This window comes from Mercenaria mercenaria, chromosome 9 (genome assembly GCF_021730395.1).
Source record: "Mercenaria mercenaria strain notata chromosome 9, MADL_Memer_1, whole genome shotgun sequence".
In the NCBI taxonomy this organism is placed as follows: domain Eukaryota; kingdom Metazoa; phylum Mollusca; class Bivalvia; order Venerida; family Veneridae; genus Mercenaria; species Mercenaria mercenaria.
Window position 1 is genome coordinate 2,046,527 of NC_069369.1, and position 72,089 is coordinate 2,118,615.

At 34.9% G+C, this 72,089-nt stretch overlaps 2 protein-coding genes and 1 long non-coding RNA gene across 5 annotated transcripts in view; 2 read left to right on the plus strand and 1 right to left on the minus strand.

Moving 5' to 3' along the window:
- Positions 1–9,145, plus strand: part of LOC128546227 (uncharacterized) — a 21,720-nt gene extending 12,575 nt beyond the window's left edge. For both annotated transcript variants that reach the window (XM_053550703.1, XM_053550702.1), the window contains exons 2-4: positions 823–1,007; positions 7,748–7,968; positions 8,992–9,145. In XM_053550703.1, coding sequence (XP_053406678.1) covers positions 876–1,007; positions 7,748–7,968; positions 8,992–9,085 — 447 coding nt within the window. In that variant the 5' untranslated portion in view covers positions 823–875 and the 3' untranslated portion in view covers positions 9,086–9,145. The remainder of the gene's footprint in view (positions 1–822; positions 1,008–7,747; positions 7,969–8,991) is intronic.
- A 23,248-nt stretch (positions 9,146–32,393) lies between these two features.
- Positions 32,394–43,912, plus strand: LOC128559367 (uncharacterized). Its single transcript, XR_008372286.1, has 2 exons — positions 32,394–34,578; positions 36,391–43,912. It is a non-coding gene; the product is annotated as an uncharacterized LOC128559367 (long non-coding RNA).
- Positions 43,913–49,467: 5,555 nt separating this feature from the next.
- Positions 49,468–58,951, minus strand: LOC123547699 (uncharacterized). Of its 2 annotated transcripts, none has more exons than XM_045334963.2 (9): positions 58,743–58,951; positions 56,113–56,143; positions 55,754–55,783; positions 54,993–55,127; positions 53,830–54,420; positions 52,545–52,598; positions 51,619–51,648; positions 51,063–51,095; positions 49,468–50,843 (listed from the first exon to the last, which is right to left on the minus strand). In XM_045334963.2, the coding sequence occupies exons 1-9, from the start codon at positions 58,809–58,811 to the stop codon at positions 50,785–50,787; spliced, it is 1,032 nt and encodes a 343-aa protein (XP_045190898.2). In that variant the 5' UTR covers positions 58,812–58,951; the 3' UTR covers positions 49,468–50,784. The 2 variants fall into 2 exon arrangements, with proteins under 2 accessions (XP_045190898.2, XP_045190897.2); XM_045334962.2 differs by having other exon boundaries at positions 49,469–50,843; positions 56,113–56,146; positions 58,743–58,948.
- Positions 58,952–72,089: the final 13,138 nt, after the last annotated feature.

Consider the following 72,089-nt stretch of genomic DNA (forward strand, 5'->3'; position numbering starts at 1 on the left):
ATGATCTGCACTGTATGCTACTAAGTCAGTATCTTTTTGGTATGTACCCCTTTTAACAGTTAATGGTACTGTCCAAATTCAAAGATGGACAAGTTCATTATAGAAATTTAGCAGGGTAAAGGGTTGATCTTGTAATGAGAGTAATTGTATTTAGATATGTTACATACAGTTAACTTATCAAATCATAACTTTCACATAATCAGAAGTGCAACATAATGAATACTTAAGTTATATGCATTTGTGAAGGAAATTGAGATAAGATTTTATGTAAATACTTCCTGTTTTATCAGATAAATTTTACAGTAAGGACCATACTTCAAATATGAAAATATTTATCAAGTGTTTAACTCTGATATCTCAGAATTTTTCTAAGTCTTGCTCACTTCTTTTTAAGTGTTTTTTTTTTTTTTAACAGAATAGATTCTCCCACATGCTTTAAACTCCCATGTTTTCTTTTAAATAAAGTTTAATTATTTTGTTTTCTGAGTCATTTTTGAATTTTAATACTACCTATATTTAGCTTGCTGGTGGCAAGTGATTTTGCCATTGCAATCAGTTTAGACCAAGATCAGCCTGCATATCCATTGTGCAGGCTGATCATGGTCTGTACTGTAGGCTATTTTCAGTGAACCCCCTTCTAAGAAGGAATGGTATTGCCTAAATTGAATGGTGGACCAGTCCATTTTAACAATTTAGCAGGCTAGAGGTTAAAGGAAATAATGTTATGCAGGTATCTGGTAATGTTAGTGTTTTGATCAAATTTCCCTTAATTGTTTTTTTAATTGATGATTGTAGTTATCATAGTGTTCATTTATTTTTCAGTAAAACGCAAAATATGAAGGAGATATAACTTTAGACAGAGGAATGTTGTAACCATGGCAACAGGACACGGCCATCCTGGATCATCATCTGAAAACATTCTAAAGCAAGGTTATCTGAAGAAAAGTGTACAAACATCGGATCCCATACCATCAGCTTCAAAACAAATTGCAAAAAATATCAAACAGGTAAAAGAAATATCTCTGTACTAGAAGTGTTTGTGGAGTGAATTTCACAGGTACCATAGCATGACCTAGACACCCACTCCCCCTTTTTCAAAAATAGAAAAGAAAAAAAAAAGCGTTAAAATCCTTTGAGTCACTATCCAGTATGCCTATCACATATGCTAAAGGGGATTGAGTTCTGTCACTCTAGAGGACACATCAATAATTTTGGGCTTACAGTATGTCCACCATCTTAAGTAGAAATATTATCAGGCAGACTTGCATATGTTTTTATTTGTGAGGTATTTAACTTGATTTCAAGAAAAACACCAGATTAAGATCTGTTGTTTTGCACACAGCTTTTGTGTATTGTGTTTTATTCATGTGAGTCCAATAGGTCCTAAGATGTAATTAAGAACCACTTGAGATGACATTGACTCTTCAGTTTTCACATTTCAGTTTTCCCTGAAAGGCTACATGTACCGGTATATACTGTAATATATGGTGATAATCACAGTTGTGACAGTAGTCTAATTTTGGCTATTATACTAAACAGAGCAACATTAAAAATCAAAGTACTGAGAGGACTGATGGGGGCAATGCTTTGCAGTTTCAAGACTTGATGTAACCCATTCATGTCAGGGAAATACATGCAGGCATTATGTAATGCACTTGTGTGTGGCAAGAAATGGAGTGGTCACAACTTTAACAGTGCACAACAATAAAATTTATTAACTTTGTGTTAAATACACTTCTATATTTTGTTCAAAAGGTAAAGATAAAAAATCTGGTCTTGTTCAATAGCAGCTGTTCATCGACAGACAAAAACCTTTCATTGCCAGGTTTGATAAAATGAAAAAGATAAAGCTATACAATGTATTTCAATTTCTTCAATACTTCTGTTTGCACTCTATGTTCTGACATCATGTGTTCTTGACAGTCTAACAGAAACAGGCAAACTTTGTAACACTTTATGAAAGTTTGGAAAGAAAGTCAAAATAGTCCAATATGTGAAAGTTTAAAGGAACAGGATTTCCTTGAACTGACATTGAAAAAATCTAGGCTATGTTTTCTAATGTGTACAATACTTATCAATTTAAAAAGTCAGGGATGTTTTTTTGTTACAAATAAGCATCATTTTAATAAGGAGTCGTCATTAGTTAACACACAAACACCTGTAAAAGATATTTTTATAGATCTACCTTTTTTCCATTCCAACTATTGCTAAAATTCCGCAACTGTTTTCTTTAAAATATACATGATATATGATGATATTATTATTCATATTGTTTGTTATGTTTGTTGATCAAAATAACATTGTCTGTTTCAATTTTAGGTTATTTAATATACACAAGTGTCTGTATTTCAAACTATCAATATCATAATATAAGAAATACATTAAACACTATGAAAACCGTGATTCGTCATATCAGTGAACCTACCGAACTGGCGTATACAGTTAGGTTCGAGTAAATTAGGATACAAAACGCCCGTGGAAAAAGGACAAGATTTCTGGTGGTTCTGCCTTTGAATATCACCATCAGAAACCATTTGCACCCTCAGATAGATGAAATACATTAAACTGATAACATAAATGTACATCTGCAGGGATGATTACCAAGAAAATGAGGTCAAAATATAACGGGCACCTGTGGCAAGTTATCATCACGGAATGGTGGATTACCTCCCATAGCAAAAATTACTCAGTCTGAAAAATGATGAAATATGTATGTGTACGCGCAATTATAACAGTATTTAGCGCACTTTTTACGTTAAACAATAATTTTCCTGCAGATAAATACCAGTTTGATCAGCGTATATGGCATTTTTTTAAAAATAAAAATCTGGGAATGATTTTTTTCTTCGGTCCTTTTTCAAGGATTTCCCGAACGTTATATGTTAAACACGTCATATACATAATGTTCTGATCTTTAGACTAAAGAATCGGGCACATGTTCAGTTTGGGAAATGCTGTACTTTTCCAGAATAAGCGCGTTTCTGTTGGCCCTATAGTGAGGTCGGATTTCAGGAAAATGTAAAAAAAAATATCTCTCCTGATTTGCGGTGGCGTGGTGGTTGCTATTGAAATTACTGCATTCCCACAAGATTCTGATGCCATAACTTTTGATAACATCTCCATGGATTCAAACCTTCCCTAGATGACATGTATATTCAGGATGCTCTCTCCAATTCACAGTACATATCCATATTGACGCACTCTTCGTGAAATATGCTATATCGGTGTTTTTTTGGCGTCGGCACCGGCTATTTTTTGCTATAAACAGTGCCCAGGTTGGTATAGGAGGCGAAAAAATCCAGCTGCCATCCATGATCATAGGTATGCTGCTCAAAAATAAGTAGAGCACGGAACATAAGATTGTCTTTTCTATGTTTTATAGTGTTTACTTTTTAATTATCAGTGATTTTGCTTGCAACTCGATGAAATTTGTTGAAGGTGTACTGACATGGAACACTAGCCCGACTTTTTCCACAGTCTTTAACCAGTTCTTGCTTTGATATCATAAATATAAAGCGCACTATTTGTATTCATCTATCAATATTCTTCCAAATAATAAAGATAAATAGGCCGAAATGTAAATGGAATTTTTCAAAACCACTTACTTTCGGTTTTGTCGTGGCACCGGCGGTCTCTCTGCATACCAGTTTTTGTTTGTTTTTTTTTGTTGTATTTTTTTTTATGCACAGGCAGGCTCTCTGCATTACGCACAGAGAGGCTCTAGGCTAATGACTATCTGGAAACATTATAGCTTAATTAATTTGGTGTGTTTATTCGACTTTTTATAACTGTTTATAGCAAAGAATCGCCGGTGCCGACGCAAGAAACCGCCGATAAAGCATATTTCACAAAGAGTCCGCCGATATGGATATGCACCGTGCAATTGTGTATTAAATTTTAGTAACTATTTGAAATACAATTTATTTTTATGCAACTTCTGTGGACAAGACATTTTGATTAACGATTTACAGCTGATTTCGTGATCAAAATATATAATTATACATAATATACAATCACGAATAAGGACGGTCCGACCAAGTACATAAATATGCCTTTAAGCTTTAAAATGTTCTTAAAGGTCCATTACTAAGGGAAAGTGAGTTGGCAATTTTTTTCATAGCCAGTGCATAGACTTCTGCAAGACACTAAATAATGAAGAATGGCAGGTCAAAATTTACAGAAGGTCTTTGGAACTCAAAGAAATGTATGTGTATTATGTTGAAATTTCAATGAATCGACAGAATGACCCCCCAGGTCTTTTTAACTTTCTTCATACTTCATAGAAAAATAATTGTACATATACTGCGATTTATTTCGAATTTCTACTTACCAACTTTCATTTTCCAATAAAATGAAACAGTTTCTGTGCTTTTTAAAAGAAATTAAAATGTTCACTTTCCTTAGTATTGGACCTTTAATAGTTGGTGTAAAACAGAAGTAATCTGTTCATAGTTGATTTTACAAATTCGAACAATGAGAGAAAAAGTCTACTGATGATCATTAGATTAGATAATATTTACAAAAAATCAAACTGTCAAATTAATCCGCGCCCCCCCCCCCCCCCCCCCCCCCCACCCAACCCAAATAAGTCATAAATTCAAACTGACGAATAAGTAATGAATTTTTTCTACCTATTCTATTTCAAGTAAAACACTGTTTTTTATTTTATTTTTTATTATTATTATCTTTTATATAGTATTAATTTTTATAAATAACATATCTCTTGAAAATATTTTCTTAGACATGCGAAAAGTATTTCATTTCAGCATTGTATTTTCTAAAATAATATTTTAGAAATAACACCTGCACAGAAAAGATATTTTAACAGATTGCGAATCGGGATCTATAGGATGTTGCCGCATATTTATAGATTCGCCTACTGATAAACGGTACTAATCGCCGCAAACTGATAAAGTTTCTCCATAATACACATTCACAACAGTGTCGAGGCACGGCGATGAAAAAATCAATAATCTATCGGCTTATCAGTGGCGTTGCAATTCCTTAGTAGTTGCTATTTTCACGCAGAATCATGAACACATTTTTTTTGAGCGTATTGAAACTAGTCATTGGATTTCAGAATAGGTCACATGATCAAAACAAGTGTCGGTTTCAGAATCGATCACATGATCAAATCAAGCGTCTTTATTATTCTTACGCTTAAGAAGATCTATTATAATTTATATGTATAATGCAGTTTAGTTTTCTTCACATACTGTTGTTAATATAAAATGTGTAGATCTATTTAATCATATCTGGATCAAAAATATAATTGCAAAATGCAATATGAAAGTTATGTTTGGTAAATACTTTGGAACTTGTTTTCTGTGTGTTGTCAGGTTGGTCATAAGCTCGACAAGAAAATTGAAAGACGGTTTGTTAAATCTGGGGGCATTGCCCCCAAAAACACTGGTAAACAATAAGCATGAGTGAAGCAGAGAATGCTTGAGTTATCCATTAAGATTGCAAAAGAGAAAAGTGATGCAAAAACTACTCTTTATTTTTTTATGCTCCCTAAAGGGCCGCTTTGTCTGTCCTTCCTTTTGTCCATCTGTCTGTCTGTCACACTGTTGTCTGGAGTATGACTTGTATAACTTGAAAAGTATTAATGGCATTTGATTGAAACTTCACATAATCATAGAGGTCATTGAGACAAAGTGCACTGTTACAGAATCATAACTCTACCTTACCTAGTTTTTGAATTATTTCCCTTTATTAAACAAAATAAGGCTTGTCCGTAGCAATACTTGAAAAATATTAATGGCATTTTATTGAAACTTCACAAAGTGACAGAAGCCATTGACGGGAAGTGCAATGTCAAAGAACCATATCTCTACCTTACCTAGTTTTTGAATTATCTCCCTTTATTCAATTTTCTTCTTTTTATTATGTTTCTTATATGTTATGCCCCATATTGGGACAAGCACATGCATCGGGGAGCATCATTCAGTTTGTCATGTTAACAATGAAATGACTTAAAGGAAGTTTTTCATATTTAATTTAATAATTATTATGTTTCTCACTGCTGGTCATTGAGGTGAGAGTGGTGGAGAGGGTAGAGGTGAGAGTTGGGGTGAGGGTAGAGGTGAGAGTGGGGGTGAGGGTAGAGGTGAGAGTGGGGGGAGAGGTGAGAGTTGGGGTGAGGGTAGAGGTGAGAGTGGGGGAGAGGGTAGAGGTGAGAGTGGGGGAGAGGGTAGAGGTGAGAGTTGGGATGAGGGTAGAGGTGAGGGTGGGGCCAGTGAGGGTAGAGGTGAGAGTGGGGGGAGAGGTGAGAGTTGGGGTGAGGGTAGAGGTGAGAGTGGGGGTGAGGGTAGAGGTGAGAGTGGGGGGAGAGGTGAGAGTTGGGGTGAGGGTAGAGGTGAGAGTGGGGGAGAGGGTAGAGGTGAGAGTGGGGGAAAGGGTAGAGGTGAGAGTTGGGATGAGGGTAGAGGTGAGGGTGGGGCCAGTGAGGGTAGAGGTGAGAGTGGGGGGAGAGGTGAGAGTTGGGGTGAGGGTAGAGGTGAGAGTGGGGGAGAGGGTAGAGGTGAGAGTGGGGGAGAGGGTAGAGGTGAGAGTTGGGATGAGGGTAGAGGTGAGGGTGAGGGTAGAGGTGAGAGTGGGGCCAGTGAGGGTAGAGGTGAGAGTTGGGTAGAGGGTAGAGTTGAGGGATAGGGCTCAGGAAGCTTACAATACAATACAATACAAATTTTATTTAAAGTCGGTGCATATATACAAATAGGAAAACATTAGCTATGTATAGCTGTTTACTGAGCTTAATTTTCATCTGATTTTTTTTTAAATAGGACTTGTGCCTCTGTATCATAAGCTATGTAACTGCTGTATGCTTCAAACCCAGCATACTTTCAATGATAACCTTGTTCCATCATTTCATAATTACAAGTCTTGGAATGAACTTCTTCTGGTACAAAAAACAATTATTCATGTCAGGGCTACTGAGTACAAGAAATCATTACTTCACACAATTTTTGTGGTATTTTTCATTGTTAGCAGATTATCATATAGGAAGAAAATTTACCTGGTAATCTAGTGCATGTTTCAATATTCTCAGCATGTTATATAAATAACAGATAGAATTATCTAAGTTTATTGCTTTAACATTGATTTCTATATAGTAAAGCAGTTAACAGCAGATGATACATTAATTATTCACACAGGCATTCAATAAAGATCTTTACTTCTCTTAATCTGAAATAAATCTAATTTAAGTCCCACTGCTGGCTTATAAATGAGTACATTTTTTCTAATGAATAAAGGAAGCTTGAATGAATTAAAAGAAAGAAGAAAGTTAAAAACAAGATAGGGATTTCAGCATAATTATAAGTATTGTTACCACTTACATTCAAAAACATTATGTACCTTTAAAGTTTTTAAAAGTTTTGTATATAAGCTGGTTTTCTTGGCAGTTCAAGGTGAGCTATATAGGGTGGATGGTCTGGCATTTGTCATCTAATGTCCAACATTTTTAACTAAAAACATCTTCTCTTCTGAAACTGCATGTAGGAATTGCAGCAAACTTGACCTGGACCTTAGACCTGTCTCAAGCATGTTCAGATGATCCAGTCTTTTGCATTAACATACTGCCAGAGCTAAGAAAATTAACAACCTCTTCTCATGAACTGCTTGATGAATATTCACCAGACTTGTTCAGAAGATAGGTGAAAAGGTCAAGGTCTTGTGAGCAACTTAGGATCTTCATGTCTCTAGATAGTGTCAGTGTTTAAAAGTTTTTTCATATCTTGTTTTTCAGAGACTTGAACCAAGTCGCTGGTATGTGTTTGTAGTTCGGAGCAGAATACCATTCCTGGAGTACTATGACAGAGAGGAGAGTATCTTTACGGGGCCTCCGATTGAATCGTACAATCTGACATCCTTCCAGAACCTCTCCTATACTATGGGACGGACAAACACAAACTACACATTTTGTATCTTTCTGGCAGAGAGGACTATCGAGTTGACAGCTCCTAGCAGGTGATTTTGATAGACCCTTGGTGATTTTATTTTGATGAAACATCAGGTGGTCTTTCACATTTTGACTGGAGTTTTTGTCTGATTATTTTAGCTCACCTTAGCACATAGTGCTTATAGTCATGGTGAGCTTTCAGGATCATTGGATGTCTGTTGGTCTGTCTATGCACAATTGCTTCAGATGACATCTCCTCCTAAAGAACTTGGCAAATTTCAACCAAACTTCATAGGAATGTTTCTTTGATACTTCTCTGAAGATTAATAGGTGTCTATTTCATGCAGAATTCTGGTTGCCATGGTAACCAAAAGGAAAAACTTTCAAAATCTTTTCCTGGAAAATCACAAGGCCCAGAACTTGGATATTTTATAGGAAGCAATGTGTAGTGGTCCTCTACCAAATTTTTTTCAAATCATGCTCTTGTGGTCAAAGTGGCCCCAACCTTGGGTTTCAGTGTTTTACATAGACTTTTATTGAAAAAAAATATAAAAAATCTTCTTGTCTAAAACCTCAAGACCTTGAGCTAAGAAGATATTTTGCATGTACTTTATGTAGTATCCCTTTATGATATTTGTTTTAATCATGACTCTGGAGTCATCAGTGGCCCCACCTGGGGGTCACTTCAGTTTAAAAATTTTAAAAATTCTCTTGTCTAAAACTGTAATGCTTTGAGCTTAGATATTTGGCATGTAGCATTATGCATTGGCCCTCTATCAATATTGTTCAAATCAGGCCTCAGAAGACAAGAGCATACTTTTTATGCAAAGCTGATCATCTTTTTATCACATACGCATTCCCACGTATTGATATTATATAAATGATATAAATTTCGGATAAAACAGTGTTAAAATTGAAAATATCAATGTTAATAAACTTCTAACATAACAACACATATTCGTATGATGGCACATACTGAATAGGTAATTTGAATGTTAGTCTCGAAATATATTGACGTTTCGGTACCTATTGTAATTAAATGGAGATTGAAAATATGTATGTAATAAATATATATATTTCCAATGTTTCAGGACACATATGTTGGAATGGTGTAGATGTTTGGAGAGAAATTTGAGAAACCTTGGACTCAGGGTGAGTAAAGTACCGGTGACATTTTGGATGTGACATTCCTTTTATTACAGCAGTGGGTTCTGTCTATCCTTACAATAGGTTACACCCATTTCACTAGCTTTAAATAGTGCTCATGACAGTCCTGGTTTTTATACGCCCGAAGGGACGTATTATGTTATGACGCTGGTGTCCGTCTGTCCGTCCGTCTGTCCGTTAGCAATTTCGTGTCCGCTCTGTAACTCTTGAACCCCTTGAAGGATTTCAAGGAAACTTTACACAAATGTTCACCACACCGAGACGATGTGCAGACCGCATGTTTTGGATGTCTCACTTCAAGGTCAAGGTCACACTTAGGAGTCAAAGATCATATCAGTTTGTTTCGTGTCCGCTCTGTAACTCTTGAACCCCTTGAAGGATTTCAATGAAACTTGACACAAATGTTCACCACACCAAGACGACGTGCAGAGCGCATGTTCCGGATGACTTGCTTCAAGGTCAAGGTCACACTTAGGGGTCAAAAGTCATATCAGTTTGTTTCGTGTCCGCTCTGTAACTCTTGAACTGCTGGAAGGATTTCAAAGAAACTTGGCAGAAATGTTCACCACATTGTAACGATGTGCAGAGCGCATGTTCTGGATGACTCGCTTCAAGGTCAAGGTCACACTTAAGGGTCAAAGGTCATATATGACTGCTTTGTGTATATTGCTCTGCATTGCAGTGGTCTTGTTTTTATTTGGCAGATCTCTTTTTTGTACTTACAATAATTTTTTTTTTTTTGAATTACTTTCCTTTTATGTTGCTATAAATAGCTTATTTTGAAACTTTTTTATTATTGGCCGTAGGGAAAAACCGAGACCACTTTTCTGTGGTACAACATGGGTGGTACCTCCAATTTTAAGGTGTATTTTTACATACCTATACCTGATAAGGATTTTTTTGTAGACTTTGATTTTTTTTTTTGTGGACTTAGATTTGTTTTTTGAAGTTTTCCTTTTGTTGTTCCAGTCGTTTGGGGCTACAGCAGTCAAGTTCTTAAAATTTTGCTGTTGATGTTAGCCTTCGGGTGTATATTGCCCCGCATGGCGGCGCTCTTGTTTTGTAATGAAAATAATCTTCAATGTAGACTTTGACAAACATTTGAATTTTTAGCTCACCTGAGCACGAAGTGCTCAAAGGGGAGCTTTTGTGATCGCCCTGTGTCCGTCGTCCGTCGTCGTTGGCGTCAACAATTTGACTGTTAACACTCTAGAGGTCACAAATTTGAGCCAATCTTAATGAAACTTGGTCAGAATGTTACCCTCAATAAAATCTTGGACGAGTTCGATATTGGGTCATCTGGGTTTAAAAACTAGGTCACCAGGTCAAATCAAAGGAAAAGCTTGTTAACGCTCTAGAGGATACATTTTTGGCCCAATCTTAATGAAACTTGGTCAGAATGTAACCCTCAATAAAATCTTGGATGAGTTTGATATTGGGTCATCTGGGTTCAAAAACTAGGTCACCAGGTCAAATCAAAGAAAAAGCTTGTTAACACTCTAGAGGTCACAATTTGGGCCCAATCTTAATGAAACTTGGTCAGAATGTTACCCTCAATAAAGTCTTGGACGAATGTGATATTGGGTCATCTGGGCTCTAAAACTAGGTCACCAGGTCAAATCAAAGGAAAAGCTTGTTAACACTGTAGAGGCCACATTTATAACTGTATCTTCATGAAACTTGGTCAGAATGTTAATCTTGATGATTTCAAGGTCCAGTTTGGATCTGGGTTATGTGGGATCAAAAACTAGGTCACCAGGTCAAATCAAAGGAAAAGCTAGTTTACGCTGTAGAGGCCACATTTATGACCATATCTTAATGAAACTTGGTCAGGATGTTAGTCTTAAGGCTGTATAGGTCAAGTTTGAATCTGGGTCAGGTGGGGTCAAAAACTAGGTCACTAGGTCAAATCAAAGGAAAAGCTTGTTAACACTCTAGAGGCCACATTTATGACTGTATCTTTATGAAACTTAGTCAGAATATTAATCTTGATAATCTGTAGGTCAAGTTCGAACCTGGGTCATGTCAGGTCAAAAACTAGGTCACCGAGTCAAATCAAAGGTAAAGCTTGTTACAACTGTAGAGGCCTCATTTATGACTGTATCGTTTTGAAACTTGGTCAAAATGGTTATCTTGATATTCTCAAGGTCCAGTTTGATTCTGGGTCATGTAGGATCAAAAACTAGGTCACCAGGTCAAATCAAAGGAAAAGCTAGTTTACACTGTAAAGGCCACATTTATGACCGTATCTAGGTCAGAATGTTAATCTTGATGATCTATAGGTCAAATTCAAATCTGGGTCAGGTGGGGTCAAAAACTAGGTCACTCCGTCAAATCAAAGGAAAAGCTTGTTAACACTCTAGAGGCCACAGTTATGACTGTATCTTCATGAAACTTGGTCAGAATGGTAATCTTGATGATTTCAAGGTCCAGTTTGAATATGGATCATGTCGGTTAAAAAAATAGGTCACTAGGTCAAATTAAAAGAAAAGCTAGTTTACACTGTAGAGGCCACATTTATACCATATCTTAATGTTAATCTTGATGGTCTTTAGGTCTATAGGTCAGGTGAGCGATACAGGGCCTTCATGGCCCTCTTGTTTAGATATCTGAAGAAACTTTGGCAAATAAAAAAGATAGGGTCGTGTGATTCTTTGCTAGACTAATTTGAAAAATTTGAACCCCCAGCATGTTTTTTGCTCACCTGTCACGTAGTGACAAGGTGAGCTTTTGTGATCATCCGTCGTCAGTCCGTGCGTCAGTGCGTCCGTGTGTCCGTGCGTCAACAATTTCTTGTCTGCACAATAGTGGTTTCATTTATGATTTTATTTTAACCAAACTTGCACACAACTTGTATCACCATAAGATCACGGTTCCTTTTTTGAACTGGCCAGATCCCATTATGGGTTCCAGAGTTATGGCCCCTGAAAGGGCAAAAATTAGCTATTTTGACCTTGTCTGCACAATATCAGCTTTATTTATGATTTGATTTTTACCAAACTGGCACACAACTTGTATCACCATAAGATCTTGGTTCCTTTCTTGAACTGGCCAGATTCCGTAATGGGTTCCAGAGTTACGGCCCCTGAAAGGGCCAGAATTAGCTATTTTGAGCTTGTCTGCAAAATAGCAGCTTCATTTATGATTTTATTTTAACCAAACTTGCACACAACTTGTGTCACCATAAGATCTTGGTTCCTTTCTTGAACTGGCCAGATTCCTTAATGGGTTCCAGAGTGATGGCCCCTGAAAGGGCCAGAATTAGCTATTTTGACCTTGTCTGCACAATAGCAGCTTCTTTTATGATTTGAATTTAATCAGACTTGCACAAAACTTGTGTCACCATAAGATCTCGGTTCCTTTTTTTAAACCCGGCCAATCCCATAATGGTTCCAGAGTTATGGCCCCTGAAAGGGGCCAAAATTAGCTGTTTTGCCCTTGTCTGCACAATACACTTCTTTTATGATTTTTTTAACCAAACTTGCACACAATTTTGTATCCCCACAAGATTTTGTTTTCCTTTCTTCAAGGCCAATTCCCTCGGGTTCCAGATTTAGGGCCCCCCTTAAAGGCCAAAATTTTGCTATTTGGTTTGCAGCCATTAGAGATTTTTTTATGGTTTTTTTTATACAAATTCCCAAAAATATCTTCAGCAACAATAATCTTGTTTCCCATACAAATCAGACCCAAAACGGGGTTTCCAGAGTTATTTATACTGATTACCTCCCCTGATTGTAACAAAAGGGATTTATATCAGTAAGTCTTATGGGGACTTTTTTGAAATTTCATTATTCTTTTAGTTGGACTGAGACAATCAGGGTAATAATAGGGACTGTTTTATGTAAAAATTACCCCCCTTTTATTTAAAATTTTAAAATGGTATTCTCCATAACTAATGAAATACGATGTGAAATTTCATTTTGTCAACAGATTTATTTGGCAACCCTTTCTTTTGTTCACTTTAATTTTTTTTTTTTTTTTTTTTAATTACCCCCTTTTTAGTTACTATAAATACTTTTTTTTAATTTTTTTTTTATTGGCCTGGGGAAAAACCCGGACCACTTTTTGGGGTACAAAGGATGGTACCCCCCCAATTTTTAGGTGTATTTTACATATCTAAAACCTTGTAAAAATTTTTTTTTTTTTTGGTTAAAAATTTTTTTCCCTTTGTTGTTCCTGTCCTTTGGACATTTTTTGGGACCTTTTTGCCCTCAAGTGCAATGAAAACGGGTAGTGATATGGGGCCTCTGGCCCTCTTTTTTTAATGGAAATCTTCGAAAAGCAAAGTTATGAAGACATTTTCGCAAATAAAAAATTTTCTCAATTTGTTTAAATGAAACTTCTCACTTTTTAAAATTCACATATTTTTTATAAATTGTCAAATAAGATTAAAGGGGTAGTTTGCTTACTTTTTTTATTTTTTTTGGAATGGTAGCAGAATGCAAATTTTAGTCATGATGACTTGAGTTTCAACAAATTTTTGCACTATGCCAAGATATTACATACTGGTAATGGTTCCATCTATTTGAAACAGCTGGAGAGACCATGTACAGTTTTTCAAAGGCAGTCTTGCTTTTAATCATAATGAGGATAAATTATTACATGTTTTGTCCTGGTGTCAATTAAGTATTCAGGGGTTTTTTTTCCCCAATACTTAAAATCCTATTTAGGGAATTTCCCCTTGTTTATGAGTCGATTTGGACATGTTTTTTTTTATCTCCACTAAGTTGAAAGAATGGTTTAACATAAGTATTATATCTCTTCCAAGGCCAAGTTTATTTTTCTTCTGTTATTTTACTCTATAATGTTTTACGTTTCTCAAAAATGAACACTGATTGGAAAAAAAGGGAGAATTAATAAATAAAGCTGCACCAATTTCTGATATAAATGTCTGTAGTGGTAGAGTAAAGGTTTCCACTGATTTTAAAAACCATTTGACTCAGAAACTTTAAACCAGATGCCGTGTTTGGGGCTTATGACGTAGTGACTCCTATTGTTTTTGGGGTCAATAGGTCAAAGGATAAAGAAGCCTAACCCTTTGAGAATCACTTTGTTCCAGAATGTCAAACTTGTAACATGTTTGGGCTTAAAATGTAGATCCCCCCCACTACCCCTTCAAAGAAGGGGGACTAATGCTTTGTGCATTTCAGTCATGTTAGGGGGCCCATCAGCCGTTATGTTGGCGTCTGTAGAGTTAGGGGTTTCCTTTTCAAAAACTGTAATCTTGAGCGGGGAAATTATTATATCCCCCCCTTTTGCTGACGGGCCAAAAAAGGGGGGCATCATGTTCTTCAAAATTTTTGTTTTACTTTTTACTCGGTATTTGCAGATTGTGGCTATCTATCATGTCGCATTTGGCTTTACACCTTTGTTAATTTTTTCTCCCTTTTGAAATAAAGCTTTGAAACTTCAACACTTGGTACTCCCCTTCCCATTTTAGCAAGAAAAATATAACCCCGTCAAGTTTTTGTTTTAAATTTTAACCCCTTTTTAATTTAAAAAATTTTGGGTTAATTTTTTTGTGCCTGGTTCAATTTTTTGTTAACTTTTTTAACAGTTTTGTAAAATTAGACGAAATTTTTTTAAAAAAAGGACCCTTTAAATGAAATTAAAATCATGAAATTTTATGTGTGTAAATTATATATCCTTTTCCCCTTTTCTAGCACAGTAAAACAAAACATGACCTTTCAAAACCCCTACTTTTAAATTCTTGTCGCATTTTTCTTGATGTTTAGTGTGTTCCTTTGTTTGCTGAAAAAAATGTTCCCAATTATAAAGAATGATTTTCGTTTTAATTTTCTAAAAACTATTCATACTAGGTAAAAAAAGTAACAAAAAAAACATGTCTTTTTAAAAACAAGTGGGTTTTTGTTTAGCATTTTTAAAGAAAAAAAAAACATTTTAAAAAGAACTAAACAATGTAACTTCCACAACAAAAGATTTTTACCAACTAGACTTTTTTTCCATTTTCCATTTATAGAACATATTCCAGTAGATCCAGCCAACAGTATGATTGTTAGGTCACAGAGGCAGTTGTATTTGGTGAAACAGCCATAACAAAAAGTAACACAGCAGTGTAGGAACATACAATAATTTAGTATTGCAACATGGTTTAGTCAAACAAAAGTCTAAAAGTTATGCCGTTATTCATGAGCAGGGTTTTTATCCAGATTTAAAACTTCCCCCTGCAAAATTTCTATTAAAGAACTGTCCTTTTTCATTTTTGGACAGTCCCATTAACTTTAAAAGGGGTGCTTCCAAAAAGTACTGATGAAGGGCGAACAGTGCAGATCTTGATCAGACTGTACAAATGTGCAGGTTGATCAAGATCTACACTTTTGGAAAGGCAGAATCAATTGTGTCCAGCATGATTGAAAGGTTAAAGCAAAAGATACCACAATTAGCATTTGTTTCATATTGTTAGGTCTACAAGTTGAAAAACTGAACTGGTCACAGTATTAGTTGCAAATTGAACCACTTTTAGGCACTTTTGTCAAAATAACAAAAGGAAATTCTCCTTTTGCTTCTCCACATGTTCAAAAAAAGAAGGTAATAATAACCAAACCTTTCATATTAAGGATATTCCTAGCAACCATAAACTGGTTTTTTATTACAAAAAAATATTATATGAAAATTCTCGGTTTCGATGTTGCTAAACTGAACACCAAAAGTAATTTTTATTCAGTATTTTCCAGATTTGCTTCATTAAACAAAAATGAAAAAAAAAGGGGGGATTCAAAAAGACAGAATTCATAAAAAAAAAAATTTAAACGCTATTTTTAAAAAAATTGCTTGGACATTTGAATGCCTTCCTTTAATAGCCGGGTTTTCTATTTTGAGTCCCCTTGTTTTCTTTTTACTTTTAAATAAAAAAATTTGTGAAAAGGTAAACAGAAGGGGGCCACCAATATACAGCATTTCCTGAAGATATTATACACCAAAAGGGGACCTCCCTTGATGACCCTTCCCCAGAACCTGCGTTTGAGGAGCAGTTGCTAACCAACACAGATGCTCTTGCTGAGGAGAATGAAGTGGAGGTATATTGAATATTATTGATGTTGCCCACTTCTACACATTTTTCTGCCACTTACAACCTTTTAAGATTGCATAGAATGTGATTTGGATACAACAATTATATTGTAAATAGGACGTAAGTAGCAGGAAGGACCTTCTCTTATTGTTGACTGTAAAAAGTTGTATAAACAATATCTTAAAAATCACCAGCTTGATAAGTATCTTATATTTGTACTTTCAGAAATTAAAGGCTTTTGCAAGGGTGTTACAATATGAAATTCAATATAAACAGTTTCAGTGAGAAATCTATGAAACAATACATTGTTTCTTTAGTTTTTTGAAAAGTCTTTTTTTTCACTTACGACCTTTTTTTTGGAATTATTGATTCCCTCATAAAATGAATGAAGAAACACGACCGGGTCACTGGGCCCCAAATCAAGGTCACACTTGTGGGTAAAAGGGTCAAATAGCTAAACTTGTGTCACTTATAAATATAAATTGTTTGGAAGATTTTCATGAAACTATTATCAGTATTTAATTTTATCCAGATGTCGTGCAGATCACATGAACAGGGGCATTTAGTCTGAGGTCAAGGTCACATTTAGGGGTCAAAAATAAAATTAAGTTTCATTGTTAATCTTAACGAGCAACAGAATAAAAAACCCATTAACATGTCCAAGGTAAAGCAAACTTTGGGGAAAAGATCAAAGCTCAAATTCTTCCCTCATCACCCCTTTCTAACCAGGGGAAGATTTCATAAACCAGTATTAAATTTCAACTTTTTTTAGGTGACTTGTGAGTGATAAACCTGTTCACTGGGTAAAGGATAAAGGGCCACTTGAAGGTCAAAGACATGACAAACATGTACTTTTTTTTGTTTCAAAGAAAAATCTGGGTTTTTTTATCACCTTTTATGATAATGACTTATTTTTAGTTGGAGCATTTTAAAACTTAACAGTGTTTGTTTGAGGGGTTTTTAAGTCTCCTTCTTTTTTTAATTCATATAGCAACTTCAAAGTAAACTGCATTTGTCCTAATACAGAACAAGAACTGTCTTAAAGCCACTAGATAGCTTTCTAAATTTTTTTAACCCAAACCCTGAGTTTTAAATCAAAAGTTGTAAATAATAAGAGTAAGGCCTTACCCAAATTGGGTTTTGGGAAGCCCCTTTACGGATACCACCCCCTTTTCTGATTTGTTAAAAAACATGCCGAAAAGTGTGCATGTTGTTTTTTTCCCTAAATATGATAGTGGGAAATTTAAAAATTTTTCTTCTAAAAACTGATGTCCGGTTTTTTGAATTAATTTCCAGAATAATTTTGGGTGATCTCTACCAAGACTTTCAGATTATTCTGTTTGGTTTGAGTTTTTTTTGGTTGCATGATATTTCTTTTTGATAAATATGAAACCTTTTAAGTAGTCCGGTTATATATTATCTGCTGCAGTATTTAATCAAAGTATTCAGAGATAATGGTCAATTTGCTGCAAATTAAAGGAAAAATACCTATGTATCAGTAATTGGATAAAGTATGTCTAGTTTGTTTTTTTTCAGTTTTTTTTTTTGCTTTGAAAATTGCTTTCTGTTATTAAAAGGCAACTAAGCAGGGTATTTCCAGTTTTGGTATCAGTAAGTACCACTGTGTCCCCATTTCATGTGTAGTCAATATTTACACTTTGTCAATAAAATAAAATGCTACTACATATTGGAAATGTAAAAAAATCTTTATGTCAAAAACTGTTTGTCCAACTTAGAAATAATTTCACAAAAGTGTTCTTTGGAAAAGATCAGCTATGTTTTTTTTCATGATATTCTGATTTGTCAAAAAACATTAAAATATATCTTAGAATGTCAACTGCTCAGATTTCGAAATAGTGTCATAGAAATGTACCTTGGGTACCCTCTGTTAAAAATTTTTAAAACATCTTGATTATCAAAAAAAAAAACAACAAAAATCCGGTTTCTGCCAGATTGTCTTATTTTTTCTCATAGGACTCCATGAAAAACTTCAAAGTCTTCTTTTCGGGTCTGCATGCCATTTTTTCCCGGGCATAAAATATTTCTTTGAAAAAGGGTTTGGGTACGAAACTACGGTGATATTTTGGGGCCATCATGCCCCCTTCTTTTTTTTGGACAGTTTTCCCTGAAATTTTGAAAAATTTTTTATCATCCAATAGAAAACAGTTTTTTGTAAACTTAAAAGACCCATTGCACTTTTTATTTATTTTCAATTAGATTAAGCATCTATCCAAATAGTGAAAATGCACAATTACATAAAAAAAAACTTCTTCCAGTATTACAAATGAGCTTTTACAATCAGAGCTATTAAGGGGAGGCAATCAAAACAGTGGTTTCAGAAAAACTCCCTATTGCGTTAATCAGATATTCAAACTTGTGACAAATATCTGAGGTAACAATTACCAGAAATAGGAAAAAATTGGCATAATTTATGATCAGAATAAAACAAACAACAACAGAAGCATTATGAATCTTCATATATGAATACTTGATATATGGCAAAGATTATATTTCATGCTGGTACATGGAATTAAGCTTCAAGTTGGTTTTCTCAAGAAAAAATACTTGATAACTAGGAAAGATTACTGGTATTCTTCTTGATAAACAAAAACCAGAAATGCTTCAACCAGATTGTTCCTCTTACACTTAAACTAATTTTTTATATATTTATAACTCATTTTATAGGCCCATGATTCCAAAGATCCCCACAGAAGAAATTTGGTGTAGCAAGGAAGTGCCCCCCACATTACCTCGCGGCCACCCCCTACTCCCAAAGAGAAAAAAAACACCCAGCGGGGGAATTTTCCTCCCTTTCTACGTTAGACGGGAAGAAATGTACAAAAAATTTTTGATGGTTTTGATCAAATTTTTGAACACAGTGAGGAAATTGTTTGATACAGATTCCGACAGGATAGTGACACAGCTGTAAAAAAAGAAAAAATATGTCTGTTTTAAAAAGCAAAGTGCTGAAAAAAAGTGGGAATGATAAGACATTGAAGATGGAAGATGTGACCGCCTTTCCCATCACCCTCTGGCCACAAAATCTGTACGTCCGAGATTTGATTTGTTTCTGCATTTTTTCGGGCTTCCAATAAAAAACTAGAAAGCAATGCGATAATCCACCACTTTCCCCGAAAATTTGACTCTGTTACTAATGCCCAAACTAAACCAAAGAAACTGCATTTCATAAAACAGGGTTTACTTGAAACCAAAAAAGATCCACAAAGATCTGTAAGTCCTACTTTGAACTTGCTTGGGGAAGCCCCAGTAGTTCCGAAACGAAATTACAATGAAGGTGCGTTAAAGTTTGTTGAATAGTGAAAAGAAACTTGAAACAAAATGAGAAAGTATTGTTTTTTTTAAACACAAATTTGGTAGCTGTAAAAAGCAACTCTGAAAAATAACTAAAAAATCAAAAACCCCAAAACAGCTTTTATAGTTCCCTTCGAATGATGGAGGTGTTTATAAAACTTTGCAGAGAAACCAAAAGAACCACAAAAAATACCATTTTAAATAACATGTTAATGGAACAACGAAGATGAGTGTATGAACAACAGGGGAGTTTCAAGTGCAAAAGAAGAGATAGTGAGATGAGTTTGCTTATAACGACCAGAGAAATTTAAATTTTCCCTTCCTGATAAAAAACTTGAAAGGCGAATGTAATGGAAAGGTAGAGATGAGAAACAATGGAAGTGATACGCATTCGCATAAAAAAGGAGGTGTGTTATCTAAGATTTTCAACAGGAAATCTGCCAAGGACAGAGAACTTCCGGAACGACTCCTTGTTTCAGTGCCGATAATGGTTCTCAAGATCTGCAGTGACGTTCCAGAATCTATGGCTTTTCAAATGAAAACTGTTGAGCCATCGAGGGGAAAATTTTTTTATTCAATTTTCCCAATCCTGTGTTGAACAAAACCAAACCATCTAGATTCAGACATTTGAAACTCTCTCTGTTGGAAAATGAACCAATGTCAAGCCAAGAAACACCACCGATAGAGCTTCCAAAGAGAGATTTTGCTCAACCTCCAGTTAATTCCTCTATGGAAAATGGAAGTACAAGACCTAAACAAAATATGTCAATGTCGATGAGAGAACCTATACAAGGATTCAACCAAAATGCTTATGAGCCTATAGATCTTTCAAAAAGTGTGAATTTTGACTATCAGAGTCAACGACCACCTGCTCCTAGTCCCCCTACTAAAATTAAACTGAACAGGTTCTCTGACATAGACTGTGCTCCTGAGCAAACCCCGATTGCACCACCAAGAAGAAATCGTAAATCTGAAAAATCTGAACGAGGGCATTCATGTTCTCCAGACTCCGAAAGGAAGAGCCCTCATGCATCAACTCCACAGATTCCAGCCGGATCTCCACCAGTTCCAAAGAGAAGGCAGACTGGTAAAGATGTGATGAGTGCCTCGGCAAGGGAACCAGCATTACCGCCGAGAAATCATCAATGATAAAGCCGCAGTTCCACCCCCCACGGAGAGCAGGGGTATTGAGAGCAACTTTGATTCAAGGGTAAAGTCAAAATTTTCGTTTTTTTGCACAAAGCTTTCAGATATACCCCTTTTTTTTTTGCTGAAACGATAGTTTGCGAAATTTTTCGGGGGCACGAAATTTTAGGGTTATGGTAAAAACTTATTTCGGAGGTAAAAAACCCACGGATTTTGAACTTTTGAACAAAAAAATGAAGGGGAAATTTTTTTACGTTTTAATATTTTTGGGGATTAAACTCGACCAAAGATCCAAAAAAAAAATTAGTCCCCAATTAAAAAAAATATTTACAGTATTGTTGCTGGTTTCACTTAATTTTGTTAATCGGATTATGGGAAGGGTCTCCGTAAAGTCTCCTTCCCCATCGCCCCGAACACTCTTGCCCGCTCCATATTTCCAAACCCCTTAAAGGTTTTTCTTTTCGGGGTCAAATGATTACCTCTAAAGACGATTGCAGAATCCATGAATCACCTTGTCAGCTAAAGGGTCAAGGTCAAAACTCGAGTAAAAGGTTTTGAGCCTTCCATTTGTCGCTTGTATCCCCAAAAAACCCCTTAAAGGAAATATTATAAAACTTGGTCATCAAGACAATGTGCAGAACCCATGAGTCACCAAATGCCGGCTCAAGGTCAAGGTCACAATTAGGGTGAAAGGTTTGACCCTCTATTTTGTGTCCCCTCTATTCTCCAAAACCCCTTTTGAAGGTTTTTATAAAATTTTGGTCAAATGATCCCCTCATCAAAAAAATGTGCAAATTTTATAGTACCCCATCCCGGGCTAAAGGGTAAAGGGTCACACCTTGGGGTCAAAATTTGAGCCTCCATTTTGGCCCATTTCTGTATCTCCTAAACCCCTTGAAGGTTTTTTCATCAAACTTGGGTCAAATAATCACCTCATCAAGACGTTGTGCAGAATTCATATCAGCCATTCATTCAAGGAAGGGTCACAGCTAAAGGTCAATGGTTTCCCCTTTAAATTCCATAGCAGGGCGGAAATTTTAGCTGTTTTTCAGATGCCTTGTTCAAGATGTATTTGTGCTGGTGTAGATCCAGTGAAATACTTTTCCAGACAGCTAAGTTTCATTTTACTGAGCTGTTCAAGTTGAATTTAAAGCATCATAAACATAAATAAAAAAAGTGTATGTTTTTCTTTTAAAAAAATATAAACAGCATTATTTCAGGGGGAATCAGTAAGTTATGCTTCATTTCATTTTTCAAAAATTCTTCTTTCCTAAGTTTACTTACTAAAAAGGGATCACCTACTTACTAAAGGGGTATCCTAGGTCAAAATTTTAAAAGGGGAATGATTCTCCTCCACAATTTAAAGGGGGAAATCAAGGGAAATTTTAAAGGGGAAGTTTCGCATAGTATTCGTTTTCCCCACTATTTCCATTTTTGTGGGGTTTGCTAAACTTTTTCAACAGAATTATTAAGGGAAATTGAAAATTGCATTATTATTATCATAATTCTAAATCAAATACAAATGAGTTTTGAAAAAGTCGCCTTTAAATTTTTTAAACCGAAATTTTTACGTCCAAACTCGTAAATTTTTTCAGGTGAGATCGAAACGCTGAAAAATTTTCATTTATGTTTCGTTTTTCGGCTTTAATAATGCCTGATTCTTTCATCGACTTGTTTAATTTATACATTTAATTTTTTTATTATTAATTTTTCGAAAATAATACCAAACTTGTAGATATTTTGGGAATCTTTTTTTAAAAATTTTGTAAGGGCAGTTCAGATGTCCGCGGAAACGTTTTTTTCCACAGTGCCCCCGGGAAAATTTATTTTTCAGAAATTGACCCTATTTGAAAAAATTTTCCCCCCGCATCACTGAGCATATAGTGATGTTGTCCGTCTGTCCGTTCGTTTGTCCGTTTGTCCGCACGCACGGTTGGTACCTTAGGTGGTAGGAGGTGTGGCCTAGGACAATAGAAATCCTTTGTATTCATTCCATAACCATTTAATTCTTTTGTTCCTTTAGTGGTCATTCTATTGTTTCAAACAATGGGAAAGCCACCTAATACCTAAAATATGGGTGTCCCTCCGTTTTGGGGGTTAACCAAATGGACCGTTTTTTTCTGCATCAATCCCCTTACTAGAATGACTTGATACTAATCAGTTTTTAACCCGTGACCATTCCTCATCTTTAGACATCACCCCGACCTCAGTTTTTACCTTACCGTGACCTCATTTTTTACTTAGGGTTTCTTTATATGGGGCCCCTCTTCGTTAAACCCAAAAGGGACCGTTTCGTCTAGCATCAAGCCCTTTACAAGATGAATTGATACTAAAGCAGATGTAACCCCTGACCATTTCCCCATCTTTAAAAAACACCTGACCTCGTTTGCCTTACCCCGTTTTGGCTTAGTTTTTCTTTGTTCGACAAGGTGACACCAGGGGATCAAAACGTTTATTTTAACCGTCCTTGATTTGAGTTTGTTTTTTAATAAAACAAAAATAATATACAATTGAAGCATTTTTAAAGACATGCACCGTTAAGTTTTTTCGCTTTTTTTTCACCCATTTAAAAATTTTCAAAAATGGGGCAGCTTACAATATTATTTATAATACATGGGTATTAACAAAATTTCGAATTTGAAAAGGGAGTAAAGGGGGGTTGACAATGGATTTTCATAATTCAATCTAGAAATGCACAAGTTTTTTTCAACTTAAATAAACAATTACAAAACTCTGAAAAACTCAGCGATTCGGATTTTGCCCGGAGGCGATAATTAGGTGAAGTGGCCCGACTTTACAGCGACGATATCGTTCAAATCGCCTTGTAGGATGATCCCTGCTTACTAATAATACTTTAAGCTTTAAGGTTCTCATGCTTTCTGCTCAAAATTGTGAAAACAGTGTGTGTAGTGCTTATCTAATTCACACTAAAAAAAAAGGTTGTCCCAGTGGCTCTGAAGTTAATTGTGAAAATTGACAGTATCTGCTCTCTTACTTGAGTAAATCTTATTCAGTTTTCACCAAACTTGGTATAATATCCCAGATTTGATAACCAGTCAGATGGTTTCACTCACTCTTACTTTTTGCCTTTAAAAGACTTCAAAATGCAAAAAGAACAAATTTTTCTGCTTAACAAGTTTTTAATATTAGCTTACCCCTTTTCCCAATGTTCACCAAAAATATGAATGTAAATGGGATAACTCGCCGAAGCTTTTTTTTGGGGTGAGTTATGGTCCCCTTAAAAAGCAGAATCTTAGAAAATTGACAACTAATTCTGCTCATTAAGTACAGTATTTTATGTTAAATGTTACTTGCTGTGACAGGTAATTGAACAGTTTGGCATTTTTTTTTTCAACTTGCAAAAATACATTTTTTTAGTTTTTTTTGAATTTTTAAAACTATAAGCAGAAAAATTTTCTTTTTAAATACTATAATGTACAAGGTAATCTGAAAATCATTGACATTTTAATTTTACCTTTTTCAATAGCAAAAAAAAAATGGGATTTTTTCTTTTTAGGAGGGGCAAAACCCCAAAACGATCCCAATGCTTCACTCAACAGTCAATAAAACCCTTCAAAACCCTTTCTGTTATGAACCTAAAACGAATCAAAGTGGGCTACTTAAAAACTGAGATAGAGTTACGGAGGATGGGGGAAAATCTTTCCCAAAGTGCATTTCCCAAAATGGCTTAGCTCTAGTGGAATGTTTCAATAAATATGGTAAAAGAACGCACATAATTTTAGTAATAATGTTCCCCTGTACTTCACTTAATCAAACAAAAAATAACTTAATTCAGTTTGAAAAATATGAGTACTTGTAACTCACCCCCGCCCCATACCATTTTATGTTAAATAAAAAAACTTAAATTGCCATAGAATTGCTGAAAAAATTTCAGTAAAATTCCTTTTGTTTCCCCTGTTTATTCTTGGAATAAAAAAAAAATTTGTCAATGATAAAATATCTCTGTAATGAGCCAGAAAGTCTGTTGAATTTCCCTCACCGAACTTTTTTCAGGAAAACCCATTAGTATTGGGAAGGGAGGGATTCATCATCGTCGCCTGTCTCAAAATTTTTAGCCCCTATTTCAAAGAAATTAGTATTCTACTCCCCTGGCGTCGGCGTCGGCTTTTAACCTTGGTTTGTTTTTTTCATGCAAGTACATAAGCCTTTTAAAAAAAGGATATAGCTTTGAAATTTTTTTTAGCTCGACTATTCGAAGAATAGTTACTATTCTAACCCTGGCGTCGGCGTTGGGTCACAAAAATTGGTTAAATTTTTGCTGAAGTACATACAGCCATCAATTAAAGCATATAGCTTTTTTAAACTTATTTTTTTCTTTTTTTTAGGTCAATTCCAAAGTCTCTGGGTCAATCCCCTAACTCGCATGATTTGACAAATTATGCCCCCCCTTTTTACTTAGAAATTTTGGTTAAAGTTTTACATGCAAGTTACTATCTCCAAAACAATGCAATATTTAAATTTAAACTTCCCTGTGTCTTCGGGGTTTTTAAAAAACGTTATAGCAGCAAGTCCCCCAAACTGACTTTTTATTTTTTCCAAAATTTGCCCCCTTTTTTGGCTTAAAAATTTTTGGTTAAATTTTTGCGGCAAGTACATACAGCTTTTCATAAGCCAATAGTTTGAAACTTATTTTTCTTTTTTTAGATCAATTTTCCAACCTCCTGGGGTCAAGACCCCTAACTCGAATTATTTTGAGCAAAATTTTGCCCCCTTTTTTGATTTGAAAAATTTGGTTAAAATTTAACATGCAAGTTATTTTCCAAAACTAATGCAATATTGATTTTAACTTCACAGTGTCTTCGGGTTATAAAACTGTTGATACAGCAAGTCCCTAAATCTGACCTTTTATTTTGGGCCAAATTATCCCCCCTTTGGACTTAAAAATTTGGTTAAAATTTGCGTCAAGTCAACACTATTACAAAAGGCATAAGATTGAAACTTATTTTTTCTATTTCTAATCAATTATTTCTTTACTGGAAAAAGTTCCCCTTCTGGCATTATTTTGGGGAAATTATGCCCCTTTTGGACTTTTAAAATTCTGGTTAAAGTTTTACATGCGAGTTTCATCTCCAAAACTAATGCGATATGAATTGAAAAATTTTAAGGCCTTAGGGGTTTAAAACAGTGATAGCAGCAAGTCCCTAACTATTGCATTTTGGTCAATTTTTTCCCTCTTTGAATTAAAATTCTTTTGATATTTAACCTTTTTGGTAATATTTTCCGCCCCTTGGGGCAATATTTTGAATAGTCGAGCTTGGCGTCTCGGAAGCTCTTTTTTCTTTTCTAGGTCAAATTTCCAACCCCTTGGGCAATCCCCAAAATCTGCATTATTTTGAGCAAATTATACCCCCTTTTTGGGCTCAGAAAATTTTTGGGTTTAAAAATTTTTCATGCAAGTTTACTATCTCAAAACTAATGCAGATATTTTTGAAACTTCAAATGTGTTCGGGGTTATAAAACAGTTTTAGCACAAGTCCCATAACTTGACCTTTATTTTAAAAAAAATTATCCCCCTTTTGGACTTAGAAAATTTGGATAAGGTGAGCGTCAAGTACATACAGCATTACTAAAGACATATAATTTTTAAACTTTTTTTTCTTTTTCTAGGCAATTACCAACCTCACTGGGGCAAGACCCCCTAACTCTGGGCATTATTTTGAGCAAATTATGCCCCCCCTTTTGCTTTAAATTTTGGTTTAAGTTTTAAAAAGCAATTTTCTACTCCAAAACTAATGCAGATATTGATTTGAAACTCACATGTGTCTTTGGGGTTTAAACTAGTTATACACAATTCCCCCTAACCTGAACCTTCATTTTTTCCCAAATTTGCCCCCTTTTGGGGGCTTAGAAAAATGCTGGTTAAAGTTTTTCTGAAGTACATACAGCATTTCAAAAGGCATATAATTTTAAATTATTTTTTCTTTTTCTGATCAATTTTCCAACCCCACTGGGGCAAGTCCCCCTAAACTCCCGACTGTTTTTTGGCAAATTATGCCCCCTTTTTGACTTAGAAAATTTTTTGGGTTTAAAATTTTACATGCAATTATTATCTCCCCCCTAATGCAATATTGAATTGAAACTTCACATGTGTCTTCGGGTTTTTCCCCCTTTCTTTAATTAAAACTCTTTTGATATTAACCTTTTTTGGGGAATATTTTCCGCTTCCGGGAAATAATTTTAATGTCCCGGGTTGGGTGTCTTACGGACAGTCTTGTTACATAAACAACTTTCCTCGGGAAAAACTAGTAATTAAAACCAAACTGGGCAGTAGTTTCCGGTTTATTCTATAACTTTTGGATTATTTTCGTTAGCTCCTTTGTGCCTGCCGAGCTAAAAAAAGGAAACTTCAACATTTTATCTGAAGAGCCACTTTCTTACTTAATCAAACTTGGTCTTTTTGCTCATTTTAAAATTTTCTTCCCCCCAAATTTTAAAATGGGTGCACTTGGGCCCCTACTGCGAAAAAAAAAAAATCTTAACATTTTCGGTTGGGTTTTTTCATTTAATTTATTTTTTTAAGGGCCTATCCCAAATTTATTAATTTTTTTGTTTGTCCCGGGGGGGGGGGGGGGGGGGCCCATTTAGCATGTAGTTCATTTAAGGGTTTTTAAAAATCATTTTGACAAATTTTAAGGGGAAAAGAATAACAAATTTAAAAACCTTTTAAAAATTTCTTATTTTTAGAACGCTGGATGGGTTTTCATCAAACTTGGTCGTATTCACATAAGATCTTCTATCATTTTGTTCAAATGGGGGTGATTGGGCCCCCTTTTAAAGGGGCTTTAAAGGTAAAAAATAAAAAAAAACTTTAAAAAAATTTTTTAATCATGAACTCCTTGAGTATCTTCATCAAAATTGGTCTGTAATTCCCCTTATAAAGGCTTCCTAAATTTTTTAAAACTTTGGTTTAAATTACATTTTTAGGGACTCGGGAAAAACCTCTCCCCCAAAATTGAACAAATATGCAAACACGTTTTAGAGCAGCCGAACTAAAAATAGAAAAATATTGAAACAATTTCTCCTTATGAACCGGTTGATGAATCTTCATTAATCTTAGTCTGTAGCATTATTTGAAGGTCCTTTTCCAAATTTGCTCAAATGGGGCCATTCTTGTCCCTTTAAGGGGCCAGAAGAGTAAAAAATAGGAACTTTTCCCACTGAACGTCTTGACAGATCTACATTGCACTTAGTCTGTAGCATATATTGTACTAATAATGTGTATTTTAAGGATTGCTGGGTGGGATGTGAAGAAGTTTCCACGACTGTATGACAAGTTCCATATTGGTGACCAGCTTATTTCAATAAATGACGTCCAAGTTACTGATCTCTCATTTACACACAAACTTGTTAAAAATGTTAAAGGTAAGGACAAATACAGACACAGGATCATGTAAGCTTTAAAACAAAATCATTACCTGTCTTAAAGTATCACATGACAGAAACTTCGTAAAGTATTTTTTTTATTATGATAGAGCCTTGTTTGGAAAGAAAACTTATTTGAATATGTTTAATAGAAGAAATTAATCATCATCAAAATGAAGAAACTGTACCCGTTAAATATTGCTCAGATTTAAAATAATCAAATCAGTTATCCTTTGATGACCTCTGCCAACTTCTTTTAAGCCATTTTGAATTGTTGAAAAACATGGCTGTACTTTTCACTGTTTATTGTTACCGGTATATGAAAAACTTTAAAATTCATCTCCTAAACTGCTAATCTTTCAAGCCAAAATAAATTTTTTAAAAGAACAGGATGCCGGAAAAAAGTAATTTTTTTGATAGGGTTTTAGAAAAATAAAAAATCTTCTCTAAATTGGGCTTGATTTTAAACTAACTCACAGCAAATTTTTTGTGGAAATAACCCTCACCAAATTTTTTTCTTTTTTTGATTTTTAGAAAAAAGGGGCCAGAGGCTTAGCTTTTTCTCAACTTGGCGTATGGGGAAAATTTAAAAAAAATTTCCAAAAACCAATGGCCAAATTCCAAAGTATTGCATTGAAATGTTTCCCTTGGGGTTTCCCACTACAGAATTTTTCTTCAAATATTTTGATTTGGCCCTGTTGGCCAGGGTAAATTCTCTATGAGGAAAAAATCATTTTTCCATAACTGTTGGCCTGATTTTAAATTTTCCCCTGAAAATGCCCTCAGATGACCCCTGCAAAACTTTATATGATTTGTTAAAAATAGTAACTTAGTCCCAAGGAAGTTAATATGGAAAAAATTAAAAAATATTGTTCCCCGAGTCCTCTCAGGCCAGATTTCAAAGTGATTTCACACAAATCTACTGTGGTTGATCTTAATTAGTTGGATAATTCTACTATGTAGGGGAGATTTTTCATTTAAAGACAATAAGAAAATTCAAAAAATTTTTTGTCAAAAAAATGCTTTCTTTTTTCAAAATAATTTTTTTCCTTAGATGAACCTTTACCAAAATCTTTCAATTATTCTTTCCCCCAGGGGCGTGCCATGTTTCCTCTTTATATATAAAGTATAAACTTTTAATATTCTTTTCAGGAATTCCTTACTTGGTTTCAAAATGATTTTACTGAAATTTTTCCTTTTGAAAACCCTTTTCAAGAGCATTCAGATTATTTTTATTTGTTAAAATAAAAATGGGGGCTAGAGGCATGTCCCTTAACCATGTATGTAGTAGAAACTTTAAAAATATTCTTTTCAGACACTTCTGGTCAGATTTTGAATAATTTCACAGAAACATTCCTCCACTAACCGTAAACCATGTTTGTCCAAGACATTTCAATTTGTCAAAAACATGGCCCACCAGAGAGCATAAACTAACTGGTTTACTTTTTTCCAGTATGTTTATTAAAAATATATACATATTGGACGTGTCAGTTTAAAAAACCCCTAACTTCAAAATGGGACCTTTTTAGGAGATGATGAAAATTATTTTTCTCTGGTTTTGGATGAAGGTTTAACCAGTTTTTTTCGAACATGGTTATTGGCTTTAAAAGCACTTAGGGTTTTTTAACTCAGTAAAACTGTATACAAATTTTCTCCCAACCTAAGACTTCATTACTTTTTTCACTAATTTATTAATTTATGATACTCATTGGACTAATACAAAAATGGCAATTTTAAAACCCCCAATAAAATGGGACTATTTTGTACGATGGAAAACCCAAAAATGTAACCAGTACAGGGGTTTCCCTGTTTGTGGGACTGAGACACGACTAAAAGGGCTCTAGGAGGAAATTTTGCAGATACAGTTTATGAAGAAAAAAACCCGAACATTTTTCACACAAAACCACAGTTTCAGGTTTTGGATCTACTCTTCAATATAGTGTCTTCTTGAAATTTTGAGATAATTCAACATTTTTCTTTTACAACCTTGTACCTAAAGTTCAAGCAAGCTGTGAAACTTAGGTGAACAATCTAGGGTCATCAATACCTTCTTGTTAAGAGTACAAAATCCAAATAATAATGGTATTACTTCTGTAAGCATTCGTAATCTTTCCAAGAAAAGTAACTAAAAATAATGTGATTGTGACATGTTTGTTGTTGCTTACATAAATTTTGTTTTGGGGGGAGTTCAGGTTTCTGCTTCAAACACCTACCTATACTCACCAGGGGGTTTGAAAACTTTCTTTGAGTGTAGCATGCTTCATCAAGGGAAGCTAATGGTTTTTTGTCTAGGTATACTTAAAGAAATAACAGTAAAAGATTTTTGAAAATTTAACAATATAATTTTCACAGAGACATTACAAAAAACTGTTTTTTTTTTTCAGCTGAAATTAGAGATTCTATACGTAAATACCAAATGCCCAGGTGTTTCTATACAGAGGGCACGAAGGTGAAGCCAGGGATTAAAAGGTGGTGGGGACAGCTGAAGTAAGTTTTTATATGGGAATAAAAGTCTTTAAAAAAAATGTTACAGATCCCTGAATATTTTGTCTTAAAGGGGGAGAATGCAACAACTTGGCTGTATATGATAGTCATTCTTAGCAATTTATAATTTTTGTATCATTATTCTTATCTCACTGTATTAAGGATGAAATATCAGTTTTTTCTGCGAATTGTTTTGAATGTTGATTTTACACACACAATTTTTTTTTAAAAAAAATATTATCTTAATTAGTGCTTTGTCGCTGAATAAATCATTGGAGTTCAGATGCGAAGGAATTTTCATCACGAGGGTGCAGCCCGAGTAATATAATGGTACGTGTACGTACTGAACGCAATGATTTTATTTAAGACCAAATACAAATAGTTTGTTATTTTTTTTTCGATTTCTAACACGCGGCATCATTTAAAATTTTTCCATTTTAATTGGGGTTTTTTTCCAGCGCACCGCTGTGCTATTTGACGCAGTGACGTAATAATTGTGACGTTAGAAAAATGAATTGTTGTATAATAATTCACTGTTTTCAGCTTCCTTGTTTAAGAGGAAAATGGATCGGATCGTATTAAAGTTATATATTTAGTTGAGTTAAATACTTATGATGAGAATTTTCTTCATTTGAAGTAAATACCTTATGATATTTTAGTGAATGACACCTGTCTACTAAATATTTTTTTTTGGTCAATATAAAAATGATACTGCTGATGAGAGGTTTTTGATTAATGCCATACTGGAGAGATAGAGAGTTTAATACATTTTGTTAAAGGCTGTATCATATTGTGCTCAGTTGAATTTTGCATATTCAATGATGGGGATACTATTGACTGTTGAAGTTCTCTCCCTTCCCTTACAAAGTCCATGAAGTATAGATGTTGATGACATTTTATCTGGCATGGATTCAATTTCTTCATTTAAATTTTTCTTGTTAGTTCAGAAGCTTTATATATGAAATATTTTTTGTCTGACATTATTGCAGTAGTATTAATTACTCCAGTGATAGCTCTACAACATGATCTACAATGCACATGCTATGCAATTTGAAAATATTTGTTGTATAATTATGTTTTGCATGGGCCTGTGGCCTTAGAGCAAATAAAATTTGTCATTGTCATTATGTCTCACCCAGGAGACATATTGTTTTTGCCCTGTCCGCCCGTCCGTCCGTACGTCACACTTCATTTCCGAGCAATAACTGGAGAACCATTTGACCTAGAACCTTCAAACTTTATAGGGTTGTAGGGCTGCTGGAGTAGACGACCCCTATTGTTTTTGGGGTCACTCTGTCAAAGGTCAAGGCCACAGGGGCCTGAACATTGAAAACCATTTCCGATCAATAACTAGAGAACCACTTGACCAAGAATGTTGAAACTTCATACGATGATTGATCATGAAGAGTAGATGACCCCTATTGATTTTGGGGTCACTCCGTCAAAGGTCAAGGTCACAGGGGCCTGAACATGGATAACCATTTCCGATCAATAATTAGAGAACCACTTGACCCAGAATGTTGAAACTTCATAGGATGATTGTACATGCAAAATAGATGACCCCTATTGATTTTGGGGTCACTCCATTAAAGGTCAAGGTCACAGGGGCCTGAACATTGAAAACCATTTCCAGTCAGTAACTTGAGAACCACTTGACCCAGAATGTTGAAACTTAATAGGATGATTGGTCATGCAAAGTAGATGACCCCTAACGATTTTGGGGTCACTCTGTGAAAGGTCAGTCACAGGGGCCTGAACATTGAAAACCATTTCCGGTCAGTAACTTGAGAACCACTTGACCCAGAATGATGAAACTTCATAGAATGGTTGGTCATGCAGAGTAGATGACCCCTAACGATTTTGGGGTCACTCTGTTAAAGGTCAAGGCCACAGGGGCCTGAACATGGAAAACCAATTCCAATCAATAACTTGAGAACCACTTGACCCAGAATGTTGAAACTTAATAGGATGATTGTTCATGCAGAGTAAATGACCCCTATTGTTTTTGGGGTCACTCCGTTAAAGGTCAAGGTCACAGGGGCCTGAACATTGATAACCAGTTCCGATCAATAACTTGAGAACCACTCGACCCAGAATGTTGAAACTTCATTGGATGATTGAACATGCAGAGTAGATGACCCCTATTGATTTTGGGGTCAGTCAATTAAAGGTCAAGGTCACAGTGGCCTGTTCATGTAAAATCATTTTTTAGAAATAACTTGAGAACCACTTGACCTACAATGTTGAAACTTAATAGGATGATTGGACATGCAGAGTAGATGACCCCTATTTATTTTGAGGTCACTTGATCAAAGGTCAAGGTCACAGGAGCCTGAACAGTGACTTGAGAACCACTAGGCCAAGAGTGTTGAAATTTAGCGGGATGACTGGACATGCCAAGTAGATGATCCCTATTGCAGCCAACCATCAGTGTCTCTTTGACTTTCGCTCCTGACCCCTATTGACTTCTTGCCTATAGGACTTTGCATTGGGGGAGACATGCGCTTTTTTACAAAAGCATTTTCTAGTTGTCATTGTCATTGATAGCTCTAGCTGCTTAAGATATTTCACTATCCAGCATTAAAATAGTCGAATGCACTGTAACCTCTTACAGCTTTTGTTAAAATCAGAACAGCGTTTAATTTGAACTGATAGGAAACAAAAAAACTGACAGCAGTCAGACAGTCAGACAACAAGTAAAATGGGGCAAAAAATGTTCAAAAGAGGCAAATTAGCTAAACAAGAAAACGTCTATCATATTAAGCTATCTCATGTAGCAACAGCTGAATAGATACGAAATCCCTGACCTGTCTGAAAATGTATCCATGTCATTGGTCAGCTTCTAGTTTGTGCTCAGAAACAACTAATGAGAAACAATAGTAACTGTTATAGACAATGACACCGTTTTCTATCAGCGACTGTAGAAAACAGATCTGTTATCATAAAACTTCAGTGGATGGTTGTCCCTATTTGGGTTACGGTATTACGTCAAAAGCCAAGATCACAGTTACTTCAATACTGAAAATGGCTTCTGCTTTGCTCAATTACTCAAGAAAACTTACAGTCACTCACTGTTGTCAAACTTAAAGGGATGATTGCCTGTGATCAGTAAAGGTCAGAGGTGAAGGTTACAATATCCTTCAGGCTGAAAATGGCTCACTGTACGTAACTAAAGAATGCTTAGGTTTACTGTCAAACTTCATAGGTTAGTAGAATACCTCCGACTTGTTTTTGGGGAGGGGGAATTGTCAAGTTCATAATAACAGTGAGACTAACAGTGCTTTCTGTTCAGTAACTGTGAAACATCTGGTTCTCTGGCAGGCAGACTTGATATCATGATTATCTGTGGTCAATAGATGAACCATATTGCTTTGTTTATCAAAGGACAATGTCACAGTGACCATTTAATTGAAAGTGGTTGCTGATTAATTAAGAAATAATTTGTAGCAAAAGAAAGAGTGCTTTAACACTATTTATGCACGGTGGGTGGTTATACGTCTTGCGTAATAATTTCACGAGGGCGTAGCCCAAGTGAAATTATTTGTTCGACGTAATACCGCTCGAGTGTATAAATAGTGTTAAAACACGGTTTTGCTATAAATTATTTAAATTCTAATATGCCTTTAATCGAAAACAGTAGATAAAATATAGTAGCACTCTTTCTTAGTCGCAACAAAAACTTTGACGTCACTACACCTTAACGTGACGTCATTCTAGTGTAGGCGTGTTTTAACAGAGACAAGCATATTAGAATATGAAACAGCCATCAACTTCAGGGTGATTGTTGTGGTCGGTAGATGATTTCTAATATTTTTTTGGGTCTGAATATCAAAGATATAGGTGACAATGACATTAAGGCTGAAAACAATATCCATTCTTATAACTGAAAATTACATAGTTACCCAGTTTTCTCAATCATGCCATCATAGTGGCATTTTTGTTTCACAAATAGCTCATTTTATTCATATTTCTGTCAGTTAGAAGTGAAAGTCAGTGTTGAATATATTTGCAGGTAGTGTACATTGATCCTCATGGATTAGCATACAAGCATGGCCTTGTACACAAACCAACCACTCTAGACGGCAATGGTATATGTAACTGGATGCTGACAGAAATCAACATGAGACCACTGAATCTCTTTTTTAAAGACAGTGAAGTAAATATATTTCAGTTTTTCCAATTTATCATACTTTACAGAAAAAAGCTATATCTAAGAACTTTGTGCTTTCCAACATAGTATTTCTACTTACCATCTAACCTGCGTGGAAGACCACCTCTGAAAAAAGGCCACTGCTATAGAACCTGCTAATGAAGGGCAATGTTTTCTCTTCCTGTTTAACAATATAAGGTGTAAATGTACCTGTGTTGGGAGACTACATAGCAACAGTAAAGACAACTATTTTCATTTCCTTAGGGTTTTCTTTACTGACGTATGACTGTATTATGCTTCCTGTTGAAGAATGTAAGGATCTTACATGCCTACCTGAGTAAGACAGGTTTTTCCCTACCCCAGGGACAGGGTGGAATGAAAATCCAAGCGTTAGCACGGTTTTTTAGCTTGACTATTCATAGAATAGTAGAGCTACTGGACTCGCCCATGCGTCGGCGTCCGCATCCGCGTCCGCGTCCCGATTTGGTTAAGTTTTTGTATGTAAGCTGGTATCTCAGCAACCACTTGTGGGAATGGATTGAAACTTCACACACTTATTCACTGTGATAAACTGACTTACATTGCACAGGTTCCATAACTCTATTTTGCTTTTTTACAAAATTATGCCCCTTTTTTGACTTAGAAATTTTTGGTTAAGGTTTTGTATGTAAGCTGGTATCTCAGTAATCACTTGTGGGAATGGATTGAAACTTCACAAACTTGTTTACTGTGATAAACTGACTTACATTGCACAGGTTCCATAACTCTGGTTTGCTTTTTTACAAAATTATGCCCCTTTTTCGACTTAGAATATTTTGGTTAAGGTTTGTATGTAAGATGGTATCTCAGTACTCACTAATTGGAATGGATTGAAACTTCACACACTTGTTCACTGTCATGATCTGACATGCATAAAGCAGGTCTCATAACTTTATTTTGCTTTTTTACAAAATTATGCCCCTTTTTCAACATAGAAATTTTTGGTTAAGTTTTTGTATGTAAGCTGGTATCTCAGTATCCACTAATGGGAAAGGATTGAAACACACTTTTTCACTGTCATGATCTGACATGCATAAAGCAGGTCCCATAACTTTTTGATTTTTTTACAAAATTATGCCCCTTTTTCAACTTAGGAGTTTTGGGTTAAATTCTTATATGTAAGCTGGTATCTCAGTACCCACTAATGGGAATGGATTGAAACTTCACACACTTGTCCACTGTCATGAGCTGATAAGCACTATGCAGGTCCCATAACCCTTTTTTGCTTTTTTTAAATTATGCCCTTTTTTCGACTCGTATTCATTCAGTCGACAAGGCTGTTGAATAGTCGAGCGTTGCTGTCCTCCGACAGCTCTTGTGATATCAAAACTGTTCGTAGGGTTGGCAAAACATCTGTCTTACACATGCAGACATATTATGTTATTTTTCTTGCCTAGATCTATCATGTTCAGAATAGATTGTGGTGACAAATAGATTTATGTATTTCCTGGCATTATTTATATAGTTTATGACGTCATAATTGTGCAACTACTATGTGACGTCATCTAAGTCAAAGGTAAAGGTCACAGAATACGTGAATCTGAAAATGGCGTACCCAGTTACTTAGGATATTATTGGGACATATGTGTTTTATGAATAGCCTTTGGTTATTACATGCTTTTCAGTGAATCACCACAGTGAACTATATGTGGTAAATTCACAGTGAAAAATGTCAACTATATTTTTCACTTGCATGATACATGCTACAAAATGGGTTAAAATTAATTAAAACCATTGAAAAGAATGAAAGTAGTAGTTGTTTTATCACTTTCATTTTAGATTGAGAGAAGGCTACTTGCAGTTGGACGAGATATATCTATTGTGGTGCAACCATCAGACTTTGTGAAAGAACTGAAGAAACAGCTCAAAAAACTGAAAGGGTACAAGGACTATTTGATACAATGATATATATAGTCTGTGACAACACAAGACATAAGATCATATCGATGCAATTTCTTCTTTTTGCTGCATTCTTTTATAAAGATGTAATGAATTCATAGATTATTTATTTGCTACTACAGTAAAAGGTTCCAAGGGGATGAGGAATGTGCTCAAGGTATCTAATACTTACAGGAATCCAAAAAGAAAGTATAAGGAAAACTGTTAGGGACCATTATGAATTTCTTTAGCAAACCTGGCACTAGAGCCCTCACTGTGGTCTTGCACTGTAATACACTTCAGTCTTTTTTGAAACTGTTAAATGTGTAGTTGTTAAGGAGATGAAGTCTGTGTAGTAAATGTATATGTTACTAGGTCTTATCATTTATAAACACTATCACAAAAATGCTTTAGGCATATTTTACCATCAATTTTCTTACTTCTGGAATGCAGTACTTATGTAGGATATAACAACAAGCAGAAAGTGTGGAAAAATGAATATTTTAAGTTGTAATATATTACATTGAAATCATTGCACCTGGCAGGAACAAACTCATTTCTGAGTGATGAACTGCTATATATAATTTAATTTTTGCCTATCTTCACCCTCAAATTTTATGCCTTATGCAAATGTACATTGACTTAAATTAGATTATTACACACTATTGTCGTATACTAGCCTGTCCATATCCCAGCATGAGCTTTTATATGTTCTACATCTTTTAAATATTTCTGTTTGTATTGTTATTCTTTAGGTCACTTCTATTTGCATAGCAACTTTTTATCATTTTGTTTTATGTGAACTTGCCTTACTCATAGTTATGTTGATGGCTATGCTGTTGATGGTGTATTTTTAAGCAGAATCATTTAAGAAAAAATGTATAGAAAAACTGTGTTTTAACGTTATTAATACACAGAAGATGGTTATACTTCAGCGGAAAAATTTCACAAGGGCGTCGCCAGAGTGAATTATTCTGGGGACGTATATCCGATTTTGAGTGTATTAAGTTAGGTAAAACATGATTTTGCTATACATTATTTTGATTCTAATAATTATGCCCTCAATCTTGAACTTTGTATAAAATATGGTAGCGCTCTTTCTTGGTGACTAGTAAAACATTGAAGTCATTGCACGTCAATGTGACGTCATTATAGCGTCAGCATGTTTTAAGAGAAACAAGCATATTAGAACTATTGTTTATACATAGCATGTACTAGGTAAATTAGTACTTACTGTCATTGCAGTGCCTTTCATCTGTTAAGAAATAATTTTGTTTTTATTTATTGATGAATTTGTTGTTGTATATTTTAAATGAAATATTTGTGTTTTAGTCTTCTGAGATATAAAAACACCAGGATTGGTTTTTTTGTTAAGATTTGACATAATTTTAAGATAGAAAGCTTCATTTCCTTGCATGAATTTTTTATTGATGAATAATTCAGGTCTCGATATTTGATAGCTTTGAAAAGCTATGTTCCTTATATTTAGTCAGCCCAGATACTGTGCCTGATTGATATTTAACTTAAGTAAAGTTATTTCATTTTGTGGGCATCAAATTTTGTGGTTTTGCCCAAAACAGCTATTTATGTGGTGATATAAATTTGTAGAGATAAGATGAATGGGTATTGTATGACTGTATTCTTTGGGATTTAATTTTTGTTGATGAACACAGTCAGAACATGCATGAAATTCTCACATACATTGTAGTAACTGTTCTTTTTGGTTATTTGATAAAAATGTGTACCCGGTACATAATTTTATCAGTTTAAAAATGTAAAAGGAAATGATGTTGACCTTTCAAAATACTATCTTGTTAAAACTTCATTCACAATACAGGATGCCATTTTATGATGGGTCTTTTTGACTATGATTGAATAAAAACCTCTGCAGCTCAATGGAAGTGTGTCGGTTTTGAGTTCGGGAGTCCTGGCTGCATCAAACCAAAGTCATTAGGAAAGATACTGATAGCTCTCTTGCTCGGCACTTGGTATTTCAAGAGTTGTACTAGGAGGTGAAACTACGCCAAGAAAAGTGTCTGTTACTGGAGATACCATATTAGTTACACAAGAGCTTTCTTTTCTTCTTGGGACTTAATTCCGTGGATTGACCCGACCACAAAATCCATGGTAAATAGTCCTCAATGAATATTAATGATTTCACTGTAAACTAGGGTACTAGGCCTGTATGATTAAAGCTATGAAAATTTGTTTCTCTTTTGACTTCGGCAACACTTTTGAAATAATGCAGAAAATTTACATTCTTTTTACATTTTTACTAATATCTAAATTTTATTTTCACCCAGTTTATCATTTCAGTGTCATATATACATTCTATGCCAAACTGGGTGGAAATGAATATTTTGAAATATTCACCCAAATTGTGAGGGAGTAGTTTTCAATTTTTTGAATCTTATAACACAGGTTAAACTTTGTTTTATTATTCCTAAATTTTATAATAGTTGACCTCGTATTTTATTTTTGTTTTCCCTATTTTCTGCTCAAATAAAGCATAACTGTGTTACATTTTGTGGAGAAATTTGTAGTATAACCATCATAGACGACTGATGATGAAACTACTTTTACTCTGTACACTTTGTATGACGGAAACCATTTTACTTTTTTAAGCACCAATAATGAATAATGTTGAGATAGTTCCATATTTGAGATTTGATAAATAGTTTGAAAAGCTCAATTATCATTAAGTTTTATCTTTTATTTGGTTGTACTGGTAAATGTTTCCAAGGAGACCACAATATAATAACTTGTTATATGAATAATTATAGATTTTAGCTTTGTTAGTACTTACTATAATAGTGGATTTAGGGTTGGTTTCACAAAGGGGACTTGCAACTGATTCTCGCAGTAGTTACGTGACTAAAAATTTGGATCTGATATTTTTATAGTGCTTATAGACCTGATTAAAGTTTTCAAGATTGAGTGATGTATATTCCCACTTTCACATATTAGTTATAGATGGAAATTTATATTGTACTTTGTTATCAAAAAGTTTATTGTATATTTGTGTACAGCCAGTATTTAATCTACTTTTTTTCTGGACTTTTTTTCATAATTAATTAATTTAAAACTGAAACAAAAATCTGGTCTATATGTTCCTTTGGCTTAATATTTTTTATGCCTCCTTTAGGTTTGTTGTTTTGTTATTGTTGTTTTTCAGTGTGTCAGTAGTCCATTTGGTTTCTGATAGAATACTGGAGAATATTTTGGCTTACAGATTAGCTTTCATAGAATGATTTCCTTGAGTCAGTTGATATCTTTTAAGGATGCAGTAGATCAAAAGTGAATGTCAAGAATTTCTGATAGATACCAGTAACGAGGGGGCTTACGCCTACAGTCCTCAAACTTCATAGGATTATATCTTGTAGTCAGTTTATGTCTTGTGTTGCTTTGGAATTAAGCTCAAGGTTGCAGTTTGCAAATGCTAAGTGTCACAGCTATAAAAAAATTTATAGGATGTTTGCTTGTGGTCAGTTGATGAACGATAGTGTTTTTATGATCATGAGGTCATAGGTCAAGGTCAAGTTGATCTCCAGACTGAATATACATTTTGATGAAGAGAAAAAATGCATCAAACCAGTCCAGTACATCAAAAGCTAAGGTCATATTGACACCTTGACCAGATATGATTTCTGATTAGTAACTTAGGAAGGCTTGGGCTTGTCACAACCAAACTTAAAGGATCTGATTGATTAAGAGGTAAGTGTAAAGGTCAAGGCCAAAGTGACATTTAGACTGAAAGTTCAGACGGAAGATGTCAAGACTTCAAAGGATGATTGTCTGTAGAAGATAACTATTGAAAATTTAGGTCAGTGTTTTAAAGGTAAAGTCCACAGAGCAACCTTGAAGCTAAAAGGTTTCTTGTCAATAGCTGGCTGATACTTTAGTCTTCAATTATCAAACTTCATACAATAATTGCCTGTGGTCAGTTGATGATCCCTGTTGTTCTTGGGAGTCTGTACAAATGTCAGCTTAAGTCAAGGTTACATTGACCCAGAGATGCAGTAAGATCAACGAGTTGAGAATGCCAAGACTTTCAAATTTCATAAAGTGAATGCCTGTAGTCAGTTGATTACCCATATTGATTTTGACATCTGTGATCAATTTCAGATCAGTGGCGGGAGAATACTTTTGCATACTGATATCGCCCTTTTTATGATTATAGCATGTGGTCAGTAGATATATCATTTTATTTTGGTTTTTAGTATGTCAAAGGTCAAGGCTACAGTAACTTTGAGCCTGGAAAAGAATTGCACATACAGCAGTGAATCGTTATACTTGTGATAGCATGTGGATGTTAGAAGACCCTTTCATTGTGTCACAGGATACTTCAGACTAAAAGTTACATATTTCAATTACCTCATAGAGGCCATCTTTAGAAATTGTCCCTTGTTATATTTTTGTTGTTCTATATCTTGTTATTGCAATGTACATTCTATATTTATACATATTTTACAAGATATATCTCAGAGGTGATAGTAGATACAGGAATGTTTAGATTTATTGTTGAGCTTCTGTGCCATGCATTTTTAGGGACTTGTTTAATTACTTGTATGTATGTTATTAGAGCAGCAAAAGTTTTAACCAGGTATATAAGCCTTCTACAGTTAGTAGTTATGCCATAGAATAATAATGTCAAGTGTCTAGTTTATGCTTTACTTGTTTTTATGTCCATTACAAATCAATAGTTCTTGAGCTTTCAAAGTTGACTTTTGTATGAAACTTTTTCACATGTAAAATAAACATCTAAAGTAACTGTGTGTCTCTGTCTAGTAAAAATAAAATTTGATACTTTTTCCTTTTAAAGTTAATGAATTCAATAATTGAAGTTAAAGGAGTGAGTTTTAGCTAAAACATGTTAAAGTACTGTTTAGGCATAGATGTCTCTATTATTTGCAAATGGATGATTGAAATTCAAAATTGTTGTTATGTAAAGATAGCTCATTAAACGTTTAAAATGGTTACTTTTCTTCTCATAATGATATGAGCCGTGCCATGAGAAAACCAACATAGTGGCTTTGAGACCAGCATGGATCCAGACCAGCATGCACATCCACGTAGTCTGGTCAGGATCCATGCTGTTCACTAAAGGTTTCTCTAATTGTAATAAGCTTTGAAAGCAAACAGCATAGATCCTGACCAGACTTATGGATGCGCATGCTGGTCGCAAAGCCACTATGTTGGTTTTATAATGGCACGGCTCATATTGTAAACAACAGGGATAAAGAGTTTTTAGAATGTTTGGCTCCTTATTTTTATAATTCTTAAACAATTAATTGTTTTCCCCACTTACTTTAGAAGATTTCATCTACAAACTCGTAGAAGGGGATATTTCCAACTTTTCTGTTCCTGTTTGACAGACATAAAGGTTACTCTGCTAAATTTATATAATGAACTTGTCCATCATAAATTTGGACAGTACCATTAACAATTACTGTTAAAAGGGATGCCTACCAAAAAGATACTAATGATTTAAATGAAGTGACACTTTGAAAGATTGGTAGTTGTATTATCATGTTGAACGGCAATAAGAAAAGTTACATAGGAAGGCAGAGTGACTCTGTGTTGTCATTACATGATGTAAATGAGATGTGGAACCAAAATTTGTAGTCCTGTTTGGCGCCATATAACCTATACTGTGTTGATGCGCCGTAAAACCCAAATAAATAAATACATCATTTCTGTTTATAATTTCGTTTTCCAGTTGAATGGATATAAATTGAAAGTGAAACTCTGTTTGCATTTTCTTCAATTTCTTTACACCATTGACAAATTGGCAAGACAAAAGAAGAATTGACTTATAGGCCACCAGAGCTTAAGATAGAAACAAACTTAAATGACTTCTTTTGAACCACTGGATGGAACTTCACCAAAGTTTTGAAATGTAGGATCCTTGTATGGATCTTTTGCATGTTTGTTTACTTGGTTCTGCATTGCCACTTTTTGGGGTTGTCAAAACTGAAAATAGGAAACACCTTAAAACAGCTTCTACTTGTAAACCAGTTGATGGATCTTCAACAAACCTTGTATTTGAAATATTTATATGGAACTCTCACAGAATTAGGCAAAGGGTTCTGCTTGGCTCCTTTTAGGGGGCACCAGAGGTTAAAACTAGAAAACAAATTAAACAAATATTCTACTAGATAGATTTTTACCACACCTAGTCTGCAGCATTCTCAAAGTATTTGCAAGTGGTTATGCTTGACTGTACTGCAGGGCCAGTATTCAAAATGAACAGCTTGATGGATGTTCAATATATTTGATCAAAAGCATCCTCTAAAATTTGTGCAAATGGTTCCACCTGACTTGCTCTTTCCTCCCAGGGTACTATCTGTCACACATCGGATGATCACTGTAAACAGAATTGTTGTATTTAATGTGATAGAGTGCATTAATCACATATATTTAAGGTCAAGGTTAGGGGTGTGTCTTTTGGACCATAATGGCCCTTTTGTTTAATGTTTAATTCACACACTTTGAACCACTCTGTGCCTTATCTCTGTTAAAGACATGTTACATATTTGAGCCGCACCATGAGAAAACCAACATAGTGCGTTTGCGACCAGCATGGAACCAGACCAGCCTGCACATCCGTGCAGTCTGGTCAGAATCCATGCTGTTCACTTTCAAAGCCTATTGCAATTAGAGAAGCTGTTAGTGAACAGCATGGATCATGACCAGACTGCGTGGATGCGCAGGCTGGTCTGGATCCATACTGGTCGCAAAGCCACTATGTTGATTTTCTTTTGGGGCGGCTCATATCATATGAATGTTAAAGATAGATACAGCTCTATAGTAATTTTAAAAAGTATGTATATAGAAATGTGAAAGGGTAAACAAATTCTAGAGTCCATTCATTCTTCATCACTTAACCTTTACCCTGCTAAATTTCTTGTCCATCTTTCAATTAGGACAGTACCATGAACTGTTAACAGGGGTGCTTACCAAAAGAAACTGATTGAATAGCAAACAGTGCAGATCATGATCAGACTGCACAGATGTACAGGCTGATCATGATCTGCCCTGGCTGCAAAGGCAGGATATATTGTGTCCAGCATGATAAGGGTTAAACTGATGCTAGGTGTGAGGGACAAAAATCTATAATATCTTACGATCAGACTCAGTGAAACTGAGTCTGCTATCATTATACTTGGCTTGCATTCTATACTTTCACCTTTTATAGTTCAGTTTTGCATGTTACAATGAAAATAGTACAATAATTGTCTAATAATTTTAAAGCACTGGTATTGAAGTTCTGTAGGTCACGTGTTTGTTTCAGGTATCATATTGAATGGATACACTGTAGCTCTTGTTAGATTTCTGTGAGCATCTCTGAGTTTGCTGTTTGTTTCCAGATCAGCTCAGATTTCTATATTTATAAACAGATGGAATAAAACATGAATTTATACCTGTTTCTTTTTCAGTCTTCTTGTGCCATGATTACCCTAGCAACAGGTTGTAATGAATTATGTCCCCATACTACTAGTATAAGAATATGGAACAGGTGAGATCAGGAAAAGATGCTATGGTGCTTATTATTCCCCCCATCCCAGCCCTATGCTTATATTGGTTGGCTGGTCAGCCCATCAGTCTGTCAGCAGATCATTTAGCTTTTATCACAAAACTGGACAAAACTTTTACCTGCAGTCATCATACTTCTTAGGATTGTTGATTGTGGTCAGTAGATTTTCCTTGTCGTTTTTGAGCTTAACCCTTAACCTGCTCAATTTCTATAATGGAAGTTGTCCATCTTTCAATTTAAACAGTACCATAAACTGTTAAAAGGGGTGCTTACCAAAAAGATACTCACTGAATGGCAAACAATGCAGACCTTGATCAGACTGCATGGATGTGCAAGGCTGATCTTGGTCTGCACTGGTCGCAAAGGCAGAATCATTTGCCGCCAGCAGGCTAAGGGTTAAGAGTAAAGTGACCTAAACACTGAAAACACTTTCAACTAAATAAAGAGTGCTTAGGCCAACAGTTATGATTGCATGTGATGAACAGATGATCTCACATTCAAGGTCACTGAAAATGCCGTCTGCTAAGTAGGTACAGAATGTTTGGTTCTATGGCCCACAAAATTCTTGTAACATCACCTATGGTCAATAGATTGCCCCTGTTGTTTTGGAGGTCATTTGGTTAAAGTTCACGGTCACAATGACCTCAATGAAGAAATCTGTTTCCAATCGTTGTTTCATGTATATTTTGTATTTATAGGCTAACAGTAATCTATGCCCCCACAACCTTGAATAAAACTTGCTTAAAATTGTCGTTGAATAATGATATAGTGAGAAAATCACTCAGTTCAACCAAAGAAGTATAAATATTTTTATAGTTCTTTACTTCAACATCTTATAAGATCAGCATCATAAAGTGGAGGAGGTGGGGAGTTAAACAGATAATTAAACCGAGAAACAATTATTAAAAGTAAAATTTAACAAAAAAAAGTAATGTATTTTATGTCCGTGCGGCAGCGACATCATAAAACAATTCATTATGAGCCTTTAAGTAAAACATAAATATACATATGTATATGCAATAAAATCGTATTGATTTTTTGTGAAATTTTAACAGTTCAGTTGATTGTCCTCCAGACAGTTGTTGAAAATTTTTTTTCCATCGATGCATTATCATAACAGCACATTATTTGACAGCTCTATAACCGGGCTAAACAGAAATCACCCGGATGTAACTTGTATCGCCCGGTCAGTGAAGACATCCGGCTGGCTTACCGAAGGCAGGTAGTTCTACCAAGGTGCCCTCCCGTGATAAAATAATGCCCGAAAGACTGGAAAGTCGCCATATGACCTAAAAAAGTGTGTCGGTGTGACATTTAACAAAAAAAAACGAAAAGAAAAGAAAAGAAAAAAGACTCTTTACCACAATGAGTTAGCGATATTAAAACTATTTTTGCTTGACATTTTAAACATTTGCCGGTGTGACGTTTAACAAAAAAAAAGAGAGAGAAAACGAAAAGAAAAGAAAAAAGACCCTTTATGACAATGAGTTAGCGAAATTAAAAAATAATTTTGTGTTATTATTCCAACTTGACAGGTTAAACATTTGAAAATTGTCTTTAGAGACATAATTCTCCCTATGCTAAATAGTCTAAGATTACTGTTAACGAGATTTTATTTGAGTAATTATTCTTAAAATTGATGCCCCCACCCCCTACACACACACTTCTATCTACACAAGTTATTATCAAAGTATTTAGTGAATGACAATACTTATTTAGTTCATATTCATTGTCAATCTCAAACTGAACAAAAGAAATATTTGAAACGTTATTTTGGCATGTCGGTATTTCTATAGAGTTTTACTTGTCGGTTCAATAATGGGAAGAAAGGGTATTCAGAAACAATGCTATTTGAGACCCCAATGACATCTTATTTTTTAATTTCAGAATGATTTAGTACGTTGGGCTCGATTAACAAAAGATGTTTACGTTTTATTTTTTAACGAGTGCCATAATTCATATACTATAAAGCCGCGGATTATTCATAAGTTTTTTCAATGAACTATTGAAATGTAACAATGAAACGTGAATATGTTAATTTCACAGTGAAATACAATTAACTGGTACGAAACTCTGACACGGGGGTATTTTGGTTGAAGCCATTGAAAGGCCATAAAATGAAAAGGTGAAATAGAGAAATCTAGTTTAGATATAACATAGGAGAATGGAGGCGTAGTGTTCGTCACTTGTTGATCAAGGACTGGGTTTTTTATGAACGTACACGACTAAAATGGAAGAGCACTAGTCACTGCCGGTACAATATTCATCCACACACTTTCTTGATTTAGGACTAAAATTTTGAATGCGTGTCGACTTTGGGGCAATATAATCCTACTCATCTTATAGTTCTATGTTTAAATGTTGTTTTAACTTATAGTAGGAAATTATCCGTTTCTCCGAGACCACGAGTGTTTTAGCGGCTAACTTGACCTTATTAAATATATGTATTATATTATACGTGATTATTCAGCGCTCTTTTCTTGATTAACACGTTCAAAGGCGCTTTACGTAGCGCAAAGGCAGCCATTCAGGGCGCCAAATTCATTCTCTACTAGTGTAGACAGAGCTATCTGATCAGAGGGACATAGTGGAACAGAGAGAGAAAAGACTTGTTAGACATTCTGTGGTTTCAAGTAATTCTGCTTATGGTATCGTATAAAGGAGAACTCCATTTCCGGTTTGGGCTTCATGTGAATGGTACACTGGAACTGGTCATAACATTGGTGAGGTTATGACCTTAAGTTCTGAGCATAATTCTAGTTAATGTTATGTGCCATGTTCGTGTTTATGTAATAGTCCCATCCCAACTATTCCTAATGCATACGTCAACCGCCAGCAATCAACATCGCACGGTACTACATCTAGATTTTCTCAGTTCGAATACAATAATCTATCCTGTTGAAAATTTGATAAGTCTGTGAAAAGTCTTAGTCCTCTTTGAAATCAAAATAAGCTCAGGAACAGGGAATGCCTTTGAGCATATTCATTATCTCTCCTAAAATTTGGGATCTATGTTCTACCTTGATACTGTATTGAATAAAATTACTAAGAGAAACGTCGCTCAGTCACAGGTATGAAACATGTTCTAATGTTGCACCTGTAGTAACAGAATTTGTATTTTGGAGAAAATAACTATGATACTACATAATTTATGCCACATAACTGTCCTGGTATCAGGCGACTTCTATTGAAAAATGTCCTTTCAGGTCGTAGATATATATGGAAGGCCGGGATGCCATGCTAGTTGCCAAGTGCTAAATGACATATACTTCATGCTTAATGCCGACTCATTAATGTCAAGTAGCTAATACTTATTGCCAAATAACAACTGCTAATCATCAGATTCTATAACAATAAACATTTATCATTTGACAATTACCGTTTGACAGTTAATTATTTATGGTACCATTAACATTAAGCATTTGGCAAATAACATTTTATGGCGCACCGGGCTTATATATATATATATATATATATATATATATATATATATATATATATATATATATATATATATATATATATATATATATATACATTGTATATGGTACTGTTTAGTATATCTTGCATTTACGGACGTGCTACCTATGCAAATATTTTAAATATTTTATCGTTTTCCACAACTACGGTCATTTAAAGATTAATTTATGTGAATGACCCATCGTAATTTCTCTTTTGTACCAATGCTTAACATTCGTTCTGTATATAAATACGTTCTTCAAAAGTCTTTGGAAAATTTCTCACTGAGTGTGTATTGTGATTTCATGTTTTTATTTTGTTGCTACTTTCTTCGGTATTCTACCATAGTAAATTATCGACCGTTTGGTGGCTCCTGTTATACTCACATAGGAACATACTATTGTACACTTCACATGAAATCGTTCTCTTAATTTTGTCTCACTCGGTATTTTGCAGAAGGTGGATACTAACGCACGTTGGGCTCAGAAAACATGACACTCTGTTTCGAATGCTAGAAGAAAGGTTTATTTCAAAGACAAGAAAGCATTAAAAAGTTGCATAAAATATCATACAACAGAACAACAACAACAATAAAAAATAAAAGATATCTAATGGGACAGCGAATAAAAACAGATAGGTCAAACAAGAAACATGAAATACTATAACTTGTATTACACACTAAATAAAACCAGAAGTTATATGTTACATATTTACCGTTCCTTTTAATAATGTGAGTAACATTTTTCTAAGAAGCACAAAAAAAAAATGGCTAAAGCTGTAATCAAGAACAACCTATAAACAAACTCGATACTTAAAAACAAACACCACCTAATTCTGTTTTATTGTCAAAATATACTAGTAATTAAGTGTTCGTGATCAAATTTATCCTTCTGAATCATAGTAAATTTAAATACAATATTATACAAGTTAAAGCATAGCAAAAGTTCCTTCTAGGGCACATCTATATAAATATATAATGATCATCTTGTAAAATTTTGGTTGCAATGTCTGTTTATACTGACAAAAATGTCAAGTAGGTATTTACGCTAGTTATTATTTAATCCAACAACAAATTAAATGGGATCCTGGAAAACCTGGGATGGGCTCAAGGGATGGGCTCGTGGGATGCGATGGGATGGGCTCAAGGACATGGGCTGAACTTATTTGGCCCTAAGATTTTCTCAGATTCTCGAAGGTTTCTTAAGGTGAACAGTTCTCTATAAAATAAATGATACTTTTGGTAATTCATGCCATACTGTCAATAAGATCTGGGCGAGAGTAACAAAATGGGTTAATGTCTTATTCTGTAGGCTAATAACAGTATATTGTTATCATTATTATTGTTAATTCTCTTGATTCAGTCAGTAGTACACTTTATAAAACAGTAATAATTTTAAAGTAATATTATGAAAAATAAAAACACGTAGAACAGTAATAATTTTAAAGTAATGTTATGAAAATTAAAAAATATATACTTCTTGCATGTGTATTTATAATTGATACCTTTATGAAATAAAAGTAGACTTATTATTATAGCAGAAGAAGTTGAATATCAAAACAAAACAATTTGGTATAATGAAGAATTATGAAGATAAAGGGTAGAATTACATGTATATATGTCACAGGGAGAAAAATGATGAATTCAGCAGTTGACCTCTAACCCAAGTAAGAGAATGAACCTACAACATTAATGTTTGATGAAAATTCATTTTGAGAGAAAATATGAAATGCAACTTATGAAAAATCAGTTCTGAAAAAAAAGTTACTGAAAAGAAAACAATAATTGACAAATTTCAGAATAAAAAGATGACAGAAATGAATTTAATATATTAGACATATTATAACATATGAAAAGGGGGATTCTCAAACATATGACAGTTTTCAATTTATTGGTAATAGATTTTGATGTTTACATTAACACCAAGTGGACAATAAATGATTATATTTTATCCAAATTAATTGCTTTTTTTTTTTGCTTTAAATATAATAAAAAATGATGTTTATATTAACACTAAATGGACAATAAATGGTCATATTTTGTTCAAAATAATTGCTCTTTTGCTTTACTTATGATAAAAATACAGTCCATAAATTTTTCATCACTTATATTGGAACCGTAGAAGTACATTCTAACAAGTTAGAAGACCAAGTGTTGCTATTTTCTTTCTTTGTTTCCTTTCTTGGCAGCCAATACAGTGTGAGTCTCACTCTGGGAATTGTAATTACAGGCTGTGTCCCTGTTATCCTTAGCTGACCTCTTAATTGCCCAGTTGAACTTTTAATTCATGTTTCTCACTATATATTTCTCTGACCTTGGGCCCACGATCCCATGACCTTCAGCCCATCCCATCCCATCCCAGGAGCCCATCCCACGTGCCCATCCCAGGTTTTCCAGGCTGCCAAATTAAATCTGTTACCACTTTCAGTTGAGTAAATACGGCAATAAGACACTGACCCGGTCAATCCGTGAATTTGTTGCACATAATTAGATGGTCGCAATGGGGTTTGTTTTCACATATTAACCATGCATTTGAAGATAACGATAATATTTAGTTGTTTACATGTAAATTTGCTGATATATGTCTATCTGTTTGTACAAATGTTATGTTCTTCAAGAAATTGGAGGAAATAAAAGAATCAGTCAACCATCCTCGGGTTTAGTAATATGTAATCCATGGACGCATTCAGTCAGAGAGTCTAGTTTTAACGTCAGAGGTTATTTCTAAGGTCACGGAGTTTGACTGGCCAGCTTGTAATGACAACAGCTTTCGATATCAGTAGCTCAGTCAAGTGTGACTTACCAAACTATAATGTCCCTTCTCAAGAGAAGGAACAATTACTTGAAAGTTTTGTATGTTATATCGTAGTATGTTTATGCACCTGTGTCTAGCATAATAACATATGTCTAATCTCATATATCCACAACATACTTGATGTCGGAAAAATAAACTGGTTTTCTAATTACGTATCTTACTATTGCAATAAAAAAGAAAACAATCATGATTATGGAATTCTGAAAAGAAAGGAAAAAATACTATTCCAAAACTTGTTCATACTTGCTTAATTAGGCAAAGTTTTCAAAATCACATATGGATTTACATTAATTGCTTAGAAATACATGTACACGTTGAAAACTCATTATCAAAAGAAAAATAGAATGTTGATATATGTCTGTAATTTGTCGATACGATGTTTTGGCTTTCACACGACGAACATTACATTGTTGATGCCGGGGCCGTTCATTACGGGGTAAAACATGTAAGAGTTGCTCAGTCGTATGCCAAGTTTTAGTCAGTATGTTATTTCTTGTATGGGTAGTAAGTAGTCATGTAAGGATCACTCAGCCTGTAGGACAGTTCTGAAAAGTAATTATACCTTCCTAATTTTGTCTTATTAAACAATTGCTATATTCTAAAAATTGATAATTTAGGGATATGTTTATCTCTTCTTATTTTATTGAATTTCGAGGTTTAAGTAACGGATACGCAGACCATCTCCATACCTGGTCATATATTTACAATGTGAATGTAAAGTAGTTTTAACTTTTTGTTATACAGTACAGATGAAAAATAATTACCTTCCATCAGTTTTCCTAACTGGCAGTGCAGTTCTGAAATTATAAACAATTAAAGTTGATAAAAATTCAGACGAGACAAATTCCATGCCATAAACAATACACTTGACCAACATTGTCCGAAAGCAAGGTAATAAATAAATGCTTTGTCTAAATAGATCAAAACAAATCATCATCAACGGCAACAACAAAGGTTAACAAGGAAACTTGGATATATGACCATGTAAATCATGTAATCGGTTTAATTTTGATATTAGCTGGTTGAAGCAAATTGTAAAACTGTATGAAAATGATACCAAAACAATAATATGTCTTTTAACGTCATGGCAATTGAGAGAACACATCAAAGACTATAGGTGCAATGTTAATCCAGTATCCAAAGCAGAGTCAGTATGTACAAAACAAAATATAGGAACATGACTAACAGTGATGTTTGAAGTTCCATGCATGCTATAGCTAGAAAATAGATTCCGTGACACTGAACACGAACTCTAGGTTTTGTAAAAGATTAATGTGTTTTATTATTAGATTAATAAAAGACGCTTGAAACATTTCTTACCATCTATATAGCTCATATCCATGCTCCACCCTGCAAAAATAGACAAAACATTGGTTAAGACTTGAAACATGCTGACTATAAGTGATCAAGCAGTAAGGAGTGGTCCAAGGTCTTTAGAATCATATAAAATTATGAACAATTATTCAGATTTAGAATTATTCGTAACATTATACAGTTGCCATTATCATAGCAAAAACACAACACGGTGCAGGGTTCACACTTCAGCCGCATGACAACGTTATATTTTACATCAAATTGCATTGATAGTGATATAACTAAGAAATAATATATAGCACAATCGTGTTTAATTAATTCATTTTAACACGACGACGAAGCAATTATTATTCGCCCCGAGGAATGATGGCACGCATTTTACATTCTATCATTCTCATCACATAGTTTATTACCATTTGAGCCGTACCATGAGAAAACCAACACATTGCGTTTGCGACCAGCATGGATCCAGACCAGCCTGCGCATCCGCGCAGTCTGGTCAGGATCCATGCTGTTTGCTAACGGTTTCTCTAATTGCAATAGGCTTTGAATGCGAACAGCATGGATCTTGACCAGACTGCGCGGAAGCGCAGGCTGGTCTGGATCCATGCTGGTCGCAAATGCACTATGTTGGTTTTCTCATGGCGCGGCTCATTTATTTGTTTATTACTATTTCTTTGGCGATAGACACAAATGTATTTAAATGAATATAATAATAGTTTGTACGAGATTTCCAGTAGTCTTTCATATATTTGTTATTCATCAGCTAAGTGCATGTCCTCTGCGGTGTTTCCATTATACCAACGCAGGCAGTAGGACGTTTTAAAGATGTTTCAGTGTTGAATGAACGGATATTGAAACGCACCCGAGAGCGTATCATATACAATGCTAAAACCGATGATTGAATAGTGGATAATAAAAACATGACAAACCTTCGAGTTCTTGATTTATGGAGTATACTTCGGCGATGAAACACATGAAAAAACCTGTAAAACAAAGAACTGGTGAAGGCAGTATTCAGGATGATTACAAAACAATTATGAAGCTATAGAAGATCATTTTTGTTTCTAAAAAGCGAAAAACATTCCACCATGTGAACACCAGATGCAATTTGTGCTTGATCCAGCTTTCACTAGTAAAAGATATTTTTATTTATCATACCTCACATAAATGCTTTATGCAAATTTCCCATTGGTTTAGCTCGAATATTATATCATATTCCCCAATAATTTAATATCTTACGATAACTTTTTCCCATATCGCCCTTTGGTGATATGATACGGTCGCATTGAGTTGATACAGAGTGGTGTGTGAAAGCCATTGACTGCATTTTCCTTGTAAAGCTTTCGTCTAATGATAGACGCGATAATTAAAGGTAAAAAAAAAAAAACGAGAAAAAAGAGAATATCTTAAAGCAAATTTGCCACTGTTTCGAAGGATGATCTTCAGGTTTTACTGAACGATAAAAAAGACGCTACCTGCGACATATCTAAATCTTTTTGTTATTTATATTGTACTATTTATTTATGTTTTCAATAAATCAATTATCCCAGACCCTTTATATGTTTTCGGTATAATAAAATAGATATTGTATTCCCGGGAGGATGATATGAAATCAGAGCTGGAGGACGAATGATTTCAGACATAATGTCTTTCATTAAATCGTCACGGAAAACATACGCCCCGCACGGAGGTCGAACTCGCGATCCCGATATTCGTGATCTGCGCTTCTCCCTACTGAGCTAAGTGGGCGCGCTGTCTTTTCAATGGTTTTAATCAAAATTTACCTTTTGTATTTCGCTACTAGTAAATCATATATGATATTTTTCACCAGATTTATTTACTCTAGCTTAACAATAACCCACTGAAAACATGAAAAAAATGTAATACATATCGCTACCTGACAGAAGATATGCAGTATTCAAAAATGCTATCAAAATAGGCATAGCATACAATACAGTAGAAAATTGATAGTGAAAAATGTTTACAAGCGACTTTTACTTGAAATAGTAAAACATGTGGTTTATATTTAATTACCATACTCAAAACTCGAATTCGTCTGAAAACTAGCTTGCCCCCTACCCTGACCCCATTCTCCCATTTCCCCCAATAAATATATAAAGCGGCAAATATTTTCAAAAACTTAATATTTCAAAATTAATTTTAATGTATATGTACTGAATGTGTTGGAATATAGATATCGCTTCATTTACCTACCGTCATCATATTCATCCTGACACGGAGCATCACAGCAAGTATTGTTGACATATAACATTTCATTGCATATGCTCCACTCATCCTGCTGATAGTCGTTTGGATATGGGTAACCGTCAGTATTATAGGGCGTCGGAGTGTCTTGGTAAGAGGACCAGCCTGTCCAAAACGTTGGAGGAGGAGTACTGGGCGTGGTTTGGTAATAGTATGATTCTGAGTAATCAGGTGTAGACGGGTAATTGTCGGAGTTGTAGTCACCATACATAGATTTACAATAATCGCATGTCAAATAATTACTCGCATAACCTGGGTACTGGCGTTTCTTTTGCGAAGCAATTCGCTTGTTTGGAGATCTCTGTCTTGTTGCGGTTCCCAAGGACTGCGCCTGTCCTTTTCCGGCCGCTCCATATTTCCTGTTAAGCAGATTTCGCCCCATCTGTTTTTTTTCAGTTGCAGTTTGTAGCTTTCCAGATGCAACATCAGAGATCCGTTTTCTTAGAGCTAGAGTCATTTTTCCAGGCGAGCGATTTAGTTCCTTTCTTGCTGAAGCTGAACGCTGGCGATTTCTTGTGCTTTTCAGTCCTCTTGCTGTATCTGTAGATTTAGATGTTAATAAATGTTTGACACTGGTTTACGTCTTTTTATAAATATCTTAAAAATGTACTTATAAATACGTGTGAATAATTAATTTAACGTAACGATCAGGAATTTGTCCTATCCATTTTCAAAAGTGGTCAAAAATAAAAATAAAAATAATAAAAAAAACAAAGAAAAATGAACGCGCAAAAAGAAAGACGAATGTAGGTGTTATCATTAACGTTATCATATAATTTGGACAACACTTATATTTAGGTATAATGTGAGCGATTGAAGATACTCAAAGTGCACGGAAATGTGACATATTCAATACATAAAAAGGAAAAACAACAACTCGTTTATGCCATGGAATGTGAACTTTATGTAAATTTAGGAGAAATACTTTTGGCACATACCAAATTATTAAATGAGTCGTGTTGATGAATTTTGCTACTGAATGTGAAAACAAACATATTTCATAAAACAATCTTTTACTGTCTAAATATCTATAGAGAACATTTTCGATTGGAATATGAACGCGCATGTGGGGTATACAATAATATTTTATTAAAAGTACAAATGTCACCTACTTTGTCTGTTAGCTGGTACTTCGCTTCCTGTGGGATTTTCGTTCACATCCTGTGTATTCTTCTGTAGTTCTGTGTCAGCGTTTTCGCGTTTTTCCTCCTTGTTTTCTTCTGCTTTTGCAGATTTTAACAATTCTCCTAAAGCGCACAAAAGAATCAGTCAGTTTTATTATTCGAAAGTAGAAATAAAATTTTCAAAAGTTTATAAATGTTTAATACAGCGAAATTCAGCGTGAAATGATTAATTGATTAAATAATTTCCATAATATAGTAAGTTTTTTTTTTAAATTTTTTATTTGGGTCACTATATTTTTCCCGGTTTCCCGAGTTATGGATGAAATCTGGTATAATGAGTCATATGAGGAAGTGACAGTTATATTTCTGGCTTAGTTTTATTGCTTATTGTATTGAGAAAAGATCTAGACAATTTTCATTGTGAATTTCCTGGAATAAGTTTACTCTTTAAAAAAAATGTCTACATAGGCGTAATTACTAAATGGCTGTTTTCATGGGGGCATTTTTTGATTGTGATGTTCCTCAGAACAGATTATTTTTCTTATATGTAACAAAACATGTCAATATATTTAAATGACCATATATGTTTTTCATATCATTGAAATTATCTAAAGTGCTGAAAATGAGGTCTGAATATTTTATTGTTAATATGAAAAAAGAAGGAATTGAATTGGTAGAATGTAACCATCAAGGAATACGAAAGCCGGTCATAAACACAAAACAATAAAACGAATCAATGCATAACTTACTCAATTTAGTCGCCAGCAAATCACGTTTTGCTGAAATGAATGGACAGATTTTTTTTTCAATTTATTTATACTATTTAAAAGCAATATAAGCTCACGAAATTAATGGATATTTTTTAATCTCGTTAATTCATGTTTTACCATGCAATAACATAACAACTTAAATGCAACTTTGCAAATTTACAAAGAAAAGAAGAAAAATACAAACATTTATAAGTTTTCATTCTTTTTCTCAATGTAAGAAATGCATAAATGAATTATTTTCCTCTTATCAAAATTGTTAATAACTATTTTTAAAGTGCTGTTCAAGTATACAAGTGTGCTGATGAAAAAAAATCAAATAATGTATATAGATAATCTACCTGTCTGTACCTCCTTGGCCTGCTCTTTAAGCTGCTGCAATAAAATAGAAAATGAAAAACTTAAAAACATGGATGTCATGTTACTTGTAAAATGAACTTACATTTAGCCGACCGTTTATTGTAACTTTGCCCGTTTTAAAGTCGCTATTTTTCGTGACCGCTATGTTAAATGCTAAACATTGCGAGCGTATTTGCAGGACTGTTGCACCATATTCGGCACCTTTCAATAAAAGCATGTGCCCGCTAAAACTTGTGAGATACCAAAATTTAAACAATATAAATAAGACTGTCGATATATTCAGGGGTTTCCTAAGGTTTTCTTATAATCCTTAAAATGGTACTTATTCAGTCTAATACAGCATCTCCATGAGACGGATATCCGCCAGTCACCCAGACAGCATACAGGAAAAACATTTTGGAATTCATATATCACCAAAGTGTATACAAGTGGCTTCTTTAAAAAGAAGCCAAGGAGAGGTCAGCTGCTTTGCACAATGTGAGTGTATGCGCGTCCCATACAGTTTCTTTTGCGTCTTGAATTTCCCGAACTGACCGTGTACAAAAGAAGAATTGCCACTGTTGCTGTGGACGAAATTTTTTTCAAAGCTGTTAATACCTGTACAGTAGCATCAAAAAGTTTCTTTTGCATTTGTGCTTACGGAGAATATGTATTAATATCATTTCATGTCATTATATGCGTAATTATTGCAGTTCTTTTTAATACGCAAAATTTTAACAATGGTTCATAACTGAATTCTAATTTTGTGCGCATCCAGCAATTTAGACTGTGCTGCTGTTATATATGCTTAAAAGATACTGTCGTTATATTGGTGTGAAACAAAGTCTTGCTTTCATCGTGAGCACTGTGGAGAGGTCTGATGACCTCTTCAATGATGACCTCTCCAATGATGACCTCTCCAACGGCCATTCTGGTAAAAGAATTTCTAGAGATTTATAGACACAGTACGTATGTCTATACATATTGATATCATACATAAAACAGGATAATTAAAACTGATTAATGTACTTGTGTAAACAAACTCTTCGTGTTATACACAATACACTTTTCTGAATCCATCTTAGTAGTTATAACCATAATCTTTTCAAAGTCCTTCGCAAAGTATTGTGGAATAAAAATCATCCCTGTTAGTCATTATAACTCATGAATTGGATTCAGAAAGACATTGTGGATTACATGAATACGTAGTTCATAGGTCATCACATGATCGTTGATGTTGACATATTCCAATGCCCTATCAAATACCACAAGACAAGCTTGAATGTAGTTTTATAACCTTTACTTTCACAAAAGTGCCAATCACATCTACACTGAACAAAACAGCTAACTCACCATTTGTTCTTTTGCCAGCAATTTAGGAGTTACTGAACATACAATTTTGGAATTTAGTCTACTTCTAGAACAATATACTGTTGATAAGATTTTACAATTTCAACAAAATCAAATTATGCTATCATATAAATTCGCTCCTTTTACGACTTCAATCAATCTTTGATAGTCAATTAAAATAAGTACACTAAAAAACGTTATGAGGGAAGAAAATGACAACAACAAAAAATCAAAATAATGTCGTTGCCGCGCTCTATCGTAAAAGTATGTGCGACATTTAAACCTTGCGTAGTTAAAAATCAAAATTTACACTTTCTTATTTCTAAAGAAAATATGTATTCATTTTCTAAAAAAAACCCCCATCTTTCAAGTGTATTTTCGCGACTTTCGGGCATTGATAGTTAAATGAATAAAATCATATTTTTGCGTTATTTAATGCTATTTTGCGTTATTTAATGCTACTGAAATTTTGATAAGATTGGTAGATCGATGTAACTGTCCTCTTTATCTAAGAAAAGTACTTGCAACTATTTTTAAACTATCTATAAAATAGCAAATGGCGGGTTAGCCATTTACGGAAGAGCACTAGTGCCAGGTGCGTTTTTTATTAACTCGAAATTTCGAGATACGTAACTCCAAATTTCCGTTATTAAATTTTGGTTCAGTATATTTAGGAGCAACGTGAAATAAATTTTTATAGCTAGAATTGGGAACAAAATGTTAACAAAATAACTGGACTCTATTTTAGCCAGACTTAGAAAATTGTTTAAATATACCTGTACGCTTAAAAACTAGATTGATCAGGAATTGTTTTTTATGCAAAAATACTCAATCTATGATTGTGCAAATTTGGCATAAAGAATTAATATCAGATCACTTGAAAAGAACGTATCACTTTTCTAACAGTTTGAAATTTTTTTATTGAACATGTTGCAGATAAGACCATAATTCCACACACAAAAAATTAAAACCTACGATGTCATTTATGAATATTAAAGACAACATATATCTTGGTAGAATACAGACGAAAGGATGCACACTTTTATACTATATTCGTTGTATTAGTAATTAAACAACCGGAAAACAATTCTAAACTGTCCATATCTCTAACCGTAGTCCAACGTGTTATGGTTATATATATGCTGCATGCTAAGAAGAATTGCGCGCATGTGGTGATTCGAGTACGAGAATAATTTTTGTGATGTATAATGTAACTAAAAAACAAAGACGATGCTCATCTAAATTCATTTAAAGGTAACTGAAAATGAAACAATTGACTTACCTGTGTGGTTGCCCCATTAAGGACTGCAAAACTAGCCGCAAGCAGAATGCATAGACACACAAACTTCATTTTGATGTCAGCGTTCCGACGGACGAAAATGCTTTGACCAATTTCGAAAAGATCAAAGTTGTTTTCTCTTTTTGTTAATGTTGTTATGTCGTAGCCATGGAGCGCGAGCTGTATTCTTTCATACTTCTACCTGTATAATAGATCAGTTAACCTAGTTTCTATATTAATCTATTGAAAAAAAAGTATTTAGGTATATCTCATAATTGATGCAATTTGATATTTTAACCATGTGGAAAAGACTGTTTTCAAAAAAGCGATTTCATGTTTGTGACCTGTTCAATAATAATTGTCTTTACTATAATTGTCAGAACACGTCTGTATCTGAAAAGTTCTCTCTGTCTGTTCTGGGGGCTTTATCTCACTCTGTCCCTCTGGTCAGATCACTCTGTGTCTGTACTAGTAGAGGATGATTTCGCGCCCTGTGTGGCTGCAGTATATGTAAAGCGCCTTTGAACGTGTTTATCATGAAAAGGGCGCTATATAAATCTGGTATAATAATAATTTATGTTCTCTTTGTAAAAATTCGGCATCAAAGGTGTGATTTAGCAAAGTTGTGTATCTTCTTTATTTTGCAAAATCCATATATGAGTTATATATAATTCTACATGGCTCCAGAGATGGTGCAATGTAGTAAGAACTTTTGAATTGTGGTTGTTGGCAACAGTGTTAGGACTAAAAATGCTTCAAGGCATTAAGAAACAAAAACTTATTTTTACTTAAATTTCACAATGACCTTGACTTACAAGCATATATCATGTTTGCGACACATTGTCTCATCATTGGGAACATTTGTGTGCAGTACTAAGATAAATTATCAATGCACATAAGAGTTATGGAGCGAAAACAATTTTACTTGATCTCCAATAGTGATCTTGACCTTTGACCGACAAAAATGGTCATGTGCGCGGCACATAGTCTAATCATGGGGAAAAATTCTGTGTAGAAATAAAAAATCCTTCAATGCAATCCAAAGTTATGGAGTGGGAACAAACAATTTTACTTGGTCTGAAACAGTGCCCTTGACTTTTAACTGACACGCATAGACCATGTGTTGACAAACTGTCTTTGGGAAAGTTTGTGTGTAGCACTAAAATAATTCATCAATGAATATAAAAGTTACGGAGCGAAAACACTGTTTAATTGACCTTAAAAAGTTACCTTGACCTTTGACCTACAAGCAGAAATCATATACGTGCATAATCTACATATTGCTTTCTATTTACATACCAGCTTTTATTATCCTAGCTTGAATACTTTTTGAGTAATTGCAGGATCAAAATTTGCAGACTGACAGACGCACGGTGGTCCATTGGTAGAGTACTAATATAAAGAGGTCAAAGAAAAACCATTAAACGAAAAATGGATGGATCAACAAACAGTTATCTAGAAGGGATTTTCAATCAGAATGGAAACTACACCAAACTATATATGGTCTTGGACAAGTTTACGAAATGTTTGAAATAAATATAAGTGAAAAAAAAAAACTAATACGACAACTTGCGTATGAAAAGACACGTAAGAGGCGCCTAATATGGTATGAGCACTTAGTTTTGCTGTATCTCTTCGATTCAACAGGTATAAAAGTTTTTATTTAATACCTCATATTTCTATTTCATATCAATTGGACGACGTGAAACAAATTTTTTGGACCTGTTTATTGCGTCAGATAACATATATCAAATCAAATGAATGCAATGGTCGTTATCCCCGAGGAAGTCGAGCTATCAGTCTGCGCAATGATTTTTCCGATGAAAAGCCGGGTGCGACAAGGATGGAATCCGTAACAGCCGCAATTCAAAATACTACATATACTAAAGATATGCGGCAAAATACCTTTTCAGAGTATTCTTACTCTATAATCGGCGGAAATAGGTATAAATCCTCATACCGTATTCAGTTGTTCGGCAAAGTCGAAGTTAGAAATGTGAAAAATTCATACCAACAATGTTTCTATATCTTGTGTTATTATATTTCAATCTTCTGCTACTGGTCAGATGGTATTGAAGAGCGGCATTGGGTTGGTTGAAAAAGGTGTAAGGAAAAGGCACACCAGGTTGGTTAAAACGGTAATGTTTACAAGCATGATCTTTGTATCAAAATCAAACAAGACACTACTTTCTGTGAAACTGTGAATATTTTAAGGCTTTTTTTTTGCAGTAGACATGACTTTTTTTATTATCGATGTCTTTTGGGAATTTCCGAATTTCTTTTTTTGATTCGGGGTAGGTGTATTTAGAGAAAAATCGCTATAGCTTTGCTTTGCAGACGTATGTAGTTTTGTTGCTGTTGTTTAAAATGTTATTTTGGCGAGGGAAGAGGAAACAAACCATAATGCTTAATAAATGTTATGAATAAGAGTTAGGGAGTCATTTCTTACAGTGTAAGTTAAAGGAAAATTAAATAGCAGTGTCTGACCTAGTAGTTCAACCATTACTAAAAGCCACTGCAAGAGCCCTCTTTTTTTACACTATTAAAAGAGCCTCTGGATAAGGCTAGCGCGGCAGCCATCCGGTCTAGACTACCACAAGAAACATTCTAGAATAGCTCGGGCCTCTGCGGTCGAGTAGTTTAAGTCACTGAATTCAAATCACTAGGCACTCGTTCATTTTAGTTCGAACCTCACTCGGGGCATTGCATTCTTCATGTGAGAAAGCCATCGAACTGGCCCACGGAAGATCTATAGTTCTACCCGCAAGCCAGCCCGTGATGAAATAATGCATGGAGGGGCATCTGAGGTCTTCGTCTACCATCAAAGCTGGAAAGTCGCGATAAGACATAATTGTGTCGGTGCTGCGTGAAACCAAACAGAACAAAATAAAGAATAACACTGGGGGCATCTGGTACAGGTCAGCTCGGGGTCATTCTAGACCAAAACAAAAGCCATTTAGTCCAGCTTTATTGGTAATCTAGCACCTTTTGGTCTAGTCGCGTATTTGCGGACATGTTATGAAATACTAGCTTTTCACTTGGGATGACCATACATGTTCAGATTATTTTTTGTTTAATTTCATTGTGGGTGCGTCTTCATATTTTTTATGGCAAATTTGAAATACATATAACTCAGTTTTAGTAAGAGTAGTAATGCCAGGTTAAAGTAGACTAATTTTGGTATAACTCTGTAGTTAGCAAATGTGATAAAAATCTCTCTTAAAAGATATACAAGTCCACTACTTTTCTGATTAGGGTAACTCTGCAAAATGAGGTACGTATTCGTTATCTCAAGTGGGCCTTGCACGGGGAACAAAGTACATTTTAAACAGAATATATAACTGGGCCGTTCCGTCACAAAACTTGAATTATTGACAAAATATCGAAATTCATAAAGAATATTCTGCCACCTTTCAAGTATGAAAATTCGAAGATATTATCTTCTCTATTGCAAGACTTACAATGCTTTTAAGTACGTCACCGAAGGTATTTAGAGATATGACGTTAAGAACGTCATGAATGTACCTGAAGTCGTCGTGCATGGCGTGTTTTTTTTTCATGTTATTATGCGAGAAATTATGCGTATCACTAACTAAACATCATACATTTAAATATTTAGTATACACCTCTATATTCTCAAGGTTCACGAGTGCTTTCGATTTTTTGTAACACAAATAACATTCATTTGTAAAATATAGTAGAATTTGATTCGCCTTAGATAACTGAATCGCAATATACTAGTTTCTTGTTTCTGCCTGAATATAACAAAAACAATGATTTTCTAATAGTGTAAACTACTTTATACACAATAAGTATATCATGTCACTTATACAGGTTTTTTATGGAATGACCCGTGTGTGGAATAGTATTAAAAATAAGTAAAAGTACACATGCAGGATAAATCTTCTGATTTTTCTACTATTTGTAATTTGGGTGTTTCCCTCGCACAATTTTATGTCTGGTGACTATCCAGTACCCAAACAGAAATAATTTAATTTGACTCTTGCGATGTATTTTAATTTGATACTTAATATTTTGGCATTGTAGCCCATTACCTATGTCAAGTCAAGTCAAGACAAGTCAATAGTTATCTTTTGTCGGTAAATAACACATCATTTCAAACATAAGCTATGTATAGCTTTTGACCTACACGAAGAAGACTCCTCAAATTACTCTTCGCTAATAGATTAGATCAACTTTATGACAAAGAGACTACATAAGGACCCGTAAACAGAAAAAAAAAGAAATTTCCATCAGCTTTATTTGTTAATAATAGAGTTATCAGTTTCTAGCGTGTATGACACAATTGACAAATGATGTGTCCCATTTTAAGAGGGCAGTTAGATCCAGTTAACTCATATTATACGTAAACATAAGATTAAGGTTTTGGGCATTTAGCTATTGTTGTAAACATCCCATCAGCGCATTTGAGGAGAACGTATGTTAACCTTTAGCCTAATGGCTTCAACTGATTTCTCCGTTGCACCAGTGTATACCAAAATCAGATTTTTTAAGTCCGAGCAAGCTGATCATGGTCTTTCTGTCAGCAAATTTTCATTAGATTCCCTTTGGAATAGTAAGTGGTGCTGCCCAAATTGAATGATGGATCAGTCCGCTTTAGAAATTTAGTAGGGTAAAGGTTAATATTTATTTTGTTTTGTAGATTATGCCAAAGAATGTCACATAACACTTCCGTTCTTATCAGACAACTTGAACATGCTATGACCTAATGATAATGTGACAACTATTTACACTAAGTGATTTGTACCGATATTTCCATGTCATTGTTATAATCCTGTCAGGTTTTAAAAGTGGAAATCTTCAAACGAGCCGCGCCATGGGAAAATCAACATAGTGGGTTTGCGGCAAGATAACTGGTATCTTGTCAGGGTTCAAGGTCAATGTACTTATCAAACCAGAAACAAGGCCAAAAGCATTCCAAAATTTTTACGTGCTATCTAGCGATAATACCTTTGTTAACTGCTTTATCCACACCATGCTATGGACATAGACTATATCACGCAAGCCGCATTGAAATAACATTTGAAAAAGCGGTAAAAAGTTAAAAACGTTATATTTCAGTAGGTTTATTATTTATAATTGATGTCTCGTTCTAATATTGATCTGTTAGTAAATATAATGGATAGTTAAACAATAGTGCGCGTTTATAACGAACTGCTTTGTTAAGTGTTATTGTCAACGATAAGTTACTGTTTTTATATGTAAAGTTACATTTTTATCTGAAAGCGACTAACCCACACTTTTTGGTGAAAAAGAATTTCTCTCAAAAATCCATAAAAATTAGTACTCTGAAAGTAACTTTTGGCACAAACTTATTGACATAAGACATTGGCAGGCTATTCTTACAAATAACCAAAAATATTGTGCAAAAGGTAGCAAACTTCTTGCATTTTTACCAATGTCTGGCATTTATTTTCACCCATTTTGTGTCAGACATACATTCTTTGACAAACTTTGTGAAAATGAATATGTTGAAAAAAAATCACCAAAAACTATAGGCGAGTAGCTTTAAGTTACTAGTAATAAGCTACTGTCAGTAGTTGAACTTGATTTGAATAACCGAACCAGAAGTGTTTCAGTAGCGATTAACCTTTAGCCTGCTAAATTTCTAAAATGGACTGGTCCATCATTCAATTTGGGCAGTACCACTTATTATTCAAAGGGATGTTCATTGAAAATTTACAGACTGAATAGCGTACAGTGCATACCATGATTGGACTGCACGGATGTGCAGGCTGATCTTGGTCTGCACTGGTCGCATAGGCAAATAACTTGCCGCCAGTAGGCTAAAGGTTAAGCAGGGAACATATTCAAAATTCATAAAAAAGTATATAATGTTATATAAACTTTCTTTGTTTTGCTGTCAGTTTCATCGTCATCATGTTGTCACACACATACTGAAATCACTGTGTGTCGGACTACTAATATTATTTAAAGATATCCGAAATATTCTTCACTCACGGTCAGTTTTATTTTATTTATATGCGACAATATGCAACTGTTCTAAGAAACGGAAAATATCCATTGTTGCACAATATATAATATAAATCAAGGACAAATGAATCTAAAAGGTCGGTATTTGTGAAATTCAATGCCCGTGGTGGTCAAGATCTGAACATTCACATCGACTGTCCAAACAATGCCATTTAGCCTTTCCATGACAAGGATCAAAGATCCCCCAACACTGCTCGCTTGTTGTGCAGTTATACGTGGCAAGGTAATGATGGTAATCTGAAAGTACAGGTAAAACTATCTTGTCATAATGAATACCACTTTTTTGCCTACATTTCGCTCATCAAATAGGAACTGAATTTTTTACTGGTTTATACTTATTTCTTCGTCTGTATAATATCTCATAGCAAATTAATGACAGTTTAACAGTTTTACAAATAGTATAGACAAGTTGATTGAATTGAAAGCTTGAGACTATAGAAATTTTCTCCACTGCATACTATATATTGGCACAAGACATGGCGATCTAAGAAGATAACTGGACAAAATGAGACTGTGTGCTGGAGTCGTTCTGGATTTTTGTTAATAACTTTTTAAAAGCAATGGAAAGGAGCACTAAAAGTTACTGGCCAAAAAGGTTTGGCAGGGACATGTAGAAGAAAGCGGTAGGGAGCGATTTGGGGATGGATGCCTGATCGTTACTTTTGGAAAATTTCTTTCGCCCCAGTCAAACCGTTTTGATTTTATCAATATAGTGGTTTGCATGAGCAGAGGGGTTATGCAACGTTACTTTTGGAGAGGAGATCATCGGTGAGTGAACTGCCGTTGGTTCGAGGGCGAGTATGAAGTATCTGATTCCTTTGCGCTTTCCGCTATAGAAGTAGACAAGAACATTATTATTTGTCACAAAAAGTTGTATTATGAAAGATAAAACTGAAGGAGAGTTTCTTATAGACAGAGGCAGAACGGTAAACGCTCTTACAGTTGGAGGGAAAGAATTAAAGTAGAGAGACGTTCTAGCTCTTACAGTTGGAGGGAAAAAATTAAAATAGAGAGACGTTCTAGCTCTTACAGTTGGAGGGACAGAATTAAAGTAGAGAGACGTTCTAGCTCTTACAGTTGGAGGGAAAGAATTAAAGTAGAGAGACGTTCTAGCTCTTACAGTTGGAGGGACAGAATTAAAGTAGAGAGACGTTCTAGCTCTTACAGTTGGAGGGAAAGAATTAAAGTAGAGAGACGTTCTAGCTCTTACAGTTGGAGGGAAAGAATTAAAGTAGAGAGACGTTCTAGCTCTTACAGTTGGAGGGAAAGAATTAAAGTAGAGAGACGTTCTAGCTCTTGGCACATGAGAGTCAGCTTGAGTTCGCAGATTATAGTTATCGTAGACACAATGCTGTAAAGTAGGATGGAGTGAGAACATGCATCGTCCTATAGTATAAACTAGCTTTATGCTTCTGCCTTCTTGTTTCAAGTGAACCCCAATCCAACGTCATTCATAAGCTTCTGTAATGAAAGTAAGGTTTACTAGAATGGAAAAAGTGGAAACTTCACAGGTCGCTCAACACGACAAAAACGAAAATGATGCAGGCTCGGTTTGATTGAGCCCCTAGCCCCGGGTTGAGCAGAACTCAACATTTACACATTTACACATGCTAAAAGTACAAAAAGCAATTTAGAGACATCCGCAGATGTATTCAAACGGCGGTGCACACGGAACCTTCAATGATACACGTGTTGTGGCGTGTAATTCCATGAAAAGCGGCGTTTGGTCCCCAGATAAAGTAGTGGGTTGGCCCCAAACGAGAAAACAATGGGCAGATCTAAACAAACTGGAATTTAGAAAGGGAATCTGAGGTTATGGAGCCTGCATATCACAGGAACTGTCAAAAGACAAAATTAAAAAGCAGGCACCATATCCAAGGGGTGATTATACAATACCCAAGGCTATGAAAGCGGGAGTATTGGAACCACCCAGGCCGAAATTGTCATGCTGAGAAACTAAACAGTACCAATAACACGACATAAAAGTCGTGCCGAACGATCTGAGAAGATCGAAATATAACAGCCCTGATTGAATGTACGGGGAGACATTTTACGGCTGCCACACGGCACAAACAACGCTGCTGGGATAATAAAATAGAAAAAGTGGAAACTTCACAGGTCGCTCAACACGACAAAAAACGAAACTGTTGCAGGCTCGGTTTGATTGAGCCTGTTCATGTTCCAATCCTAGCAGCCTCGTACTGGACCTTTTCAGACATATCATTCTCTTGGATCGTACAATTATCACAAAAGACGTCGCCATACTCCAGGGTTGGGCGAATGAATGAAATGTAAATGGTTTCGAGCGATTCGTGGTCGAGAAATTTCCGCATGATATTAATTCGTTTGTAAAATAGAACAAGTGGAAACTCCACAGGTCGCTCAACACAACAAAAACGAAAATGTTGCAGGCTCGGTTTGATTGAGCCTGTTCATGGACGGTAGTACCGTCCACGCCCTCTAGGCCCAGGTTGAGCAGAACTCAACATTCACACATGCTTAAAGAACAAAAAACAATACAGAGACATCCGCCGATGTGTTCATACGGCAGTGCACATGGAACCTTCAATGCTACACTAGCGTGTAATTCCATGAAAAGCGGCGTATGGTCCCCAGTTAAAATAATGGGTTTGCCCTAAACGAGAAAACAATGAGCAGAACTAAACAAACTGGAATTTAGAAAGGGGATCTGAGCTTATGGAGCCTGCATATCACAGGAACTGCCAAAAGACAATATTAAAAAGCAGGCACCATATCCAAGGGGTGATTAAACAATACCCAAGGCTATGAAAGCGGGAGTACTGGAACCACCCAGGCCTTTGTTAAGGTGTAGTCTATATGGGCATGCAACTTTAGCTCTTTCTTGAAGATCCTCCCTAAGTATTTGTGGCTGGTCCATTCCTAGATTTCTTCATTGGATATATGTACACTGCGATGATGACCTGGATTAATTTTACGGGAGAATAAGTGATTCATTTTCTTTGGGTTGAAATTTACGAGCCAGCGAGTTGCCCAATTTGATATTTCAATGAGATCAGAGTTTATGATTTCTGCAGCTGTCACTCGATCGTCAGTAATCAAAAACAGCCTCATGTAATCGACAAAAAGGAGAATGTTGGCATATTTATCAATGACAATGTCATTTATGCAGAGAGGAGGTCGAGGATCTAACCCTGAGGTACACCAGCTCGAATGTAGCTCTAACTGGACTGGGGACCTTCTGTTTCATATGAGAGAAGCACGATGAAAACCAACGCAGGGTACCTTTTAGGCCAATACATTTCAATTTATGGACAAGACCTGTGTGCAACACGCAATCAAACGCTTTACTTTGCAGAATACAGACAGAACCTCTTTGCCTAAATCTATTGCTTCCGTGAAAATCTTATAGAAGTAAATGAATTGATTAATCATTGAATCACCTGGGACAAAGCCGGACTGAAGAGAAGTTTTAGTGCTATTTCTGTTGAGATTATTGAATATGTATTAAAAAACTAGCCTTTCTTCTACCTTACCTGTTGTACTTCGGGGTTAAAATTGGACGATAGTTATCAGGTAAATTTAAAAACGGGTGGTACAAAAATGTATATATTTTTTTTCCAAGCATCAGAAAATGTGGAGACAGAGTGTGGTTATAAAGATCTACAAGAGGAAGAGGTAGTTCGCCGAAAGTTATTTGAGAATTTTGTTGTTCGCACATTCGGGCACAGAGGACTTGTGAAGGAGAAAAGATTTCAAATCCGATTCGACTTCGTCAGATGTAACAGAGAAAGATTGCATGATAAGTTCGGCACTCTTTCTGCTGCTTCAAGTCGTGCTGCATTGGCTCCGTTAAAGATCTTTTTATGGCAAGGTTTATAAATGAGAAGAAATTCTTTGATACAGGCTAATCGTTTAAGGTGTTTCCTTTGTATTAACCAGAACACTGTTGTTTGTTTACTTTTTAAACCTTGCATTTCTTAAGCTCTTTCGAAATTTCAGCAAGTTCGTTCGATCCAACTGTTCACATGACTTGCGCCTCTGCCGTAAAATCAGCATGGATCGTACATCTAATATTCTGTAGATTTAGATGTGCAAGTTCAGCTTTCTCATTTAAATGTATTTGTACTGCTCACGTGCCTACTAATCCTTGAGGCTTTACGTGTATGTAAGGTCAAATACCAACATAATAACAGTACTACTGTAGTAAGTGTTTTGCAAATTCAACGCATATTTTAATAAAACATATAACACCATTATAGGACCATTTCAGTAAACAATTTCCTCAAACTGAACATTTTAACATGACGCATATTTCATTAGATTGACTAGAAAATATTTTGCTACCACTATCTTTAGGTTTAATATCAGTTCGAGAAAAAATACAACTTACACTGTTTGTAAATATTTCCTTGTAGATAAACTACATATGAGATATAATAGGTAAGGGTAGATTTCTAAGTGAAATTAAGGGCACGAACCTTTTGGTTTACACGTACAAACATTAACGCCGTTGTGACCATGATAGCAATCTGGCCTGAGTCCATCTGTACAAGTTGTCAGTATACAGTCATTGTCATGGTTACAGGTTTCAGATAGTGCTAGTCCTAGAGCATAAGAATTTTTAGACTGAATTTTGTTAGATGTGTGCATACTGTTAGACTAGAGTTGAATGAATTATTTTTCTTCATTTCTTCATTTCATTTATTCTACAGTCCCTGCATAAACGGATGTTACATGTTTCAGTGCATTTTAAAAGGTATATTGGAAGCTGTAACTTCATTTATTTGATGTAACATATATAATCGTTTGTCAAAGGAGGAAATAGGGTTTTATTTCCATTTTTAGAAAATGCTTTTCTATGCATTAGGCTAACGCGTCTCTGCATTTTCACCACAAGATAGACGTGTGATGAATTTATTAAGAAAGAAACGTTTGTACTGCAGTTTGAAACAAAATAATATACATTACTTAGCAATTAGCAATAATAATAATGTTATCAAAACTTACCTAAACTAGCAACCAGTACCGGAATAAACAGTTTCATTGTGACAGGAAAGGCCGTACCGGCGACAGTAACCATCAGAACAAATCAACACCCTTTACAATATTTACAAATTTATTTACATAAGATGATTATTAACAATGAATAGATATGAAAAGAAAAAAAAACTGATTATAAGAAAGAGAAAAAAAAAGAAAGTTCAGTATCTTTAGATACAAAAGTTCTTATAGTCCATTCTAATCTGACGTGACACAGGTCTTTAATGTAATTGTGAACTTTAAGTAGCACAAACAAATATAGCTTCTAAATTCAGTCCCTTTAAAACCGTGATACGTTGATTCCGTATTGGCTCCCTATGGTGGTAGGTGATTGCATCCCTGAGCTGACTTCAGAGGATAACAAAAATCATCGTCTTTGCGGTTTACGGCACAACCATGGGACGAAAGCTCTGCGCTGGGAATATCACATCCAGGCGAGTGAAGACAAGTGAACCTCGGGCATTGTACTTCCGGGTTATGACATCACCAGGAAAATCGTCTGGCGGAAGAAGCTCGATCGAGCATAAATTTCTAGCAAGAAAATAATTCAGACATAGATTCGTCTATAATGTCGGAAGGTGGTGTGCCAAGGCATATCTAGCCCAGTCTATTTAAAGGATAATGTCCCGCCAAATACTAAATTTCATGGGATTCACGGCTGAGCCGTGGACTCCGACTATTTGTGTTTCCACGGGATTCACGATATAGCCGGGGAATCTAACTACTTTGGCGCGGATTTAAATTGACAATTTGAGGCCCATTATAGTGGTTTGGGGATTAAAAACATAAATTACTGAAGTTTATAAACTATCAACTTTCTTATTACTGAACAGAATTTAATGAAATTTACATGGAAATTTAAGTTATGAAATACAGAAAAACATGAGAGGTATTTCATGCGTGAAATCTGACATTTACCTCAATAACTCAAAAATTTACAAAAAGATTATGCAATACCTGCATTTACAATACATATAAAATAAGGCCGTATGTCAATTTGTGACACACGTCCCCCTTAAAAAGAAAATTATAATTTTCTTAAATGAAAACAAAATGACATACTGAAAATAGCAAACACAACAACAAAAAAAAAAAAAAAAACAAAACACGCTGTCACTATCTGTACACCATATAATATAGCCACCTGTCTACACTCTACTTAAATAATCTGCACCTACATTTTCTCTACCAGGAATTGCTCTGATACTGATCCTATATGGCTGCAATGCCAATGCCCATCTCATCAGCCTGGAATTGCTAAGTTTCGCTTTATTCAAATAAGTGAGCGGCTGATGATCTGTCTCTAATACAAAGTCTTTACCGAACAAATACCGGTGAAACTTAGCTACTGCCCATACTATCGCTAAACACTCCTTCTCTATCACTGAGTACTTTTGCTCCCTAGGTAGCAATTTTCTACTAGCATACGCTACAGGTAATTTCTCTCCATCACTTTCCTGAAGCAATACTGAGCCTAAACCTAAATCTGAAGCATCTACTCTCAATATAAAAGTCTGATCTAAATCTGGCAACTTCAAAATAGGCGGACCCATTAAGCTAGCCTTCAAAGTCTGGAAAGCCTTTTCTTGACTTTCACCCCACTCTACAAGATTTGGCTGACCCTTTTTCGTCAAATCTGTGAGCGGAACTGCAATGGCGCCGACATTTGAGATAAACTTAAAAAGTATCACTAGAAGTACGCATACAAAATATATATCTGTCAATACCTTTGAGAAATTGTCTAACAAATCTACTACTTCCTGTTTACATGCTACTGGTAACTCTGGATTTACCTCTACAGCTTTGTACGTTTCTGCACCCTGCTTTATAGGACACAAAACTATATCCTTTTCTTCTCTACTCGAAAACTCATCACTACTTTCATTCGGATCTAATCGGTCATAATCTCTCTGATCCTCCTCTACAATAGCTGCTCCACCTTACTTAAAATACTTTATCTGGTATGACTATCATCCTTCCTTTCACAGTACTGTTCAGCATGTTTGCATGAAACGTTTTCAACTTTCCGTCTACATCTATCCTGTAATCTAGTCTATTTACTACCTCTACTACTACGTAAGGACCCTTCCAATGTAACAACAACTTATTATGTTTCGTAGGTAACAATACAAGTACCTTACAACCTGCCTTAAACCTCCTATCTCTAGCCTTCCTATTGTAATACTTCTTGTATCTAGCACTACTTTTTGCTAACTGTTGCTGAACTATCTTACACGTATCTTCCAACTTTTCTTGCAAATCCATAACATACTGGTAAGTGGTTTTAACCTCATCATTCTCCGTCTTACCAGC

Bases quoted from the DNA above. Each gene is read 5' to 3' on its own strand.
- LOC123547699 (XM_045334962.2), bottom strand. From the start codon at position 58,811: ATGAAGTTTGTGTGTCTATGCATTCTGCTTGCGGCTAGTTTTGCAGTC. The intron at 54,421-54,992 runs GTAGGTGACATT...CTAAATCTACAG, and splicing joins AGTACCAGCTAACAGACAAA to ATACAGCAAGAGGACTGAAA. The intron at 51,096-51,618 runs GTAAGAAATGTT...TTATAATTTCAG, and splicing joins GGATATGAGCTATATAGATG to AACTGCACTGCCAGTTAGGA.